Source organism: Nuphar pumila, chromosome 12 (assembly GCF_984573655.1).
Source record: "Nuphar pumila chromosome 12, dmNupPumi1.hap1.1, whole genome shotgun sequence".
In the NCBI taxonomy this organism is placed as follows: Eukaryota; Viridiplantae; Streptophyta; class Magnoliopsida; order Nymphaeales; family Nymphaeaceae; genus Nuphar; species Nuphar pumila.
Window position 1 is genome coordinate 8,267,929 of NC_143260.1, and position 72,089 is coordinate 8,340,017.

At 37.0% G+C, this 72,089-nt stretch overlaps 2 protein-coding genes and 1 long non-coding RNA gene across 3 annotated transcripts in view; 1 reads left to right on the forward strand and 2 right to left on the reverse strand.

Moving 5' to 3' along the window:
- Positions 1-6,603: 6,603 nt before the first annotated feature.
- LOC149819881 (protein SGT1 homolog) lies at positions 6,604-31,923 on the reverse strand. Its single transcript, XM_089983775.1, has 10 exons — positions 31,692-31,923; positions 29,415-29,484; positions 25,362-25,486; positions 13,456-13,624; positions 12,943-13,039; positions 12,768-12,833; positions 10,039-10,189; positions 7,464-7,549; positions 7,233-7,337; positions 6,604-7,013 (listed from the first exon to the last, which is right to left on the reverse strand). Exons 1-10 carry the CDS (start codon positions 31,849-31,851, stop codon positions 6,906-6,908), a joined length of 1,137 nt encoding a protein of 378 aa, XP_089839901.1. The 5' UTR covers positions 31,852-31,923; the 3' UTR covers positions 6,604-6,905.
- Positions 31,924-52,774: 20,851 nt separating this feature from the next.
- On the reverse strand, positions 52,775-55,662 carry LOC149819882 (putative WRKY transcription factor 24). Its single transcript, XM_089983518.1, has 3 exons — positions 55,540-55,662; positions 53,881-54,203; positions 52,775-52,952 (listed from the first exon to the last, which is right to left on the reverse strand). Exons 1-3 carry the CDS (start codon positions 55,660-55,662, stop codon positions 52,775-52,777), a joined length of 624 nt encoding a protein of 207 aa, XP_089839644.1.
- A 12,261-nt stretch (positions 55,663-67,923) lies between these two features.
- Positions 67,924-72,089, forward strand: part of LOC149819883 (uncharacterized) — a 5,959-nt gene continuing 1,793 nt past the window's right edge. The window contains exons 1-2 of the long non-coding RNA XR_016426341.1: positions 67,924-68,047; positions 71,213-71,306. This is a non-coding gene — a long non-coding RNA (uncharacterized LOC149819883). The remainder of the gene's footprint in view (positions 68,048-71,212; positions 71,307-72,089) is intronic.

Sequence of the window (72,089 nt, forward strand, 5' to 3'; positions counted from 1 at the left end):
GGGGTGACAACCAATTTTCCTATAACGGTTGGGTTACATCAAGGATCTGCTTTAAGCCCTTTCCTATTTGCTATAATGATGGATGAGCTTACGAGATCAATTCAAGAAAATGTGTCGTGGTGTATGTTGTTTGCTGATGATATTGTTTTGATTGATGAGTCTAGAGCTGGGGTTAATGCTAAGTTAGAATTATGGAGACAGACATTGGAAGCAAGAGGTTTTAAGTTGAGTAAGAGTAAGACAGAATATATGGAATGTCGGTTTAGTAAGCAACGAAGTAGTGATGGGAGTGTAGTGAAGCTTGGTGAACAAGAAATACCGGTGGATGATTGTTTCAAATATTTGGGATCTATCATTCAAAAGTATGAAGAAATTGATGGAGATGTAAATCATAGGATAAAGGTTGGGTGGATGAAATGGAAAAGTGCAACTAGAGTGTTATGCGATCATAGAATGCCATTGCGGTTGAAGGAAAAGTTTTATAGGACGACTATTAGGCCCGCTTTACTATATGGTACGGAATGTTGGGCTGCCAAGAGACATCATATTCAAAAAATGAGTATAGCTGGGATGCGTATGCTTAGATGGATGTGTGAAAATACAATAAAAGATAAGATTCAGAACGAGGAGATACGTAAGAAGCTAGGCATTGCACCTATTGAAAATAAGATGAGAGAGAATCGTTTACGGTGGTTTGGACATATTCGACGAAGGTCTAATGATGCTCCAGTTAGAAGGATGGAGAAATGGAAAAATATATTAGTTAAAAGAGGTCGGGTAGCCTTAGGAAGACTTGGATGGAGATGATAGGAAAGGATATAAATGCTTTGAATCTCACCGAGGACATGGCATTGGATAGAAATGATTGGAGGAGAAGGATTCATGTGAAAGACCCAGAATGATTTTCTTTGTTGGTTCATATCGTTGACCCCAATTGTTTTGGGATGAAGGCGTAGTTGTTGTTGTTATTGTTGAATATTTATGATTCAAGAGGGGGTTCTTTAAATTTGTAGACCAAAAATTCATGAAAATAGGGGTTGACACATTAGTTCTTACATTTTCAGTTCTCATATTCTAGTGACTATATATATATATATATATATATATATATATATATAGAGAGAGAGAGAGAGAGAGAGAGAGAGACGTTCATTACAACCTTTTTCATGAAGTCTCAAGGTATACTTTGCTTGATCTAAAATTCTAAATTGGCAGATGTTCCTATTGTTGTTTATTTTTTAAAGATCATATTTGACTTAATAAAAAATTAATTGTTCTATGTTCAAGTTTTAATGTGATATCAACCTTTGTGACAAATATCGTGAGATTTATAAAAATCTCGCGATAATATCGCAAGAAATTGCTTGAAAGTTTAAAACGATAATTTATCATGGGATTTTGAAACCGTAACAAATATCATGATATTTATGTTTTTAGAAGATATTTATTGTGAAAACCCCCAAGATTTTTATTTTTAAATGTGTTTTATTTATATTTTTTAATTACTTTTTATATTTTTAATTTAATTTTTATTGCCAAGATTTTGCCGAAAATGCAAAAATTATGAAAAAATTCAAAATCTCCTGAGTTTTTTACTGCCGATATTATGCCATTTTTAACTTTTGTTACTATGTTACCAACCCGTTCTCTCTCTGAAAAACAAGTTTGACGTGGTAAATTTTTTCCACGAGTAAACTGTGATGAAGCATCAATCATCCACCTGCAACTATAAATGTCCACATCATATACATAAGCATCAAAATCTACCAAAATTGCCACATTGATCATCTTTTTACTAAAGCAAAAAGTAGAGGTTGAAAAGGACATTAAAATGACTTGTTTTTCTCGATAATCCAAGGGAAATCCACCCAGGTCCCAGCTTCAACTTTGCGTCCAGGGACGCCACCCGTGGGTTCCTAACTTGTGACGTCCAGTCAACTTGGTGATATTCACAAGTCACCCCTACCTGATGAGCGAACCCTTATGGGCAAGACTCTACAAAGACTTGCCATAGAGAACAAACAAAAAAATATCTTGGTGTATGGATATTAGATACAATCCCTTACTCATACTGATTTATCATTTAATTACGAGCCCACCAACTAAAAAAGTATTAAAAAACCATTAAACTATCTGTTAAACATAGATGCATATCTAAACAACCACAGTAACAAATCTAGCGAGATTTATGAAAATCTTGCCAAATTTTACTTGAGAGTTGAAAACGGCAATTGCCACAAATGGGTTTGGCGTAGTGGGATGGGGCCTATAGACCACTAGGAAGGTGGTTTAGGTTCAAATCTCATGAGTGTCACCCCTTGCACAAGCTAAAGCATGACGATTCTCTGAGGGCAAGGGGTAAGTAAGCCCACAGAGTTTTACACTGCCAGGATAGTAAGGCAGGCAGAGCTAGCACGGTTAGGTCTCTCTTCTTGGGGTGGTTTCTCTATGTAAATATAAAAAAAAATGTTGAAAAGCAAGTTTTTCTCACATTTGTTCATCATAAACATAAATATCACATTTTAAAAGCAATATTTATGTTTTTATTGGTGATTTATCGTAAACATCATTTCTTAGTTTTAAATAATTTTTATTTATTTACAAATATATATATATATATATTATTACAGAGATTTTGCCAAAAAATGCAAGATTTACGAAAAAATGAATTTTCACGAGTTTTTGGCGGCCTAGATTTTTTTTTTTTTTTACTTTTTTCCTTGGCTATGGTTAGGATGATGTCATATGGAACCTCCAGAGTTGTCGCCTGATTCGCCATGATGGAACCAGGATCAGGAATCTCACTGATACCGACCATCATGTATATGACATAATTGCTGAAAAAAACCTTGCTAATGTAGATTGTAACTGCATACGACTGTAAATATATACCAATTATTAATATCATGGGGGGTTGGTGTCTGTTTATGCTTGAGGGAGTAGGACATCTCTCTGATGGGAAGGTCGTGGCTATAAGGGCTTGTTTGATGGCTTGTCTAGGATTTGACGGAATGAACGAACAAAACGGACAGAATGATTCGTCCGTCAGCTCGGCCCCCGGCTTTTTCACCTGATCAGCCACCTTGTCCGCCACAAAGTTCTTCACCTTGTTCACCAGCTGAACCTCTCTCTCTCTCTCACACACACACACACACACACAAGGTGTACTCAAGAGTAGGGCTGGTAAACGAACTGAACAACTCGTGGCTTGGATCGGTTCGACTTATCCCAAGATCGTATGTATTTGATTCATTTAAATAGTGAGCCGAGCACGAGCTTGTTCGTTATATATGGCCGTATTAACAAGGGGTGTTAGTCTCGGCTCGGCTCATAAAGGCTTCATTATATATGGCCGAGTCTGAGTATGAACAAGGGGTGTTAGTCTCAGCTCGGCTCGTAAAGGCTTCATTTAGCTAGCTTATATTGAATTTTAGATATAATATGTATTCAAAAACGTTAATTCAGCTGGATGGTTGGGTATATTTGCGTTCAACAAGTCAGGGGTTACATTCTTGCTATGAACATTCTGATAAAAATAATTTTTTATTTAGGCGAGTCAGCTCGGGCTCAGCTTGTTTGGCTCAAGCCCATATGAGCTGAGCTCGGCCTGGCTCGCACAAGCCATACAAGCCGAGCCCGAACAGCCCCTGTTAGGTTCGTTCGGCTCGTTTACCAGCCCTACTCAAGAGTTCTGATTTTGGGCGTTTTGGGGGTCTATGATACGCAAGTTGAGGGTGGCGTACAAAGGTCGGACCCAGATGAGAACGGACCTTGATCAGGTTCTCTCTCTCTCTCTCTCTCTCTCTCTCTCTCTCTCTCTCTCTCATCGTCTGTTTTATAAGTTGGGACAGGGGAACTAGTCACACGCATAAGAAACCAACAATCATGGATATTGTGACGCCTAAGTCTTTTGACACGTGTGAAGCATGCGTGCACCTGCTCTACGGCTGCAAATGGATCAGATATCCGATTTAAGTCTTACATATTATTTCTGAGTTTGGATTCTTTTAAGTCATATCCGGATATGCATTTGGATCGGATTTCAATCCAATTACCTTTGGATTCAGGTTGCAGCAGATTGGTATTTTAAGTCGGACCTAGAATTGATTCGAATCAAAATCCGATGAGCGTGCATTTTTTTTTTCATGTAAATAGCTTATTTTTCTTCTACTTTTTTCAGATCCAGTATTATAGCTTGTATTTTCAATTCGAAATCAACTTTATCTAATCAGATCTGACTCGGATCCAGATTTGGATATGAATATATTGTTCTCATTTCAAAATCCAATTCAGATCTACCAGGATCTGACCTGAATTTGACCCGTCTGCCCCCGTAACCTGCTCCAACTCAAGGCAGTAAGTGGGCCGACACACAACTTGATGAGTTCGGCATATTTTTGAAAAATAGCCTACGACACAAGGACAGATTTCTATTTTAAATCAAAAATTATTTTATGCATGCTAATATAAAAATAGATATTTAACCTAACCAAGGTTGTTATAGAGATGCAAAGAAAATAGAAAAACATATCCAATTAAATCTTATGCCATATTAAACATGGCATAACCTCTTATTAAATAAACCAGATTGTACACATATGTAATGTTAGATCTAACATTTGGTGGCCAGGTCCATGCAAACAAGAATGGGCACCACCGGATTTGGTTCAGAAAGTTGCCATACATTCTTTTGTCACATTGAACATCTATGTTTTTCATTTTTGTCAAGAGGCAACACACCAAGTCCTAGAATCAAATAAGTTGACCATGGTTTACCCAACTAAAATGATGAAAATCACCATATCAAAACAAATATATAAAAAATGACATTATTGTATCCCACAAATAACACGTTTCCCAAATGCATTACAAATTTTGAAATCTGCCCATGTCCAAATTCGATGCTCGACTTTTGTAGGACCTTTTTGAACGAGCGAACTTCCAAAGGTTCACGCGATATGTAAGTACGCTCTTTTGTTATCTTAAACTCTTACTAAAATATAGATTCACACATTTTTTTTCGCATAACCAAATTTGTGAACCTCTTATAATTGAGACCGGCATAACTTTGCATATGTAGTACGACATTCACAAGATATCGTGTGAATCTCCTTTCAATAACTGATCCTCAAAAATAACCACCACTTGCTTAGCCGTTAAAGATGTGCTCATTGAAGTAAAACTCAATGATAAAGTGTCGTTGATGCATTGTGGAAAAGTCATTAGTCATCCAAAAAAAAATGTACGTTGAGGACCACAAAAAATCCTAATTTATGCAAAAATAGCATTGATGAGTTTTTAAACAATTGAATGATCGCATTTAATGCACGTATGAAAATCTGAAAAAAAATACATTCTTTTCATCTTCAATATTTGCGAAGGTTCAACAAACATGCACATAAAGAGCATATTGAAATGACCTTATTTGCAATCATTGTTTAAGAGCGTGAACTTCACAAAAAATCCCAACATATTATATGAATAAATCACCACATTTTGCATACATCTTTGAAGATGAAAGAAGCTTCCCACAGTATCTCTTAAATGTCGTACTATATATGTGAATTTAATACAATATTTACAAAGTTAAGCACATTTTAATTATAAAAAGTTTACAAATTTGGTTATGCAAAATTCATGAGAAAAACAAAAAATTGTGTGAAATTACATTTCATTGAGAGTTTGCCATACCAAAAGAGGAGGCTTGCTCATGCAAAAGATAAAAAATCCAAATGAAGTCGAGCTTTTGCAAATTTGGATGAGGCAGATTTTGAAAATTATGGGACATTTTGAAAAACATGTCATTTTCCATAAAAAAACAACATTTGTCCAAGTACACGCCTCCGTGCGTGTGAGAGAGAGGGATGGAGAGGGTGTATGTACATATGCCTCGTCGAGAGAAAGCACATGCATTTGAATATAAAAACTGAAAAGTGAATCGTCTTTTATAAATAAGTAATATTTTGGCCACCTTCATGTAAATAACTAGAAATAAAAACACATGTAGCATTATGGATTCCCCTACCTGATCCTATGAACAAATATTATTTTAGTTTGTTACATGCAACAAGGAGAAATTTAGCTTATATCTATTATCCAATAAAGAATTTTGCCTAAAATAAGATCCATAAGCTAAGTCAAAAAGCGGACGCCTGAAAGTGGGAAAAATTGTTCCCTTCAAACAAAAAAGTGGGAAAAATGACTGATAAATGGAAAAAAGCACAATAATATAACTATAAAAAAAAGCACAAGAATATTCCCTACTCCGAATGAAAGCAAACTTTCACAAAAGCCACTGATTAGCTGCTTCCAAACATGGAATGGTGTAGTGATAGGAAACTTCTCTTTGCAAAAGTTCAAATGGCCACAGAAACGAGAAATAAAAAGTTCTCTTGTATATGTGCAAAGCTCGAATATTCTATATCTACAAACAAGAATATTTCATGCAAAAAAAAATCTAAAAAATCCCACAATTTTCCCATCTGCAGCTATGTTTATTTTCACTGCCTTGGACAGGTGGAGCATTTTTATCCTATGAAAGATTTTTACCACTCCCAAACGTGGCGTAAACATTCAAATGAAATATAATGAACTAAAATACAATTGGCAACCATTAAGATCCAATCAGATTGACAAGAACAATAATGTTCCCATAACCCATAACACATATAACATCATTGTAGCAGTAAGGTTGCACCCCCATTAGACCACAACCAGCCAACAAGAATTGATCCTTATTTCCTCAAACGCACCAACGAAAAAGGAAAAAAGAAAAACTATTAACAGAGATACCTTGGAGACCACATTCACTTGTCCAACAGACCTATCAGATTAAAAAGCAAACGAAGATTAAATAGTCAGCCCGAACTCTACATATCATGACAAAAGGTGTGTGGAAGAAGCCCTTAGTACTCCCATTTCTTCAACTCCATTCCATCTGGAGGACTGCCCTCAACCTTTTTGGCGCCAACGTCCTTCCAGTTTGTTGAGAGAACGGTTCCGTTTGATTCCAACTGTTGGAAGAAAAATTTATCGCAATTTCAGTAACCATTCAACAACCACAACTATCGAAAAAAAAAGACATTCAATGACCACAGGTTTTGACTTATATTAGAGTACATTCAAATGGTGGCCGTGGTTCCCGAGATAGGAACACCGTTGATGGAAGAATACATCTCAAACGTGACACCCAATTTTTTTTCCATAAGAGAAAAAATAATGCAGGATCTTACAAAGGATTTTCTCATCGCTCGTCTGGTATCCTCATCAGCATTCTGGTATATGTCACTGAATAGCTTGTTTAAAGCGGCGTCTCCTTCCAACTTCTCATCTTTCTCCTGATAGAAATGTAAGTGAAGGCATTGCAAATACTTTGAGCAATGTTCTCTTTCAAAAATTAATTGGGACATACACAAAGAAAAGAAGAATCAGTCGGAAACTCCACATGATCCTTAAAGACACACCTCTCTTTTAACTTCAGCTTCCACCTTGTCCCAGTCAATTCCTCTGCTCTTCGAGGATGGATATGAAGGTCTTTGAGATTTCAGTTCTGTTTGGCAGAAATAACAAATTTTAGATCCCATCTTGCACCCAGTCAATTGCTTATGCTTCCACCGTCCGCAACAATGGGACAGATAAAGTTGAAAACAGGGTGAGGTAATAATGCATAGATGCGACCAAGAAATGTCAACCGGTGAACATAAAGGTGAGAATGAATTTTGCCGATTGTGTCACTATAGTATAATTTGAAGCAGAAATCACAGTAAAATGCAAGCGAAGGTTCAAAGGGAGAATCTTCAGTCTCTCCCTTGTCTGAATTGAAAGGACATCAACATTGTTGGTCAGGGTAACGATTACAAAACCTATGCTTGGCAAATTGAACATGCTGACAAGTCACAAGTTGTGGTGTCTGATTAACATGGCTAGCTGAGATCTTATAGGGTTCCTTTGACTAGGCAAAGTTAGTCATTTCTAAACACTTGCCTAAGATATCCATATTTAACAATTAATTCCACCTGAGTTCAATTCTACCATATAGCATCAGTTGATGAAGTCATGATACTGAAACTTGCACATAAAACCAGTGTTGTAAATATCATACCGTATCGTACGATACGTATCGTTACTTTTAGGTTTTGTGATACGATAAATATTTGTATCGTGATATGAGTGTGTATCATACCTGTATCGGGTCTATCATACGATACACCCCTGTACCATGCCGTATCGTACGATACACCTTCGGCGCACTTTAAAAAGACTGAAAAATACTTTTTTCGTTTTGGGTTTTAAATAGCTTCTAAGGGCCAACTTCTCCATTTGTCTAGAGGCCATTAGAACTGCATTTCCACCATTTTTTACCTAAAGAAGTGAAAGTGCATTTACACCATTTTTTCACTCAAGAAAATGGGTTAAGATAAAAAATATTTATTTTGAGTAAAATTACAAAGTTGTTCTCCAAAAAAAATTTGCCTCAAGGGAAGCACCCCCCTTACAACCCCCCATCAACTTACCGCGTAATTAGATCCACAAAAATTAAAAACTTATATCAAGGTAGAAAGCTGGCTCAACACTCCTTCAACAAAGACGACATCAGATGATCTGGCAAGACAATGGGGCGCTCAAGTAATGAGTGAAATCGAGTACAACTATTGCCATAATATTTTTTTATGTAATATGAAAGTATGAGTCTTGTGACATGCTCTTAATTTCAAGATATTTAATATTTTGCATTGTTTTTGTGAGATAGTTGATGTTTGATGATTGATGATGTCTTACGCAGCTCATAGAGACATAAATGCTTCATATGTGATTTTATAGTTGTATTTTGTGCAATTCATCATTGTTTCGTGATATGATTTTTTAGAAATTTTGCTAATTTTTTCTGATTGTTTTTTCATTTTTTTAAAAAAAATATTAAAAATTTATGGTATACGATATGGTGTTACTTTGGTGATACGATACTTACAACCTTGCATTAAACCACATTACAATGCCATGACCGGCAATACTACAAAATGAGAACATGCAAAAATAACACCAATATCAAATAGTACCAACAATATAAAATGACAACTTATAGATGTATATTTACATGATACTACCTAATAAATAATATAATTTACTTTTGACAAAAGAGAAGGCCAAGATTAACCTAATCATTTGGACTGAAGAGGAATCGAACCATAATCCCAAAAGTTCATTCCCATCTTTCATTACTCTCCTACAACCTAGCAACATGTGCACATCAGCAAAAGCAGAACACGCATCAAGCAGTGCCTTTTGTGTTTGGATTCTCTGTGCTCTTCCAATTTCCTCTTTGTACTTCATATAAAAGCACAAGGTAACACGACCACAAGGCTACAAGTTTTCTTCATTTTTCCTTCCTAAAAGTGTGTTGAGACCCACATGCAGGAGCATATCATCTACATGCATATGCATACAGAACTTTGCTCCAGCATATAAGTTTAGCAGCTTTTGAATGAATGAATGAAGCATAAACATACTAATGCACAAGGCAAATCAAAGTGTAACCAGAGGACTGAATGGTGGCAGTTCTATTACAACAGAATACTACAATTAGGAAATTACACACATATTATCACATCTTCCATATTCATATGAATACAAAAGCAAAACTCCTTGCTCTTATAGTACACAATATTTATTTGTTTCAAAGTGCTAGACAGTATTGTTTGAACAAACATAATCTCCCATCTAATATTCAACAGTTTTTGTAGGCAACACGAAAATCCAACAGTCGTACAAACAAATGAATATTTTAGTGATAACAAAACTCAAGATTTGTATTTACGAATATGAGCTAAATTTGATATGATACAATACAAATTGGGCAGATTAGAAAGTGATGCAACAATAATGAGTAAAAGTTGATCTTGCACGTGCACGTGAGCACACACAAATTGTGTGTAAAAGTAAGCTCAAACCACACACAGTCAACTAAGTTCTGATTCACATAGAGTCGCATAAAGCCACTGAAGAAACAAGACTGAAAACTCATATATACTAACAGGTTACCTGATGGTGAATTAAGCTTTTGTTGAGTAGAAACTGCTTTAGTTCCCCCCCTTTTATATTCCAGAGACGTCCAATTAATTGATTCAGCTTTAGCAAGCCGGATTTCAATTTTTGTTGACAATACTTGATATCTGCACTTTTGAGGGACAATCTGCTCAGACAGAAGGAAAAAAAAAGGGAAAGATGTCTTTAGCTGGTGTCTACTCATATCATAGCAAGTCTAGAAGAAAAGCTAGGGCAGCACATTTGAATAAGGGCCTCCACTGGGCAACAAAATAGGGGTCTCCACCAAAACTTTCAATGTCAAAACTAGATAGCCTTTATTTACAACTACTTACACCACATCCATCCAGTGTTTAGATAAAAGTACTAACACGAAAGTGCACAGAACTACAAATGACCAAACAAACAAGTAATGTTGAACTCTTGTGACTTGTGAGTGTACAATCAAGGATTCCAAGTTTCCAAAACATTGAGAGGCACTAATTGCCTCTTGTATACAAATGGACATCCACTTCAAAGTCTGATACCTAGACACGATCCTCATTTCCAATAGCCCATCTATTTCTAAATAGGCCTGTAATTTATATTTCAATTTCTCCATTTGCAATGAAACTGGACACATGAAAGAGAGGATTTCTTGGGTTATCAAATAATACAGTGTTATATGACCTTAATAAGGTAGTAGATAATAAAAACAGATACCCTGGACACAAGACACTGACCAGCACATCCTCTCTTTTCCATCCAACTTTTCTGTGCTTGGGTACAGTTATATTGCATACTAAAAACCCTTCATTTTTGCAAACCAAAATCAGTTTTCTTCCCATTGATTAAAGTAGTTGCAATTTCCTATAAATTTTGATTTGGATGCATCAACCACTTGAATGAATTAGTGAACTTGAAGGTGGAGCGAGACAATAGCAGCAACAGTGATCCGTAATCCAGTCTTCAATATCAAGATGAAATGATGAAAATAGATATATACAAACTTAAGTTCTTGATGCTAGTAATACTTTATTGGATAATAACTAAGTGCATTCAGTAAATATTAAATACAGTAAGTCTTTATTACAAGCCATTTGTCCAAAACAAAGAGCACAGGAATATGGAAACATAACAAAATTTAAATCCCTTCAACTTCTTTCAGTACCGGAGTACTCTCATATGTTAAAAATAAAAGTACCAGATTGGTTTTTTGATAAACAAAACACACAATATTGACCAAAAGTATTTTTAAGATTCTGCAGGTAACAACTTTTCTACTGTTCATTTCCCAAGTTTTTTTTTCATTGTTTTCATGGAGAAACCTACTAAATTGCCATGAAACTTTTACCTTATTTGCATGCTTTTACAGAAACCTTTTAAATTTTCTGAATTTTTAAATATCATACACAAGAAATGTCCAAAGAAAATATGTCATGCGTACAAGCATAGTATTATGAATGAATTATAAGTTGCATATAAAAAGACACTTTGTAATTGGCTTTTGACAGAATAAACATCACACAGGCATTATGATTGATAAAGCCACAAAGTGTGGATTTAATTCACAGATACTGATGGCAAGATTCATAAGCACATAAGAGATTAAACATATCCCAACTAATGGAAAGGGAAATTGCCAACAGTAATAATTAAGGGCATGTTCGGTAACGTCTTTTTGGAATCACTCTCTCACAGGCGTGAGAGAACGATTCCAAAAGGGAGCTTGAAATCTCATGTTAACCGAACATGAGATTTCAGGCTTGTGATTTCGAATCATTCTGATTCAAAATCACAGCAACCCGTGAGAATCACTCTCTCACGGGTTGCCCTATGATTTCGAATCAGAATGATTCAAAATCACACCCGTGATTCCTATATGAAGAACAGCAGAGGAAGGCAATGAAAGAAGGAAGTTGTTCGCCGGAGGAAGGAGCTGCTCGCCGGAAAACAGAGGTAAAAAAATTTTTTCATGGCTGAGAGAGTAGAGGGGGAGGCCGACGGGGATGGCGATGTTGAGGGCGTTGACGAACAGCTCTCAGCGTTGGACTTCTTGAGTAGGGAGCCAAGACTGGAGGCTGTACCAGGTTCCTCACTGGGTAGCTGGTACTTGAAGGAGAAGGGCCAGCCGGAGAGGAGTTGTCAGGAGAGGCGGACGGTCAGGTCGGCTAGGGAGGAGTGGTGGTCGACGATGACGATGCACATCTCGCCATGACAGGGAGGAAGGTGGTGGAGTCAAGTTCCATCGAAGCGGTGGCCTTCACCGAGTGAACATGGGCCCTAACTCGTGATCCATTAGATTGAATCCATGATCCATTAGATCTAATCCATGGTCATTAAATCCAAAAAATCATTGATTCAATCCATGATCAGTTAGATCCAATACATGATTCAATTATGTAAAACATGAGAAAATGAATCCATATCACAATAACCGAACAAAAGAAAATGAATCTCATTTGTATGAGATTTGTTTTCTCAAGCCAATCGAACATGAGAAATGAAATCTCAAGAGACTTCAAATCATATGATTTGGAATTGCATGAGATTCCAAATCACATTTCAAAGGAGCAGCCGAACATACCCTAAAAAGAAAAAATTCATCAAAAATTTTTTGTGAAGCAAGAACTAGAAAACTATGAGAGAGAGAGAGAGCATATCTTTCCAGTTACAACCATGAGGCAATGACCCATCAATAAGCAAAACACTTGTAATTGCAGAAAAACAGAAAAAATTCCAAATACCTTTGCAAATAAACGAGGTTGAAAAAGGAATTTGACTTCATCAGCAAGATCAATGGCGACACTTAACTGAAGGGGAGAAAAAAAGAAAATAACAAATATAAGAAATGAAGAAGTTGACAACAAAAAGAACTAATCAAACACAAAATATTCAACCAATACTAAAATAGTGACTGACCATCTGTTCTCCAAATTCAACACAAACATTTTGTGCAGGTAATCCCTTAGCAAAAATGGTCACAACAACTTCATCCGGCCTTTGATAATACTCATGCCTGCAACACAAGATCATTGTAAGTTACATCCCACAAAAATACTGCAAACCCAGACATGAAAGCAGGGTCACACTTTCACCAGGATGAAGCAACATAATCTTAACAATAGTTGCAGCATCTCCCATATAGTTGACTAGTGGCAGTGGCTGAACTCCAAGAAAGAAAAAAAGGAGACTTAAAAAATAACATCACCACCACCATGAACAGTCCAAATATCTAGCCAGAAATGTAGCAAGGAAAATGCCAAACCAGCAAAATCATTTGAAAATAAATAGTGATAGACAGTTACTCAGAAAACAAATCGCCACCAACTCAAAGAAGCGAAGATGAAAAAAAAGATCCACAAATAAGAAAACAATTTTATCGTTTTATTGACAAACAAGAAAACAAAAGAAAATTATTCAAGCTGAACTAACCTGTATTTCGGCTTTGCCGATGACACTTCTGTACTTGAACGGCTGTTGCCATGTGCAGAATCTTTTCCCTTTGCAGGCTCAGTAACTGCAGAAGGAAATCCGAGTGAAGGAGTAACAGAGCTCTGATGGTTATTAGACACTGGTGCCTTTAGGCTATCATTCATTTCCGCTGCAGAATAAACCAAGGAAATATACTGTTAAAATGTGTCTCTCTTTTATATATATATATATATATATATATATTTACATATATCTAAAGAGAGATACATATACATATATATATGTTATATATATGTATATGTATCCATCTTTAGATATATGTAAATATATGTTTCTCTTTCTTCTTGTAAAACCCACAAGGGTATTATAGTCATTTCCCCACTTTTGCGCATATTCATAATTATGAATATGTTGTAATATTTTTTACTTTTTTCTTTTCTTTTTCCTTTTATTTTTGTTGACTAAGGTCAACTTGGAGGGGGCTCAACACTAGCTGTTGGGTCCCTCCAACGGTTAGAATTCTAACCGTTGGAGGGGCTCCAACAGCTAGTGAAGCCCCTCCAAGGCTCCTTCTTATAAATAGGGGAGATCCCCTTTTTGTATTTTTTACTCCATGGAGTTTATGTTCTCCATTCTTCTCAAATAAAGATTCTTTATTTTTATGTGCCTTTGTGTATTTGCGTTTCTCTATTGTACCTTTGTGTACATTTGTTCTAAAGTATTCTTGTGCCTTTGTGCACATACCACTTGTAGTGTTGTGCACTTTATCTCTTTTTGAGATATTTTTACATGGTATCAAAGCAAGGTTGAAGTTTGAAGATCGTGGGATTCTTTGTATTTGCAAGTGCCTCGAAAAGCATGCCTTTGGTTTCTTGGTGAAAAGCTTGGAGGCTTCTCTTCCTTCATTATTTTAGAAGGATTTTACGTCAAGTAAGATTTAAAAATCCCTTGGTGGTACGTATTTTTTCTCCACTCTTCCCTCTCTAATGGGTGAAAAAGAGTCTCATTTTTCACTTGGTTTTAAATTAAATGGCTCCAACTACCATGTTTAGGCCGGGAATATGGAAGCTCACATTAAGGGAAAAGGTCGTTAGAGATACGTCAAAAGAACCATTCCCGAACCCGAACCTAAGATCACCATTATTGAGAGGGGTGAAATCAAAGTTCTTGATGGTGAAGAGAGAGAAAAAGCCTTTGAAGAATGTAAAATTGTCTATGAAAAGACAATACGCAAACGAGCACAAATAATATAGAAAAGATGTGCACGAAGGCACTCTCACAACACTTGAACAAAGTACGCAAAAGCGTAAAAATAATAAACATGCACAATGACATGTGTTTTATAGAAAGAACCAAATGCTTGAGACTCTCAAGCTTTAGAAATACAAGGGGGGAACACCCCTATTTATACAAATGCAAGAGAGTGCAAAAGGGGGGGCTCCAAAGGAGTCGTTGGGAGCCCCCAACGGTCACATTTGTGACCGTTGGGAGCCCCCAATGACTCTATTGGGGGACCCCCAATGCACATTAAAAAATGTCAAAAATAAAAAGAAAAAAAGAATTACAAAAAATAAAAAAAGAAAGTTACAACATATTCCAAAAGGAAATATGCGCAAAACAGGAAATGACAAAAATACCCTTTCGGGTAAATATATATAAATATATATATTTATATATAGAGAGATATATGTACATATAATATATTATATGTAAATATATCTCTATGTATATAAATATACATATTTATATTTACAATAATGATATTTAGGAGATACATTTTAACACCCCCCCTCAAACTTACGGTGTGATAACCGCAAGTTTGTCAAGAAGGAAATGAAATCTGGGCGAACATAGAACTTTTGTGAAGAAGTCGGCAAGTTGATACTCAAATGTCACATATTGTAGATCAATGACCTTCTTCAAGTATTCTTCTCGGACATAATGGCAATCCATCTCCATATGCTTTGTTCGCTCGTGAAAGGTGTGGTTCTTGGCAATGTAGATTGCACTTTTATTGTCACAGCATAGCTTTGTTGGTTCTTTGACAACTACTCCCATATCTTCCAAAAGACGTCGAATCCATACAATTTCCATGGTGGTAGATGCCATGGCTTTATATTCGGCTTCAGTGGATGATAAGAAGATCTTCTGTTGCTTTTTACATCGCCACGAGATCAAAGATTCTCCTAAGAAAATACAAAAGCCAGTGGTGGAGTGACAGTTACTAGGGTCACCTCCCCAATCTGAGTCAGTATAAGCAAGCAATTTTAATTCAGAGGAAGAAGATAGAAAAACTCCTTTGTTCATGGTTCCTTTCAAATATCTGATGATGCGAAGGACAACACTCATATGAACGGTTGTAGGAGCATGCTGAAACTGACTGGCGATGTGAATAGCATGCGACAAGTCGGGTCGAGTAATGCTAAGGTACATTAGAGAGCCTACCAACTGCCTGTAAGGAGTAGGATTTGTTAGGGGAACGCCATCATCAATCTTCATCTTTGATCCCACGACTTCAGGAGTTTCGCATACTTTGTCATCAGAAATTCCTGATCTGTCAATAATCTCACAAGCAAGCTTAGACTGAGATAGAAAATAACCATGTTGCGAATAGGCAACCTCAATACCAAAAAAATATGTCAGAAAACCCAAGTCTGACATCTCAAATTTTGAAGTCAAGACGGACTTAATACCCTTGACTCCTTGAACATCATCACCTGTAATTAGCATGTCATCAACATAGAGTAATAGAATCACAATTCCTGCATTAGATCTTCTAGTAAATAGAGCGGTGTCAGTATAACATGAGGAAAAACCATTTTCCAACATTACACTAGTAAATCTATCATACCAGGCCTTGGGGGGCTGTTTCAAACCATAGAGGGCTTTACGAAGACGAAAAACTTTATCTTTAGGAATCTTCATGCCTGGAGGAGCATCCATATATACTTCTTCGTTAAGATCACCATTTAAGAAGGCATTTTTAACATCCATTTGAAAAATGTTCCAATTTTTAATAGATGCAATAGTAATAAGACACCTAACGATAACCATTCGAGCTAAGGGGCAAAGGTTTCTTCGTAATCAATTCCATACTCTTGCCCATACCCTTTTGCAACTAAGCGAGCTTTATACCTTTCTATATAACCATCGCTCTTAGTTTTAACTTTAAAGACCCATCGACAGCCTATAGTTTTCTTTCCTATAGGTAGAGTTTGGAAATCCCAAGTTTCTGCCCTTTTAAGAGCATTAAGTTCACTTTGCATGGCTTCTTGCCATTCTATACATTTTTTAGCTTCTTCAAAATTTCTTGGTTCAAAATAAGAGTGAATGGCACTAAGACAAGCCCTATATCGGGGTGAAAAAGAGTCAAAGGATACAAAACGAGTTGGAGGTCTTCTATTCCTTTCAGATCTTCTATGGTCAAGAATAGGAAAAAGCTCACTATATTGATCAATAGCACTTCTAAAGGTGTCTTGGTTTCTACGAGAGTAGGTTATTGGCTCACTTGGAACTCTACTTTCTTGTTCATTGAGTGGGTAATGTTCACCAATATCTGCATCATTTTCCTCATCATGGTTTAATGATACCTCATCATCACTAGATATATCATCATTACTAGACAATAAGTCAAATAAGGAGTAATCAAAATTTTCTTGTTGAGAAACATTTTTTTCAAAACCACTCATTTTCTAAAAATGTTACATTTCTAGAGACATATAGCTTATCATCTCTAAAGTCATAACAACGAAAACCTTTTTGAGTTTCGGAATAACCAAGAAAGGCACAAGGAATAGCCTTGGGAGAGAGCTTGTCATTCTTATCCGTAAGTATAAAACACTTACATCCAAAGACTCTTAACCTATTATAATCAGGTTCAAGCTTATGTAATACCTCAAAGGGAGATATTTTTCCTAATGTCCTAGATGGTAAGCGATTTATCAAATAAACAGAAGCAAGAGCTGCTTCAGCCCAAAAGTTTTTAGGAATATTTTGAGATATAAGAAGGGTCCTAGTGGTCTCAATAATGTGCCTATGTTTTCTTTCAGCCAATCCATTCTGTTGAGGTGTTTTAGGACAAGACCTTTGGTGAATAATTCTGTGATCCTCAAGATATACCTTAAATTGATTTGAGAGATATTCTCCTCCAGTCACTTCTAAAAATCTTTATGTTGCCGTTGAATTGATTCTTAATCATTGAATGAAAATTTTTAAAACATGAAAACACTTCATGTTTAAACTTAAGAAAATATATCCACGAATATCTGGAAAAATCATCCACAAATATTACGTAATAAGAAAAACCTCCTTTTGAAACAACAGGTGCAGGTCCCCAAACATCCGAATGAACAATTTCGAAAGTTTTAGAAGATAACATAGTTCTTTGCTCAAAAGGTAAACTTCGCATTTTTCCGAGAATACAGTCATTACAAGAAAAATAGCTTTTACATAGGTCTTTTGCAAAATGTAAATATGATAACTTGGTGATATTAGGATGACCAAGTCTTTTGTGCCACACATTTATATCTTTATGTCGGGCAACATTACACAAAACTTTTGGAACTTGAAGAGATTCCATATAGTATAAATCTCCTCTTGTAAAGCCTTCCCCAATCAATTTCCCGGACTGGCGATCCTATATTAAGCATTTATCACAAGAGAATTTAATATCGCAGCCATGGTCCGTGAGTTGAGAAACAGAGAGGAGATTTAAGTTAAGTTTAGGTATAAATCTGATTTTTGGAATAGAAAATTCTTGAGTTTCAAAATTACCTATTCCTTTAATTTCAAGAGAGGTTCCATCAGCAGTGGAGACATAAGACGGGGAACCATTTTTCGAATAATCGGAAAGTGAAAAAATGTTTGGAGACATATGAAAGGATGCACCGGAGTCCAAAAGCCAAGAGATTTTACCTGGAGAGGAAGAAGTGGATACGGCCGCACCGGAGGTAGATCCCTTGAGGAGAGGTTGAAGAGCTTCCACTATTTGATTTATAGAAAGGGTCCCACTCGAAGATGCCTCATCCTTCTGCGGTACACCAGTGGTAGCCATGGCAAGAAGTTTCTTCCATTTGGGACATACAGGTTTGATATGCCCCGGTTCTTTACAAAAATGACAAATAGTTTTGCTATAGTCCCTTCTTCCTCTTTGACCACCATTTTCACCTTGATTTTGAAATTTAAAGTGAGGGGGACGATAGGTTCTTACATTGTTTCCAGGTCTGGATACGGCATTGACCTCACTATTTTCTTCAATATTACAAGGGACCGCAAGAACATTTGGTCCTTGTTTACATAAATTCATACGAGTCTCTTCACCACTTAATTTGGTGAGAACATCTTCAAGAGAAGGGATGAAAAAGCGGAGAGAAGAGATAACCTTATTTGCTCAAATTCGGGCCTTAGCCCATTCAAAAAGTTGAAGAACCGATCTTCTTCAAGTTGCTTGTCACGGAGCTCAATCGCCTCTCCACTCCATTTTGGTTCAAGCATTGCAAGCTCATCCCAAATAGAGGAAAGATCGGCAAAGTATTCCCTAATCGTCATTTCACCTTGAGTAAGGGAGATAGCCTTCTTTTGAAGGTAATACTTATGAGAGAGATCCCTTGAGGTGTACATTTTTTCAAGATAATGCCAAGCTTTCGATGCTTTTTTGAATTTAATAATGTTGGCATTAATCTTGGTTTCCACGGATGAGAAAAACCATGAAAGAATCTTGAAATTCTTCATTTCCCATTCATCGTGTTTCTTGGAGTATTCTTCAAGGGATTTGGTTCTTTCTTCTCCCTCAAGAATCTTGATTTCGCCTCCATTTACTACGGTAATCTTGGGTTCCGGTTCCGGAATTGTGCCAAGTACATATCCCCATAGGCCTTTCCCTTTTATATGAGCCTTCATATTTCCGGCCCAAACATGATAGTTGGACCCATTTAATTTGAAACCAAGAGCAAAATGGGACTCTTTTTCGCCCTTAGAGAATAAAGAGGTAGAGAAAAAAACGTACCAACACAATAATTCCAACACCAACTTTGCACAAGATTCTTCTAAAAATTTTGAGAAGAAAGATCCACCACTTCAAACTTCAAAGATCAGAAGGCGCATTTTTCGAGGCACTCGAAAATGGAGAATCCCACGATCTTCAATAATCAACCTCGCTTTGATACCATGTAAAATTGTCTATGAAAAGACAATACGCAAACGAGCACCAATAATATAGAAAAGATGTGCACTAAGGCACTCTCACAACACTTGAACAAAGTACGCAAAAGCGTAAAAATAATAAACATGCACAATGGCATGTATTTTATAGAAAGAACCAAATGCTTGAGACTCTCAAGCTTTACAAATACAAGGGGGGAACACCCCTATTTATACAAATGCAAGAGAGTGCAAAAGGGGGGGCTCCAAAGGAGTCGTTGGGAGCCCCCAATTGGGGGGCCCCAACGACTCTATTGGGGGACCCCCAATGCACATTAAAAAATGTCAAAAATAAAAAGAAAAAAAGAATTACAAAAAATAAAAAAAAGAAAGTTACAACATATTCCAAAAGGGAATATGCGCAAAACAGGAAATGACAAAAATACCCTTTCGAGTAAATATATATAAATATATATATTTATATTTACAATAATGATATTTAGGAGACACATTTTAACAAAGAATACAACAAAAAGCATGAAGAATAGGAAACGAAGAACTACAAAATTCTTTCATGGTTCTTCTCTTCCGTTGAAACGAAAATAAATGCCAATATTTTTAAGTTCAAGAAAGCATTTCAAGTATGGGAGTATCTTGAAAGAATGTATACTTCAAGAGATTTGTCCCATAAATATTATCTTCAAAAGAAGACTTTAACTCTTCAACAAAGTGAAATGACCGTTAAAGAATACTTTGCCGAGTTATCCACGATTTGGGATGAACTTGCTCTCCAAGAACCTAAATGGAGTGGAGAGGCAATTGAATTAAGAGCCAAACAATTAGAAGATGATCACTTCTTCAACTTTTTGAATAGGCTTAGACCCGAATTCGAACAAACTAAGTCCTCTCTTTTGTCTTTGTTTTCTTCTCCTCCATTGGAAGATGTGCTAAACAAACTAAGTGGAGAAGAAACTAGATTGGGGATGAATAAAACCAATCCAAGTGTGTTGGTCGTTCCTTATAAGGATGAGGGTGCTTAAGTCATCTCAAGACTGGGGAATAATGTCAAAACATATAAACCCCCTCACTTCAACAAAAGTCGAGGAAGAGAAAATGGTGGGCATTATGGAAGAAGAGATTATAGTAAGATCATATGCCACTTTTGCAAAGAACCGGGACACATTAAACCGGTATGTCCTAAATGGAAAAAGATGGTGGCTATGTCTACAACTTTTCAACCAATCAAGGAGGAAGGACCTTCAACTTCCAACCATTCTACTTTGTCTCTAAATCAAATCATGGAAGCTCTTCAACCTCTCCTCAAGGGATCCGTCTCCGGAGCCGCCATGACCACCTTCTCTCCTCCCGGTAAGACTCTTTGGTTGTTAGACTCGGGTGCATCCTTTCACATGACTCCAAATGTTTTTGCTCTTTCTAAATACTCAAAAAAAATTCTCCTTTTGTCTCTACCGCGGATGGGGCTTCTCTTGAAATAAAAGGAATTGGAGATTTTGAAAGACAAGGTTTTTTTATTCCTAAAGTTAGATTTATCCCAAAATTGAATTTAAATTTGCTTTTCGTCTCTCAACTATCGGATCATGGGTGTGATATCAAGTTTTCATCAAATAAATGTTGGATACAGGATTGCCGGTCCGAGAAGTTGATTAGGGAAGGCTTTAGGAAGGGAGATCTATACTTCATGGAATTTCTTCAAATTCCAAAACAATCTTTTTGTAATATTGCCCAACATAAAGATATAAATGTTTGGCATAAACGCCTTAGTCATCCAAATATTGCCAAGCTCTCTCATTTACATTTTGCTAAAACTTTATGTAAAGACAATTTCAATTGTAATGATTGTATTCTTGGTAAAATGAGAAGCTTACCTTTTGGACAAAGAACTATGTTTTCATCTAAGCCTTTTGAAATTGTGCATTCGGATGTATAGGGACCGGCACCCGTAGTCTCTAAGGGAGGTTTCTCATATTATGTTATCTATGTTGATGATTTCTCAAGATATAGTTGGATTTACTTCCTCAAACATAAACATAAGGTTTTCTCTACCTTTAAGGTTTTTCATATGATGATACAAAATCAATTCAATAGTAAATTACAAATTTTTAGAACCGATTCCGGGGGAAAATATCTTTCAAATGAGTTCAAAAGTTACATTGAAAATAATGAAATTGTTCATCAAAGGCCTTGCCCAAAAACACATCAACAAAATGGATTAGTCAAAAAAAAACATAGACATATAATTGAAACTACAAGGACCTTACTCATTTCTCAAAAAATTCCAAAAATATTTTGGGCCGAAGTGGCTCTTGCATCGGTTTATCTCATAAATCGACTTCCATCCAAAAATTTGAATCAAATATCCCTTTTTGAAACCTTGCATAAAAAGGAACCTGACTACAATAGACTAAGAATTTTTTGTTGTAAATGTTTTGTCCTCACCGACAAGAATGATAAACTATCTCCCAAAGCTATCCCTTGTGCATTTTTGGGATATTCCGAAACACAAAAAGGATTTAAGTGTTATGATATTAAAAATGGCAAACTATATGTCTCAAGAAACGTAACTTTTTTAAAAAATATGAGTGGTTTTGAAGAACATAAAACTCATGAAGATAATGTCGACTACTCTTTTTTGTTTGAGTTATTATCTAGGAACGAGGATTTGTTTAGCGATGATGAATTAAATGAGGATGAGGACATAAGTGAAAATATTCCACAACCCATCCAACATGAAGAAGAAATAACAGTTGAACCAATTACCTATACACATAGAGATAAAAGTACCTTTAGAAGTGCAATAGAAAAGTATAGTGACCTTAGTGAACCTTCCAACCACTCTCGAAGAACCGAAAGACCTAAGAAAAATCCTTCTAGATTTATATCCTATGAGTCATTCTCTCCAAAACATAGGGCATGTTTCAGTGCCATTCACTCATATCAAGAGCCTAAGAATTTTAAAGAAGCTAAAAAAATGATAGAATGAAGGGACGCCATGGATAACGAACTTAGAGCCCTCAACAAAGCTAAAACTTGGATCTTTCAATATCTTCTAAAAGAAAAGAAATCAATAGGTTGTAGGTGGGTTTTTAAGGTAAAAACTAAGAGTGACGGGAGTCTTGAAAGATATAAAGCACGGCTTGTTGCAAAAGGTTATAGCCAGGAATATGGTATCGATTACGAGGAGACTTTTGCTCCTGTTGCACGAATGGTTACCGTCCGGTGTTTGATCACTATTGCATCCATTAAAAAATGAAACATATACCAAATGGATGTAAAAAATGCATTCCTAAATGGAGATCTAAATGAAGAAGTTTACATGGATGCTCCTCCGGGCATGGATGTACCCAAAGGTAAAGTCCTTCGTCTACAAAAAGCACTCTATGGCTTAAAGCAAGCCCCCAAAGCTTGGTATGATCGATTTAACAAAATAATGGTACAAATGATATTATTTCATGCTATACTGACACTGCTTTGTTTGTCAAAAAGTTTGATGCAGGAATTGTAATTTTATTGTTATATGTTGATGATACGTTGATTACAGGTAGTGATATCAAGGGGATCAAAAGTATCAAAAAATATACTAAAAGAAAGATTTGACATGTTAGACTTAGGGTATCTGACATATTTTTTAGGCATTGAAGTTGCCTATTCTCATAGGGGTTACTTTTTATCATAAACTAAACTTGCGTGCGAAGTTATTGACAGATCCGGCATCACAGACGATAAGGTTTGTGAGACTCCTGAAGTTGTAGGATCCAAAATGAAGATTGATGACGGAGTACCCTTGGATGATCCTACTCCTTACCGGCAACTCGTGGGATCATTAATGTACCTTAGCATTACAAGGCCCGACATCTCATATGTCGTACACACTGCAAATCAATTTCAGCATGCCCCTATATCCGTCCATATGGGAGTCGTTCTCCGAGTTATCAAATACATAAGGGGAACCATAAATAAAGGAGTGTTTCTTTCTTCATCTTCATAATTAAATTTAATTTGCTTATACTCACTCTGATTGGGGAGGTGACCCAAATAACTGTCACTCTACCACAGGTTTTTGTATTTTTTTAGGAGAATTACTGGTCTCATGGAGATGCAAGAAACAACAAAAGGTGTCTTTATCATCCACTGAAGCAGAATATCGAGCTATGGCTTCTACAACTATGGAGATTGTCTGGATTCATCAATTGATGCAAGACATGGGAATTCAAATCTAAGGACCCACAAAGCTGAGTTGTGATAATAAGAGTATAATCTATATTGCCAAAAATCACACTTTTCATGAGCGAACAAAGCATATTGAGATGGACTGCCATTATGTTAGAGAAGCATATCTACAAAAAGTCATTGACCTTCCTTATGTGACTTCAGAATATCAGTTGGCAGATTTCTTCACCAAAGCGCTTTGCTCACCCAGATTCAACTTTCTCCTTGGCAAACTTTCAGTCATTGCGCCCTAACCTTGAGGGAGGGTGTTAAAATGTATCTCTTATATATATATATATATATATATCCATCTTTAGATATATGTAAATATATGTTTCTCTTTCTTCTTGTAAAACCCATAAGGGTATTATAGTCATTTTCCCACTTTTGCGCATATTCATAATTATGAATATGTTGTAATATTTTTTATTTTTTACTTTTCTTCTTTTCTTTTCTTTTCTTTTCTTTTCTTTTTCATTTTCTTTTTCCTTTTATTTTTGTTGACTAAGGTCAACTTGGAGGGGGCTCCAACAGCTAGTGGAGCCCCTCCAAGGCTCCTTCTTATAAATAGGGGAGATCCCCCTTTGTATTTTTTACTCCATGGAGCTTATGTTCTCCATTCTTCTCAAATAAAGATTCTTTATTTTTATGTGCCTTTGTGTATTTGTGTTTCTCTATTGTACCTTTGTGTACATTTGTTCTAAAGTATTCTTGTGCCTTTGTCCACATACCTCTTGTGGTGTTGTGCACTTTATCTCTTTTTGAGATATTTTTACATATACCACAAACATCAAATTTCCAACAACACATGCTAGCAGTCTTCATAAGGCCTATTAGACAAAAGAGAAACTAAGTAGTCCCTCTATGTGTGTGTCATGCGCATGCATCCATGTGGAGACATTAGTTCATAATTCTGCAATTTTCATTGAATGCAAGAGCTGGAAGTAATCTACAGTGCTCTCATGCATCCGGCAAATGAAGACTATTCCTTTATTGTTTAAACAAGTGTAGCTTTTGAAAGTGTAAAGACAAAAAGAGAAAAGAAAATAAACAGCACCTTTAGTCCACCAACAAATGAGCCAAGCAAAAAGTGCTTTTGAAAGTGTAAAGACAAAAAGAGAAAAAGATACCTATACCTGACAAGGTATTATATCAAGTTATTAAAAACAGCAGTTGATGCCTCAAATTATGGACTTGCATTGGAGAAGGTTGTTACCACACAGTTATAAAGTCTAGGTTGCTTTTATGCATTGAAGGCACCATAAGGAAAAACCAGGGAGGAATTACTGAGAACTGTCTAGGCACCATAGCAACTGAAAGATTCCCAAACAAAGATAATCATAGAAGCCTCATTTTCTGGATTAAGACTTGTACTGATATTTTGTAAGGGAAGGGAAAAATATTGTCAGAAAAAAATGCGATCTGATTCAGAATTTTCCTGAAATCTTATACAGCAGAAGAATTGCAAAAGATACACATGCAACCTTATTCATCAACCATTGGAAGATCACCGAAGAATACTAACTATAAAATATCTGCACCTGCAATGCCCTTGTCACACTCCTCAATCAAATCTTTGAATTTTGAGTTGCATGGGTCCAATGAAGCACCTATCTTAAGAGCTGCCTTTGCTGTCTCATACTCCTCAAGTTGGATGCAGGCAATGCTGGACACAAATAGCACAGTTCAGAAACATATCAATTTTATTGAGTTAGGTAAGTGCAACTGAATAATGAAAGAGTCTCAAATGGGAGAATGCAAATAAATTAATCAATGCAGCTCAAGCAAGCAAAATGACCAAGAGTTGCGACCATTAAAAGAAACTGATCAATGGGATAGAATATAAAACTAGAAAGGATAATGGCATTTCAACTTAAATAGTAAAAACCATAATTGATCAATGACCATTACAAAAATCAAGTATGCAACATACAAGCATTCTTAAAATCTTCTAACGAATGTAGAAAACGATATATACATGTGTATGTGTTTGTGCGCGCCAGTTCAAAAGAGTACGAGGGTCAAAGGTGTACGTTCATGGTGTGATGAATGAGAAAAAGGAGAAGAAGAAGGAAGGAGGAAAAGAAGGTAAGAATAGAGGGAGAGCAGCAGTTGTGGTGGAATGATGTAAAAAGTGCCAGAAATAAAAAAAAGACAAGAAAAAGAAAAGGCACCTCTTGAGTGATTACATTTACACCTTTTAGGTGTACCTTTGCTTTGTTGGTATAAAAAGGGCATTTGATGGTAGTCATGGGGAATGAGAAAGGAGAAGAGGAAGGAGAAAGAAAAAAGATAAAATAAGGAGAATAAAGAGCACCAGGTGGCATCTGTAATGGAATGGCCAGACTCCCTAGGCCTGGCTGCATGTGCATTTGCAGCATTATATTGGTGAACAATTACAATTACATTACTACCCCTAATACAAATGAACCAATGCAAGACAATTATACCCTTAAGTACACTTGCTGGATTACATGTCTAACAGAAGGTTTACAAGTTGGAATAGTATATTGCTACTTAAACAACAGATCTTGGGTTCGGTTCCAAGTGCTAAATTTCGCAATACATATAATGTAAAACAAGAGGAACTTTTAAGCTTCAAGAGTGGCTGAGCATTCAGCAAGGTATCATCCACAGAGTGAGAAAAAGCTAATGACATGGCACAAGATAAATCAGATTTTAACCATAGGCACCTGTATCTTTCAAGGAAATTTCTTGCTGGGGTTTTCTGAGTTTTTTTCAATAAGTGTTTTTTCTCAAGAAAAATCTCAGAAGCTTAAAAATTGAAAAAATATAAGTAATAGTAAAAAAGAGAAGAAAACAATAAGTTTTGCATTATTTTTCTTGCAAACACATAAAGAAACAAGTTTCAAAAGGTTTTAAAATATAAAGAAACAAAAATAGAAAAAGTAGGCTTATAATTAAGAGAAAAAAAATCCAAAAATATCGCAAAAAATATCATATGATAGTATCGCGATATTTTGAAAATAACTGATATATTGACGATAATTTCAGCTTACCCTAAAATACTGATATTATCACAATATTATCAAAATATCAGATGCCCAAGCATGCATAAGGACCAAACAAAAGAAATTATGAAGAAGAAGCTGGTCAGCTATATGCAAAGAAGCCACAAACAAGAAATAGGCAAGGCAATGGAGCATTCATGGCCACCTTTAGTGAGCAGTTCCTCTAAAAGGACTAGTTAGGACAACTTCTAGACCCAAGCTGAGGAGGTAGGGCCCAGCGGTGGAGCCAAAAGGAAAGGAGTGGTAAGATTTGGTTATAAAATAATCAGCTAATGTACCAGTATATATAGTCAACCAATGGAAAAAGTCACAGAAGCTATAGGTGTTGAAATTATATTAAAACTATTGACATTTGAGGTTCGGCAAGCCTTGCAAAGGTAAAGATTCCCATCAAAGGAGAACAAATGACCATGGAAGTTCTGATCAGCATAAATATTAGGGCAAAGTTGACAAAGACCAAAGACGAGTAATAAGGCAGGGAACCTATGAGCCTAATAACAATCCAGTCAGCAAGATTGTCGCATCCAAGGATGAGGCTACAGCCAGGTGATAAAACAGGGATCAATTTAAACAAATTTTTCATAAGCAAAAGCACTATTGATGTATTTTGAATTGAGAAAGATGCCAAAAAACTGAAAAACATCTATGAATACGCATTCAATATCTAGTTTAAGGCATGACTGATCATACCAAAGAATACCGCAGAAAACATACAAAAGTAAAGGCATCTACCAGTGCTTCTTCTCTATTCCCTAATAACTTCATACTTTAGGGACAAAGTGAAGTTGAAAAGCTTGAATTAATGGTTCTTCTCTATAGTCTATTCTCTAACAAATCATAGCTCAGGGACAAAATGAAGTTGAAACCATTCAAACTACCAATATGTCCAGTCTTGAAACAATATCCATGACTATTCAAGATCACCGACCCTTATTTCAAATACTGGCAAAGAACGGAACAGACACTTGCTTAAATGCTGTGAATATGTATTTCACAATTGCAAAAACATAAATATGCAAAGAGGAAAAGAGGCAAAATAAAAACATTTAAAGAGAGGAAAGGAGACAAAGATAGCATTTGCCTTTATGATGCTCCATCAAGAAAAAAAATATGATTTTCACATTCAAGATTCCAAACATTAATTCTTTGAAGGGGCACTAAATCTAAAATTACCAGAATGAATTGGCAGCTAAGTACGAGTTTGTCTGGGGGAAATTTACAGTACTATTGATGCAGACTTTTGTAATTGACTAAAAGGAACATGAAGAATGGTGGAGTTGAGTCAAAGCAGCTAGAACTATTCATGTGCCAGATATCATCACATAACAGCCAAATCAAAATTGGTATATCATCAGCTATAAGCATATTTAAAGAATTAAAGTGCGACAAAGAACATTATATCAAGCATAAGAGCAAGAGAGAAAACTACTACAGGCAAAAGATGGATGTGACCATGGTGAAACGATTGACTTAAGAAGTGGGGCAAAAAGAAGATAAGAGGTTATGAAAGCATGTCTCCAAAAAGAAGATAATAATTGTCTCATATCCTCGTATTACACAAGTACCTCACATACACATTCATACAAACACAGAAATCCCTGAACCTCACCCAACTGCTTATTGGCATGGCCCTAGGCCCAATACAATTGTGTTTAGCCTAGAATCTGAAGCCCAGACAGTCAATCCTAGGCCAGGTACCCAAAGCCCCTTGAGCTACCAGCCAATAAGCACCTGTTACCATGAGAAATTCTGTAATGTAGAAATAATCCATGGAACTCCATCGCAAATCTTGGAAGCGTCAATTAGATCAGATATATTGAACATGCACGAGTTACTCTGCAGTTGAAGGCTTTATTATTACCAGAGATCCCAGCTCTCTTCTCCTAATTCTATTTTCTGTTTTTGCAAGCTATTGGTGAAAAAATCACCTTCTACCAAAAGCCCAGACAACCTTTTATATAAAAAGAAGGATAAGATGTGCCCTTTTGTAGTTTAACACAATTTTCTTATGTTCATCATGCACGAATTATACAATAGTTGAAGGTTTTTTCATTAAAAAAAAATCACAACCCTTCTGCTTTTATTCTTTTATTCTTTTTGATGTTTCACAAGCTATTGTTGAAATATTCTCCTTCAACAAACAACCCAGAAAGCCTTCCACAAGAAGGTAGATGTCCCCTTCTGTATATGAATCCAATTCTTTTAAAATCACTACTCAAAAGTGGATCAATGACAATGAAAGACAAATGAAAATCATAAAAAACATGACTTCTTTCACTTACAATTTAAGTAATGCAAACAAGTGCATAATTTCCAACAGTAATCATGCATTTCCATGAGCTTCTCAGAATCATTGAGAGAATATAGTATAGATCAAATATAAGAATCATGATATTGAATTGCTCAAAATTACATGGGTTATCCATCAGCACTTATTTTTTCTTTTCAAGAAGCAACAACACAATACCAAATGATACAAAGTTGTTTTACTATAACTTTATATGAATTATAATAAAAGAACCAGCATTACTAAAAAGAAGCAAATCAAACTCTAATACCTACCCCTTCCGCAAGTAGGCTTTAGCCATTGAAGGATCCAACTCAATCGCCTTATTTGCATCAGCAACAGTCTCTGCTCATAATTTTTACCAATTAGAGAAAAAAAGATATCATTAATCAATATCTATTTAAAGAGTCCATAACAAATCCAACTTTTATACGGCAAAGAAAAATCTTTATATTGTCAACTCAGCCACCGTTCTGGAGAAACACCCCAAAAAATAAAGAATACAAACATGAGGTACCTGTTACGATCTCTTTATGGTATCAGATAGTAATGCAAAACTTCTTGGCCTTGGCATGAAACACTTCTAAGACATTACAAGGTTAGAAATTAAGAGAAGAGACAAAATTATAACTAAACCTATTGGTTTTGTAGCTATATTATAAGCCATGAGTATATAATTTCTCATTCTAAGTACATTTTAAGTAGAGCTTTGACCTGTGTGGCTTGAACTTAAAGGAGACAATGGGCACCAAAACTCAAAACACTTTCAAGTGTTTGTCAATAGCTCAATGGAGACTTCATAATTCTGATTTTCCATGAATTCCACAAATTCTATATCTGATCAGCAATTATAGCAGGTCATTTCAAGAGTGATCCGCACACATATTCAAGCATTTTCACAATGCATGTCTTAGATACATGTTGCACGTTCTAGATTTTAGAATGTTCATAATCCTAACAACTTTATTAATAGACATACTATATATAAGATTCTGTTTCCAACCATTCAGAAGCGAATGATAAAAAGGCACTAATAGAAATAGAATAATTATCAATCATCACGACAAGCCAATTCACACTCACCAAAAAGTCTTTAAATCAGATATATAGACAATCAGTAAGAACCTTGGATTGGTAGAAGTACCTGAATGTGAACGCGAGAACTCCACATTGACCCAAAGTCCATCCCATACAAACTAACTCACGCTCACTTAACTCGTTCTTAATCAAATCTAACAAATGCAAAAGCAATAATGTATATCCTTTATTTTCTTGAAGACTTGATCTTTCTTAAATAAAGACCACAAAACTCTTTCATGTAAAGATCTGCATACATTAGATTCACTAATTTAACCACGCTCACTTAATTCGTTCTTAATCAAATCTAACAAATGCAAAACCAATAATGTATATCCTTTATTTTCTTGAAGACTTTATCTTTCTTAAAGAAAGACCACAAAACTCTTTCATGTAAAGATCTGCATACATTAGATTCACTAATTTAACCAACATAACAATGATGCAAAAAAAAACAAAAATCAAATAATACAGAAAAAATTGTGTGGAAGAAATCATTACTCGTCACATGGATGATCTTATGCACACGTAATTGTACTCAATGTTGGCAGACCACTCACATCTATCCACACACAAAATCATATAATCTCATCAATGTATATAATCAGGTTACAGATGCATGCATATGACCGCATGTATCATGTATGTTCAAACCACTGCCTATTTGTACACCCGCAACTCACATGTGTCACCACAAAAACACCCGTGTCTCAAACAGCCTAAAACAATAAACTTTTCGGATCAGAATATATGGCAGAAGCATGATCTAAACCCATGTCAAGGACTATTTTCACATCTTAAGGCAACTCATGCAATCAAAGTGAATCTTCAAACATGAAGCATGAAGAACCCAACATTCCACTTCATCCAAGATTCCAAGCCAACACTTCTTCTTGATCCTTGAACATCATTAGGCCCACCACCGTAAGGAAAGCGCAACGCAAACACACAATCAAGTACCACGCACTCGCCTAAATTAATCAATCCGCAGTTAAAGAACAATGATTGTGTATCACGCAATCATCTCAAGACAAGACACCAGTTTATTTTTTCGATACAAGCAGCATGGTACAAGAGGCCAAGTCTCAACATGATTATAACTTTCATAGAACCCAAAAAAACTCTTCAAGAATAGATATTTCTCATTGTTTTCATCTAGGCATCCATACAAAACCAAACTAGAAACTAAGATATCCTCCCTCAACAAAAAGTAATACTAATAACGATAGCAGAAGCCTAAGAAGCAAAGATTCACATGGTCGCTCTATTCCAACCCAGCATCATGAACTACCAACATCAACTAGATCGCACAAAACAATTAACGAGGCAGAGCACGAAGTAACACAAAAACACAAACAACAACCCACGATATCACAGTTCCATAACCCTAATTTACAAAAAAAGCATCAAATCCACGAATTCTCGAGCCAAAAATAAAATCGAACCGAAACGAATCGAAAGAAAGGGGGGAAAACCTGTGAATCGCTTGAGCTTGATGTTGGCTTGCGCCCGATTGGCGAAGAGCCCGGCGTTCGTCTGGTCCATCGAGAGGGCCTGCAAGTAGAGGTCGCGTGAGAGCTCGAAGTTCTCGTCGAGAAAGGCCTCCGACGCCCTCTTCTCCAACTCCCCGGCCATTGAGTGCACTCACCGTCTACAAAACCCTAATCTCTCTCTCTCTCTCTCTCTCTCTCTCTCTCAAGCGGACGCGAATTGGAGAAGACGATGCAGAGGGGTATTTATAGCAGAATCTAATCTACCGCGCAGTTCTCGTCAATAAATAAAATTACTTTTTGTGTCCTTTTAAACGAGTTTGTCCACGGATTCTGACGCCGTTTGACCCTGCATTATTAGAAGGCTGATGACCTGCAGGGTAAAACATGGGTCGGTTATCCAAACGAATCATGTTCGATGTTAACGTTTTACCCAAAACACATCTTAAAAAAAAATTCTTGCCAAAATATGGATCAGACATGGGTAGAAGATAGTAGACTTGCCAAACCACACAGAAAAATAAAAGTATTCACACACTAATTTTTAAAGTCCCACGATTTTAGCTCAATCTCTCAAAGAATAATCGTGGACCTCTATTATTTATAGAGCTTTTAGTTACATAGGAAAGTCCCACTTCTTATGGGAGATATACGTCTAAGTTCATGGAGAAGAAATTGGACCCAAGTGATATTTGCAGCAGCATTAGCTACAACTCTATATTCAGCTTCTATACTCGAGCAAAATACAATGTATTATTTTTTGGAACTTTAGGACACAAGATTTGGTCCAAGGTAAACTGCATATTCGGAGTTTGACTTACGATCATTTGGGCAACCTGCTCAATCAGTATTAGAGTAAACAAAAATACCAAGAGATTTGGATGACAAGCCATATTGAAGAGTAAACTTCAAATGTCACATAATGCGTTTAACAATTGCCCAGTGTTCAAGGGTGGGACGAAGCATAAACTGACATACTTTATTCACAAAGAATACACTGCTCGATCTTGTCGAAGTAACATATTGCATAGCTCCAACAATACTCTTATAAAGAGTCAAATTTTCAAACTCTGCACCACTGGTGGTAGAAAGCTTAAGTGAATCAGACATGGGCGTAGATATGAGTTTAGCTTCCAACATGTTACACCTTAGAAAAAGGTTCAAAATATATTTCTACTGAGAAAGAAACAGGCCCTGCAGAGCATATGTCGCCTCTATACCAAGAAAATAATGTAACCTGCCAAGATCCTCAAGAGAAAATTGTTTTCCAATAGCAATGACCAAATCATGAATAACAAATGAACAATTTTCAGTGACAAATATCTTCAACATAAACTAGGATAAAAATTTGTAATTTATCTCTATGAAAAACAAATGAGGGATAGCTTTTTAAGCTAACAAAACTTCACATAAAAAGAACATCACTCAATTCTTGAAACCATGCTCGGGGTACTTGTTTTAGACTATAAAGAGTTTTCTTAAGTTTGTAAATATAAACCCAGGTAGTTGGACCATATACGCATCCCCCTCTAAGATTTTATTAAGACATCAAGTTTCCATGCCTCCCATTCTGCACTGAAGGAGTGGATAGTGCATTCAGATATGGGGATATATGATGTGAGGCTCCTAAATTAGGGTACTAAACATCCTCTTTTGACATGACACTCTGGGTAGTGTGATACACATGGGGAGGAACATGTTGACTTTCTCCAGAAATCATCCTCTAGGTCTTGGCAGAGTGCCTTGGCTTGTTGCAAAACTGACGGACAAGATATTGTTGAATTGAGTTGCCCTATTCAATTAGAAATTGACATCCTCCATACTGATTAAAGCTTAGTGGTTTGCCATAAAATCAATGAGCTCTTATACGTCCACTGAAATGACCTTAGCTACCTCAACCTCCTCGAGAATTGCTTCTGTTGCCTCCTTTTTTGGCAAAGTTTGCTTCATGAGGCTCACTCTTACTTTCTTCTATTTCAAAGAGGTGAGCTTCTTGAGAAAGCAAAAGACTATGAAGCTCAAATAACTTGATTGGGGTAATCTCATAATGGGTGTTAATAGACACTCGAAATGAGTCATATTCATGAGGAAGACCTTAAAGGACAAAGATGATAAAATCCTCTTCTTGAATGGGTTTACCAACCACAACAAGTTAATGAGATATCAACTTTGTTTTCTGAATATACTCATCAATGATTTTGCTTTCATTTTTGAAGCATTGAAGTTGTTCTTTGAGTTGCATGACTTTTGCATAAGAGTGGGCAGCATAGGTTTCCTTGAGTCTTCCATACCTCAAAAAAGGTGTCAAGATCCATAATTTGTGTGTAGACAATCTCGAAAAGAGAGGAGATTAACCAGCTCAACAACAATTGTTCATGCCTCATCCAAGTCACATACTCTGGATTAGAAACTTGCCTCTCATCTTGGGTTATGAACTCTGCATGTTTGATCTTCAATCCATAAATGTAACTTTGCAATTCATATGAAATTAACAAAAGCTTGAACTGAGAGGCCCATACGGCATAGTTATCAGTCGTGAGCTTGGTGGTTAAGAAATACTAAAATGTATTTGGAGCAGAAACTGGTGAAAGATGAGAGGACATCTCACTCTTGCTCTAATTGGACTCTATGAACAATCTTGATGAAAGGCTTGAATAAGAAATCAATGATGGTGGCTATGGCTCTAATACCATGCAAAGATAGAAGACTTGCCAAACCACATAGAAAACAAAAGCACTCACACACGAAGTTTTAACGTGGTTCGATCATAAGGATCTACATCCATAATTTTGGATCTTCTCTTAATCTCTCAAAGAATAATCATTCAAAAGAGAGGACCTCTATTATTTATAGAGAAAGGTTACATGTTTTGAAGGAGTCCTCCTCTTTTAGGTACACAACAAAGTCTCACTAAGTGATTTGGAGTTTATTTGGAGCTTGGACTCATAGGGTGGGACGTTCCTAACTATTTCTTAAATCAAATCAAATTAAATTAGTTAATTGGTAAAGGAATCTTAATTAAATATACTATTAGGAATCCTAATTAGCTAGAATTTAATGTAAGAAGGCATGTTTATGAAACACCTATTTTAAGGAAGGTCATGAAGAAGGTAAGTTTGGAAAAAAAATTCTTTTCACATGTTTTAGAGAATCCACATTAGAAAAAGTTTTATAAACAAATTAAGTTTTTATTTTCTTGTTGTGAAAAGTCAACACCTCTATAAAGTAGAGAGAGACCCTCACACGCCCCCTATCTCCCTCTTCTTTTGTTTATTTTTTTCTCTTCTTCTTTCTTCTTCTCCCTCTCTCACGCCCATTGGGAGGAGACATCATTGAAGAAAGGTTGCTCTATATTGAAAGTACAGTTGTCATTGGAAGGAGGTTCCAACACTGAGAAGGGCACACTTGATCCAATGGTCCAACATCTTTTATCATTTTTAAAGGTGTTCCTAGTTTCAACAGATCTTGATTAAGGTAGGGGCATCCTAACCGTGTGTATGTATACTGCCAAGGTACATATGTGTATACATGTTGTGGAGGATCCACGTATGCATGTTAAAATGTGCATATCAATCAAGTATATTACATAGGACCGATATGACATAAATCATAATGAATCAAAGTTCCAAAATAATTTTTGGTGAAAATCAGTTTTGGAGCAACAAACATATTTTTTTCATAAAAACTACGTTGATGGTGTGGATTTGTATTCTTGCATGATTTCTATGTAATATATTAAATCTCTATTAAATACGATATTAGATGTATAAATATGAATTAATGTTCAAAAGCGCTAATTATAAAAAAATTGGTTTCGAGTTTTTTATGTCTTTTTTAGAAAATTAGGTTTTGTTATTTTGAATTTATAGTTTATCTTATGATTCATGTATAAACATGTAGAGATTTGGATTCATGTTGTATATGCTATTACATGTATATGAATGCTTTAAAATCCAAAATCTTTATTTAAAAGATCAATTTTGGTGTATGACTATCTCATTTTGAGAAAATTGGGTTTTCTTATGATATCAAATCTTACATATTATTTTGTATTATATATTTGATCTCAGTGATTACAACATGTTAGGATGTATACATGCATGTGTATGACATGTTTATATTGAATCGAAGTCACAAATTATATGTTTAAGGTGTTTTATTCATGAAAAATATGTATTTAATTACATGCTTTTTAAAAATGCATTTTGTTCTGAGATTTCTATTTCAACTAGTCTGAAAGAAATTCAATGTTATTCAAAATGGTGAATATAATTTTTTTAAAATTTTAGAGAGATGTTTCAGTTACGAATGAGCAATCCAAAGAAAATAATGGATTCATTTGATTTTCATATTGGGAGATACGAACTCTACAAGTCATAACAGAATTTTTGTCCTAACAGGAGTTTTATAATGTTTGCATATTTTTGTTAATTTTATTTCTCTCAATTTGTTTCAAGTTTATGACTAATATTTTATGTGTGTTATTTTATATAATGAAAAACACACGATAAAAAATTTGTGTACATATTCATTACGGTTTGTGAGTTAAAAATCATGAAAGATTATTCTAGAAACTAAAATTTTTGAAATACAGAATAGACTATAGTGTGTGAATTTTAATGCTTTGTTAGGATGGAGTTTAGACCTAATTTCTTTTGAAGATTTTGTCAGACACACCCAACTAACTATAGTAAAATTTGTTTCATTATGTAAATTCCTTGATTGATGTTTTTTCGATAAAGTCAAACTGGACATGTCTGTTATGTGAACAGAAAATCAATTTTTGTAAAAGATTTTCTTTCTTTTTGATCTGGAATGACATTGTACCCAGGTATTCAACCATAGATAGCTAATACATTTATGCATCTACTGTAAAAAAATTAGTTTATATTCTGGCTATGGCAAAATTTATACTGACTCATAAATTTTTGTCTATGTAGTTCTGAATTAAAACTCTTATTTGCATACATGCCATGGTTCAAAAAGTAGATCACTTGGATAGGTATGGGTTCTAGAGCTAGACCAGATGGACACACACATTATTAGAGTAAAATGTGTGGGCCTAATGAAGTTATACAATTATGCTTGTACTTGAGATCATACATTGATTCACATGGTATAAATTTTTTGTATTATGTTAAAATTTATTACATGCTTAATTAATATGCTTGTATAATAACATGATAAGATGACATGTAGCATGAGATTATTATATGCAAAATGATATTGTGGTATGCATCATGATGATATATACTATTGTTATGTACTATGAGATATGATATACATGTTTATACAGGTGAATGCTCATGAATGAGCCCATTATTTGATGAGAGCATGAATTTGATATGTTGCATATTATTATGTTATGATGTACTGTAAAATATGAAGAGACATGCATGCATATATTGATGAATGAATTTTTGGTTCACAAGGACCAACATGTTGGTGTACAAATGTACCTTAGGTGGCATGAATGATGATGTGCATGTTCTAAATGAATAATGATGCATAATGATATGCTTGATGATGTGCATGTATGAACTAAATAATGATACTTGGGTGATGATGCTCTTTAAATGACTTGAGTGATGATACCCTTTGACTGAATTGGGTGACGATGTCTCTTTGACTGATCTGGATGATAATGCCTTTGATTGACTTGACTGACTAGGGTGATGATGAACGATGATGCCAAGTAGTGGCTGCCTAGGGTGATGATGCTTTTGGCTACTTGGGTGATGTCCTTGATTGATTTGAATGACTAGAGTGATGAGGCCCGATGTCGCCCCAAAAAATGTGTATACCAGATTAATAAAATACAAATTGTGTGGGGGTAAAATTATCTCTGATATAGCCTTGAATTTCGATATTTATTGGTGACAGTACCCATAGAGGGATTCATAAGGAAACTTAAATTGATTGAAAGTAATATGTTCATGCATTCAAAAGTAACTAGTAGTATAGAAGATAAAAGCTACCTCATATATTATGCATTGGTTCATGTATCACATGTGATTGCAAGCACAACATAATTGGTTTATGTGCCTTAACATTCTCTAAGGTTGATGTTTGTTTAATTTATGCCTTAGTATTTGAAATGCATAATCATGAACCTGTTATTGTTCTATGACATGTTGCATAAATGTATTGGCTATGCATGTTTAGTGGAATACCTTGTGATGATTACATTGCAGTATACATGTTATAAATGATGTTTGATAGCTTGCTCTTAATGAGGTGATTGTTATTTATTGCATATATGTGAAATGAATGTATGTGCCTATGTATATATGGTTTTATATATGCATGCTCTATTATTATGTTTTTTACTAAGACTTGATAAGTCTGACCCCAATTATTAAACATGTATGCATAAATTGAAAAGCCGAAGTGATGATAGGATGTTGCAGGTGGTGTCAAGAGCTAGATATTTTTAATTCTCGAGAAAATATTTCAGAAAAACATTTATGATTTATTTATACTTGATATACTCCGATGAATTTGTTATTTGTGTGATAATTGAATCAATTTAAATGGTGAATTACGATCATTTGATTCGGTATTGTGTTAAGTGAATAACTTGTAACTCTCCTAAGATTTTAACCAAAAGAAAAACTATCTTTTCGTTGTTTATCAAAGAAATTTATTTATATAATTTGGTCAAATTAGTTTTTGTATTTCGTGATTCTGAACTGGACCTGGTACTAGGAGGCTAATACATTATCACACTTGCACTCAAGCGGATTGTCTAGTACTTGATACGATTGGAGCGTAACCATTGGTAAGCCCATTGCATCATTACATATTATAATCAATGCTTTAAAAAATAATGTATTTTGGGTTAAAATTTTAGGGCATTACACTCCTCACATGAGAAACCGTCCAAGTGTTTAAGTCTCAATGGGACTCCTCCAAACCCTAAACTCTTGTAGGCCATGTATCGTAGCCACCTTCATCTTGTAATATATATATATAGAGAGAGAGACATATATATGTTAATAGAGCTTAACCCTCACCAGTGAAAATTGTTCAGGTGAAGGGACCGTGGACGTAGGATCATTTAGATTTGAACCATGTTAAATCATATATAGTGTGTATGATTGATTTTCTTTTTTTCCCTCATATTTGTGCTTGTTTATAGTATCAGAGCTAACCATGGGCAACATGTCTGTGTCAACATTAGTAAGCTCTTCTTTAGAGATATGTTCTATTCTTCGTGCTCCAACTACCTTACAATAATTTTTTTAGCATAAAGTTATCAAAAAATAACTATTTTCTATAAGAATCTCAATTTATCCCACTATTGATTTTTTATGATTTACACGGATTCATACATTGATCAAAACTGTGCCCAGATAAATAAATTACCCAAGATGGAAAACAAGTGCTCAACCTTGAGTTTGTCAAATGGCAACACCATGATAAACTTCTTCTTAGCTATCTTATTTTCTCTTTTTCTGAACATGTACACACACAAGTCGGTTGCTTGAAAACCTCATATGAGGTCTGGGCAACCCTAAGAGAAACTTATGTTGCTCACTTCTGATCTCGTGTATTGCAACTAAAAAATCAATTGCATACACTCAAAAAAGAAGAGAGAAGTATTAATGAACTTTTTCAAAAACAAAAATTCATCATCCACCAATTGGCCACGACGGGCAAACCTATTCCAGATAAAGATTTTATTCTGTTTACTTTACAGGCTTTTCTCCATGAGTATGCAATATTCAGAGTTTTCATGTCTACCCTATCCAACCCTATATCCGTAAACCAGCTTCACAGTCTTCTCCTATCAGAAGAAGCTCACATAGTTTAAACCACCACAACTAGTTATGATGTTGCTCCAGAAGCAAAATTTAACAAGAGGTTCAATAATAATTTTAACAACTTTGGTCGAGGACGCGACAAATATCTCCAGTGGGTGTGTACGTCAAGGTGGGTTCATAATACTCCAAGTGTTACATGTCAATACTGTGAAAAACCAAATCATACAACCTGCCAATGTCATCTCCTTTAGAGAGAACTCTCAGCTGAATCATCACTCATGATATATCATGCATCCACATCATCTAATTATTCAAATGAAGGTTGGTTTCCAAGCTCTGGTGCCTCTCACCATATACTCCATACTTGAACTCGTTATCCCTCAACTCTGACTATTAAGGCAACGATAAAGTTAAAATCGGCAACGAGACAGGTTTGCCTATTTCTAATATTGGTTAATCTATTATTTCTGATGATGGTACCAAATTTTCTTGAAGAGATATATTATATGTTCTAAAATTAAAAAGCAACTATTATTTGCTCAGTGATTTACTCAAGATAATAATGCTGTTTTTGAGTTTCACCTGTATCACTGTTGTGTTAAGGGTTCTGTAATAGAGAAAGAAATAATATGAGGAGTGACCAAGATCGAATTATACCATGTCCAACTTAATCCCAATAAAGCAACCAACGTTGGAGTGAGTACAGTGGCATTGTCGACTGGGCTACCTAATGTTCAAAAAAGACAATTGTTCAATTGGATATCCCAACCAAACTCACCAAGTCGTCTCTTCTGTGAGTCTTTGCAACGAAAGGCTTATGTATGGATGTCGGGTATGGGTTGGACTTGCACGAGATCTGGTGGATCTTGACCCATGTCCAACATTGTGGTGGTGCTACGACATCCAGATCCAGGTACATCTAGACCTAATATAGGTAGAGCCAGACCATGGTTTGGATATAGATAACGTAAACCAGACACAATAAAATATAATGTTTTATATCTTCTGCAATGAAGTTAGTGAATCTTAGTTGGATCTCTGGTCGGACGAGGTCTGACATGATTTCGAATCCATACACGGGCCTATATACTGCTCGGACCCTGCGAGTCTGATCCAAATAGCTAATTAGATTATGGATGATAAATGAGCCGAACAAACCAAACATGGCATATTTGGGTTCGGCTCGTTTACTAGTAGAGCATGTTCGTGACTCAGCTCATGTTCATGTTTAGCCAAGCCTAGCTCTAGTTCTACTCATCCCTTAATGAGAAGAGTTGAATACAAGTTGGCTCGTGTAAAAGCATTTTATTTTATTTATACATGAAATATACATATTTTTATATATTATACTTAAAATATGCATTACACTTAATAGCTCTTATTTTATGTATATAGTTTTTATAAGTCCTCATTTTTTTTGAACGAGTTTGTGACGAGCCTAGCCACGAGCTGCTCGGTTGGTTTACCAACCCTATTCGACCCAGTTCACAATGTCCAAACCCATGTTATACTTGATCTATTTCTGGCCCGAAATCCGGTGATGCCCGAACGGTTGACACGACAGGTCCATCAACGGCTTCTGCGGTTACTTCACGGCGTTAAAAAATTAAAAGAAATAATTGAACGTTTATTGGAGAAACAATCGTTAGGGACATGGATGTCATTCTGTGAAAACAAAAAGAGTTTTCGGTAAATGTGAACCTGCGACGCAAATGAGATCAAGAATCCAGGCATCCAACGGGACAAAGGACTTCCAACAGTTTCAATAAGCCCCCTGTGTTATCACCTGTTTACTAAAAGTGGGCACTGGACTTCTTTTATTACATTTAGCCATCGTTTTTTTCTTTGTATACACGCTTCATCAATTCGGGGTGTAATCAGGCCGGGTACGGGTAGGGTCTTATCATACCTGATTTAAATCAGGTAAAAAAAATTCAGACCCAAATCCAGCCTAATCTAGTTTAGATCTAGGCAGGAATTCGAGTATGGCTGAAATTTATAGATATAGTTTTTCGGGTTTGGGTATGTATTGGGTTGGGTCTTCAATAATCTTATTTTTTAATCGTGTCTAAAAATTAGACCCAGACCCATTTCATTTTGATTAGTATTCAGGTTCATATCTAGGTATGGCTGAAAAATGTAGACTCATATGGGTATTAGGGTTCACGATTTAATGGGTTTGGGTTTCAACTTGAATCTTAATATGATTTTGGTATTTTAGACCTCATTGTCAATATATATATATATATATATATATATATATATATATATATATAAATTAATGAAATCAACTATTGGTTAAGAGGATTATATGCAACTATGGATGCCAGTGGATTGGGGCGAGAGCAGGGGACGAGGTCTCCATCCCGCCCCGTCTCAAAAATTTGACTTTTATTCCGGCAAGGGTTTTGATTTTAACCTTCATAATTGGTCCATTCCTTGTTTCATGCCTTTCATTTCTAGTTCAAATGAGGTGAGAAGGGACGAGTCCTTGTTTTCTTGGTCTGCCTTTCGACATTAGAAGGAGAGAAAAAAAGGAGAGAAAAAAAGGAGAGAAATGGGAGCTCGCACAACTCGTTAGAGGAAGGAGAAAAGAGAGATTCGAAAAAAGGTTTTATGTTATATATATATATATAAGATTTTATAATATGTATAAGGGTATAATAGTAGTTTCCTTAATAGAGATCAGAGATGGGGCAGGACAAGGCACGGTGGGGGTAAGAGTAAGTCCATCCCTGCCTCCATCTCCACATGGGTTTTGATTTTAACCTCCATCCCCAATCCATTCCCTGTTTCATGTCCTCCATCCTCCGTCCAAACGGGGTGAGGCAAGGCAAGCCCCGTTCCCCCCGATCCACTGCCATCCCTAGTTCATTAAGATTATATAATAACAAATGAAAAGTTTATTAACTATTCTAAATAATGTCAAAATCTAAATATTAAAAAAAATCTCAATACTGACCAATCATGTGACGCTGAAAAAAAAAACATCAACGATATATGATATTCAAAATGTATAATGTATAAAATAGATAAAACGGATTTGAGAACACAATCAGATCAGGTTCAGATTGGTTGAGGTACTAAGTGAAATTGAGTTTGGGTCGCTTCAAGAATAAAATGGCTTTTGGTACATAATCACATCAGGGTCAAGTGGCTTCGGTTTTGCACTATGGAGAACCAGTTATGTCAGATATAAAAAGGGAATCGGGTCTAAAGGGGTTCAGATTCGTATTCACAATACCTACGACACATTTTTATTATGAGTCCATATTTTGGGCCAGACCTAAACCTGTGAGTCTGCTAAAATCAGGTTAATTGCTTTGAGAAGTCAGGTTAGGTAAGTATACCTGACACAATTACACCCCCCATATTTTGAACAGAGAGAGTCGAAAGAAACATCAACATTACTAAGGCAGGGGATCAACAAAGAGTTGAGCCTGCAAGCAAACAACAGACCCAAAACAAAGGGCTGAAAGCAAGAAGGCAAAATAGAGAAAAAAGAACACAGAGATCAGCTAGGGTCTTGAGGAAGAGAGGTTTGCTGAAGGGGGTGGATAACATGGGAAGAGAGGCGCAAAATTGCGTACACATCAGCTAAGATGCAATGGACGAGTTTATTCAAAGCAACCGAAATTTGACGAAAGATCGCATTGTTGCGAATCATCCACATAACCCACCAGGAAGTAAAAAGCCAAGTTCTCCAGATTAGTTGTCACCGCTTGCAACTGCAAACCTGCGGCGGGCCCCACAGAAGGTCGAGCGTAAAGGAATCATGTCTCACGATGACTTCAGGCTGAATCCATGTACTTTTAAAGAGATCCACAAAGATTGGGCATGCCCAAAAGAGGTGGTAGGTGGATTCTTTCGCCGCTTGGCAAAGGACGCACCTACTCGGATACTGAAAACCCACCTTCTGTAGGAAGTTGTTTGCTTGGACCCTGTCGTGCAAAATTAACTAGGCTAAGAATTGAGAACAGGGAGTTGGGCCATTAGCCCATAAAAGACGCTCAGAAGGCCAATCAACCCCAGGAGGAAGAAGAGACTGATAAAGAGTTTTGGTGCAAAAAGTGCCGCTAGGCGCAATTGCCCATTGCAAAAGTTGCGCGTCAGGTTTGAAATCACCATCTTGCATGAGGGCGAAAGACATGACCTTAAGCTACATGTGACGCAGGTGCAATATATATGGCCTACTAGGATGACGACTATAGTGGATCGACTCAAGGGAACCGTACTTAGCATGGAGCAGAGGAGCACACAGATTGCCTGGACGGTGCGTCATCCAGCATTGCTTCACGACGAGAGCAATACTTCTTAGTCTGGGAGCGATGATCCCAAGACCAACCATACGCCTTAGTAATACCAACGAGTTTCATCCAACCAGGTGGCGCTTAGTCCGAGGTTGGCAGTCAGACCAAAGAAAATCTGCCATCAAATGAGAGAACTTTTTCTCCACACCCAAGGGCATCAGAATCATGGACATAAAAAATTCTGAGATAGAGGACAAGACATGCCTAATAAGGGTAAGCCGACCGACGATGAAAAGGTAGGAAACCTGCCAGAAAGAAATTTTGGTATAGACTTTTTGGATAATAGCAGTCCAAGCGGCTGGGGGGATGCACTTTATTTGCAAAGGGAGACCAAGATAGGAAATCGGTAAATCTGAAGTTGCACAGCTAAAAATCAATTGTCTGGTGGCCAACAATGAATGGGGGCATTGAACATGAACATACAACATTTATTGTCATTAAGGGATAAACCCGAAAGAGAGAGGAAAAGGTGAAGGATGAGCTTGAATCTCAACATCTGTTGAACGGAAGCGCGATCGAAAAGGATCATGTCGTCAACATAGGTGAGAATATGATGGGGAAAATCATGGATGCCGATGGGATCAATAATGCCTTTATCTGCAGCCCTCTTAAACAACACAATGAGACCCTCAGCAATGACATTAAATAACCAAGGGTTGAGAGGGCAGCCTTGTCGAATACCGTGCCCAAGCTTGAACTGCCTACCTCTTGCTTCGTTAAGCTTAATCAAAGAGTTAGCATTTGAAACCAGCTCGTGCACCCATCGAGAGAAACAGTGATCGATACCAAAGTTGGCTAACATGTGGAATAAGAAAGGCCAATGGACTGAGTCAAAGGCTTTATGAAAGTCGAGCTTGAGAAAGAATAAAGATTGGCCGTTGATATGCAAAAAGTGAAGAACTTTTAAGGCCAAGATGAAGGAGTGATGAATTCGCCTATGAGGGATAAAAGCGAATTGGGAGTCTGAGAAGATTTGAGCAGTGATGGCTCTGAGCCTATTGGCTAAAACCTTAGCAATAATGTGATAGAGCGCACCCATAACCGAAATCAGACAAAACCTTGAGATATCAGAAGCCGTCATGTCCTTTGAAACGAGAGAGACAATGGCTAAGTGTGTGTGAACCGACAGTTGCAATAAAACTCAATGAAGACATTGATAACGTCATGCTGAATGCAAGATCAAAAGATACGGAAGAAATCCACGTGAAAGCCGTCGTAGCCAGAAACTTTCCATCCTCAAAGACCGTTGATAGCCGAAATGATTCCAGTGTAACCAAACTTAGATTGAATTGCTCTGGCTTGAGTTTAATCAATAGCCCAGACTAGACAAGGACCAATAGTGCCATCGATGGAGGTTTGGGCAACATAAAGAGTCTTGAAATAGTGAGAATCCGCTGGTAAGACATTGTCGGTTGAGTAGCGGACTCCCCCAATGAAGATAGAAAGAATAATGTTCCTCCTATGGTGGTGTGAAGCGTATGAGTGAAAGAATCTAGTATTGTCGTCACCAGCCGCAAGCTAATGCACCTTCGCCCATTGTTTTCATCGAATTTCATCCTTGATATGTCAGGTTTGCAGAAGCAAAGAAAGCTTAATGGATTTGGCCTTTAAGCTTTAAAGGGTCGAATCGAAAAGAGATTCCGGGAAAGACATTGAATGATGAATGGCTGACAGCTCTTGCTCCCAGGAGTCCATTTGCTGAAATTTACTGATATTATTATTCAGAAGCCAAGCTTTGATATCGCGGGTTAGGCAAAAAAGCTTCTCTTCGCACTGGATGGTGGTCCTGGCCGCAGTAGAAGGCTTACTCCATGAACAATAGACCCCAGATTTGAAGTCCGGCTCCTTCAGCTACCACTTTTCAAAGATGAAAGACCTAGCAGTGGTAAAGCCTTCTCCCCAACGAGTGACGACCTGGCTATGGTCTGAGACAAAAGGAGGAAGCAGGAAGCAAGTGATGTCAAGGAAGAGCTCTAGTAGATCGGGGGAGACGAGCACTCGGTCGAGCAGCCTGTAACATGGGCGAAACCTTCTATTCGGCCATGAGAAAGGCTCGTCAGTAGGAGGAATAGGACAAAATCCAAGAAACCCCGCATAGAGGCATACAGAGAAATTGAAGAATTAGAGTCATGAATAGACAACAAGCAATTAAAGTTCCTCATAAGAAGGTGCAACTCCCCAAAAGAATCGGTAATCCTACTCAATTCTGATCATAATGCTAGATAAAGGGGAGGACGATTGGGGCCATAGACAATAGTGACCACTGCGAGAGAGGCCTCTGCATTCAAGGAAAGGGCAATCGAAAGAGAGAACAGGTCATCGTCGACTTGGGAGATACCCAAAGAAGGCTTTTCGAGAATAAGAATACCACTAGCGTAGTGGACCGCGAGCTTAAAGAAGAAGTCTGCCCCTCTTCATATTTCAAAAATGACAGAGCGAGAGACTGCTTTCATTTTTGTTTCGCATAGGGCAATGAGATCTGACATTTCCTGGCGAATCCAGTTTGCTAGGAACAGACGCTTGGCAAGAAAATTCAGTCCTCTGATATTCCATAAAAGAGCCTTCATAGCTGAAAGTCAACAAAACTTTGAGGGGTGCGAGCTCTGACTGAACGTCGGGGAGAACCACCAATAAGGGGGGCCGAGGGGAGCGAGTTGCAACGATGCCCTCGACGGGTAGAACAATAGTGTCTTGGAGAAGACATTGTCCTAGCACTAGGGAATGAGGAGAGGGTCGGTGTCTCAAGAGCGACCCCAGAATGGGGTGCCGCAGACGAAGGGAGAAGGTCGGAGACCGCGACAACAGATGTGAGCATGATGCAGCAGCTGTTGTGAGGGAAGAGAAACATCGAGAAGCCGTGCAGCTTCATCAACTTTGATACCCATTGGAGAAAAGAGAAGGCTTTGTCCTACTGGAGGAAGAGCACCCACAGAAGATGAGTCTTCAGAGGAAAAGGTAACCGGCTCCCAAGATGAACCATGGCCGACCGTCAAATGCGAAGAAGGTTGACGACACACAAAGTCCGCGACATATAGGATAAAAGGAGATTGCATGTGAATCACCAAGCAGTTGATAGCTTGATAGGATAGAGCATTGAAAACCATAACGTGAACCACCAAGCCATCAAAACGCCTGCATGGGAAAATGATGTAGTGCGGGTTCCCAAAAAATTGATGCTTATGAGAGCCACACACGTCTTCAAAAGCCGCCGCAAAACTGTGCAAAAAGGAGGCATGGGTGAAGGTGCAAACTGAAAAAGGCACAACAGCCTTGACAGAAGAGATATAGGAAATGTGAGCATGGGGAAACGAGATGGCGGCATACTATTACTATTGTGCGTGAGAAAGAAAGAGAGATTCCTCATGGAGAAAGGTTTATATATATATATATATATATATATATATATATATATATATATATATATATATATATATGAGTAATGCCATGGTTCTGCCCACTTTCTTGTTCTGCTCTCTTTGATTTTTTTTCACATCCAACACCATAGATGTGATATATAGGTTTTGTTTTGTGAGAATCAACTTTTGGATCCCTGGAATCTGACTTGTATACAGGTTTTTCCTGTGATCCAAAAATCAATGGTTATGAAGGTATTAGTTTTTCCGGCTCATAAAAACATGTTTTTTCGTAGAAAAACATTATCCAAGAGTCGATTCCCACTAAATAGAGTATCCTAAACACATCTAACGGTTCAGATTTATCATAAGACACTTCAAAATTATAAGGAAAAATGGGGCAGGATGAGAAATGCGAACTAATATATTCAGTTCTCTTTCTCTCTCTATATATATACAAGGGAATGCAAACCTACCTAATAGAAAACCTCCCAAACCTACCTAATAAGAAACATTTATTGGATTTTTAGAGGTTTTTCAAAATTCTGACCTTACAAATGTGATCTATGCATTCGTTTTTGTAGGAATCAGTTCTTGGAGCATTTGATTGAGATGCATGGATATGTTTTTATACGGGTTAAAAAATCAACGACCTACAATTTCATGAAACTTTGAGGCTCCAAATACCATTTTTTTCATCCAACATGCCTGATCAAAGTATCAATTTCTAATAAATCAATCGTGCTGAACACATTTGTAAGGTTGGAATTTTGAAAAAAAAACTAAAATCAGATAAATATTTTTTATTGGATAGGTTTGAGATGTTTTTTATTGGGTAGGTTTTCATTTTCATGCATGTCATGCTGTGATCTGTTTTGTGACGCTAGCCCTATTATCATGGATTTTCAAATAGGTGTTATTGTTCATTCATGGAGTTCAAACAAAAGTTCAGTTTGTTTATGAATAGCTTTACTGCATGCAGAAGGTCTAACCATGTGTACACTGAAGAAAAAATGATGACTGGTCTTTTCTTGGCTATCAAAACAAGAAAAGGAGCTTCTTGGTATATCTTCTCCATGCAGATGCAACATATATAAGGGTGTCAATGGGTCGGGTTTGACCCGACTCAACCCGCACCAAACCCTATAGGGTTAGGGCTTGGTGATAAAGGAGGTTTGATAAAAATCCAGGTCAGAACCAAAGGGTCAAATTAGTACATGGAGCCACGTATGGTTTGTGAAATTTCATACCAGATCCAAGTTCCAATCAAAACCCACGATTTTTCAACATAATAAATAAATAAATATACATATAGTCACTAGAATATGATAACTGGAAATATGAGAACTAATGTGTGAACCATGAATGTCACGGATTTTTTGTTCTTTTCTCTTGAATCTAACCTTAGGGATGTGATCTACTTGATTGGTTTTATGAGAACCCTCTCTTGAATCATCCAATTTTAATGCATAAATGAGATTTTTTAAGGCTTTAAAATCAATGGCTCATAATCTTCATAAATATTCAAGCATTCAAAAATCACATTTTTTTTTATCAAAAATACAAGATCCAATGGCTGATTTCCAGCAAATTCACCATGTCAAGCACATCCACATGGTTGGATTTGCACAAAAAAGCGTTGAAAATGCCCATTTCTCTAGTTCTCATATTCTAGTGACTATATATATATATATATATATATTTATGTGGTATAGACCAGGTTTGGTTCATATAATCCTTACAATACCTGTATGGCTTTTTTGCATGACTGACCCAACCGGACTAATCAGAGTTGGGTCCAGATCCAGCACCTCAAAGTCAGATCTGGGTTCAGATCCACCTGGGTCAGAACCAGGTCAGACCCGTTGATACCCTTAATTAATATGAGGCTCCCTTCGTTTAAAAGTGGAGGTTGGCACGAAAGAAAACCTTCAATTGGAAGAGCTAAATGAAATTATTAGATTCTAGATTGTGGTAGCCAACTTCCTTGAAGCAGTATATAAATTAATTGGAAATATGTGTTGAGTGTTACATGTTTATATTTGGTTGAACAAGCAAATATACCATATTGTTTAACAATATAATATTGTTTAGCTCACAAGTATGTTGCAGCCTGAGTCCACAATCTATGTAAACTAAGGTATGACCAATTACAGGTATGCGAAGCACAAATTGCTTATAATGGATATCTGGTTGAACCTATCAAGCCTATGGCAGGTGACCTAATGCATGGCTGGTTGAACCCACCTATGGTTAGCCTTGGGCTTGTACGTTGGTTGCCTAATTGTCAATCTTATATCCTTGCTTAAGTTTAATTTGGTAAATTATTTGGTTGAATATGCAAACTTTGAAAAGCACAATATCTTATATGGATATTGAAATTTCCTAATTGTGAGTTGTGGAAAACCCTAGAACAACACTCAAAGAAATGAGGCAAATAAAATAACGACAACAATCATCGAAGAACGTGAAAAATGAAATGTTTGTCAATGGATCTGCTCTCTCACATAAGTGCAGAACTTTTGAGGTTAGTGACTTCGGATTCCGGTGACTTCTTGATGATTGTTTTTATCGGGCCGTTTTGAATCAAGGGACACAAAACCCGCTCTTGAATAATCCAATTTTATGAAAACCCTCTCTTGAATCATCCAATTTTTATGCATAAATGAGATTTTTTAAGGCTTTAAAATCTATGGCTCATAATCTTGATAAATATTCAAGCATTCAAAAATCACATTTTTTTATAGAAAATACATGATCCAATGGCTGATTCCTAGCAAATTCACCATGCCAAGCACATCCACATGGTTGTATTTGCAAAAAAAAGTGTTGAAAATGCACATATTTCTAGTTCTCATATTCTAGTGACTATATATATAATTTTCAGTGGTATGGATCAGGTTTAGTTTATAATATCCTAACAAGACCTGTAGGGCTTTTAGCATGGCAGACCCAATCGGATTAACCAGAGTTGGGTCCAGATCCAGTACCTGCGCCTCAAAGTCAGATCTGGGTTCAGATCCACCTGGGTCAGAACCAGCTCCGACCCCTTGATACCCCCAATGTGAGGCTCCCTTTGTTTAAAAGTGGAAGCTGCCTAACTTATAACCTAATTACAGAAATGCAGCCCAATGTTGGCACTATTATACTTATCTGCTGGCTTTAATTGAATAGGGATGTGATTCAGGTTTGGATCGATTTAGTCAGATTCTGCAGCTAAAATATGATGGGATTAATAATAGAATCAGGGTTCAGGATTAAGCTTTCCACCGGAATCCTTGTCCGAATCCGAATAGATGTAAACGTTAGGTTTGAAAAAAGTCTGACCGGGCTTTGGTTACCGCCAATCCCCATGCAAGTCTGAATCCAAATCCAAATCCGGTTATGCTAGATCTGTTTAAGTTGGACTTGGTAATTGGAGGCATCAATGAGCCGACCCCGACAGAAATGGGTGGGTTCAAACCTGGATCTGACTAATTAAGAGGTGTTGGTACTGGATCTAGAACCCGACCTACCATAGGCAAAACCATACTCCGGTCTGATTAGGATTAGATAAACCAGAACCTGTCCATACCCAGCATTTTTTTTAAAATTGAAAATTTGTGGATCTTAATAAGAACTTGGGTTGAATCTGGTTCTGGTATGAAATTTTATAAACCATACCCGGTCTGCATACTCATCGGATACCATAGATTTGAATGAATTCTTAATCAGACCTCCTTTCATACCAAACCAGAAACCTATTGGACCTAGTACAGATCAGGATCAGGTCATACCTTATCCGTTGGCACCCCTTTCCGTAATGCACAGATCCGACCCATTTACATTCCTAATTTGAATGCATTTCTACCCGTATAAGTGTAAACTGACATTTTTGTCTATTTTTTTTTAACAAAATAACTCAACTTATACATTTTCATTAAAGAAATCAATAATGAGGGCATTTTATCCATTTGGTTTGAAACCAATGATTTTAGAACCAAGCATCTCTTTAAAACATTAAACATAATTAAGTGGAAAATCAAGCAGCTAAATGTAATAGTTGAAATGTTGGGCGGTTTTTTATAAATAGCAGACAAGCTAGGTGACTTTTTCTAAATTATTCTTAACAGTAGCTAAAATTAAACAAATTTTTTTATGCTCAATGATATATCAGATGATAGAAGCCCAACTGAATTCTGATAATTTCCAATGCGATTGAGGATAAAATTTGTGGACATGATTTTTGTAGGGGGGTGGCGTAGTGGGGTGGGGGCCTTGGCTGCTAGAAGGTCTGTCAAGATTTGATTCCCATAGGCATCACCCATATCTGCCCAAGCCAATGGGTATCTTAAGCCCTTGGGGCAGGGGTCCTAGCCTCAGAGTTTTACTTAGCAGGCAAGAAGACCGTAGGTATGGCAGGCTGAGCCAACGCGACCAGGTCTTCGTGCTGGGTGCAGTTTCTTGGGGCTATAAATTCAAAAAAATGTGTCAGATACAAGATGAAAGTTTTGCAATTTTTGGCCGTTCCTGATCTGAATGGATTTGACTACCCATGTATTTAGCTGTTCTGGACCCTAACCGTTTGCATCCTTATTAGCAAACGAGCCAAATGAAACAAACACCCTCTGTTCAGGCTCAACTTGCTTTTCATGGGACCCAGGTTGAGCTCATGTCTAGTCAACCTCAAGGCCGAGCTGGATTAAGTAAGAAAATATAGGCTACTTTTTTCAACCCAAAACAATGGATTCAAACACTTGAACTATCTCTTACCTGCCATACGCATCAACTCTGCAGCGCTGTTTTTTCAAACATATGATCAGACTTAAATGTTTTACATTTTATTTTCATGAGCTTACGCAAACCGAGCCAAGCCAAACACCTTATGTTTCAGCTCGACTCGTTTATGCTTAATGAGCAGCTCATAGCTCAGTTCGCCATCTACCCGATTCGATCATGAACGAGCTTAAAACGAACCAAATTGCACCAAGACCACCAGCTGCTCGGTTTGCTTCAAACTAATATCAAGATGTACATCCTGTGCACACATAATTTGAAATAACATATCAAATTTTTATTACAAACATGCACACACATAGATGCACGCATGTGTCCATGCACACCACTGCTCATTAGTGGTTTCATAAAACCCAGATGAAAGTATGTTTGCTCCAAATTAGCGACACTTATTTATTGTATTTGCTGTATACATGTTCACTGCGGCTGCAGCTGCGGAGAGCGCTCACACACACACACATATGTATATATATAGTCTCTAGAATATGAGAACTAATGTGTGAACCATAATTTTCATAGATTTTTTATTCTTTTTTCTTGAGTCCAACCTTACAGATGTGATCTACATGCTTGGTTTTATAAGAACCCACTCTTGAATCATCCAATTTTGATACATAAATGAGATTTTTGTTAAGGCTTTTAAATCAATAACTCATAATCTTCATAAATATTCAAATATTCAAAAATCATATTTTTCATCAAAAATACAAGATCCAATGGTTGATTCCTAGCAAATTCACCATGCCAAGCACATCTGCATGGTTGATTTTTTTGGAAAAAAGGTGTTGCAAGTGCCCATATTTTTAGTTCTCATATTCTAGTCTCTATCTATCTATCTATCTATCTATATATATATATATATATTAGAACCCGGAGAGAAACTGCATTTGCTTCAAGAGGGGCCTCAAGTTCTCCATGAGTTTCTCGCAGGGGTGGTTGTGAACTCCTTCATACGTTGTTGCAACTATGCCTGTGTCCTTTGATAAACGTTGAACTTGTTTCTTCACGTTGCATGTGTGATGGGTGCAACGGTAATAGCTCCTGCTTTCATCAACAACAAAGGTCGCACCATGAGCTGTTTTCTTTTCCCTATCTCATATGCTAGCTTATAGAAAGAAGAAATTTAAAAATCACTATCAAATTAATCTACAAGCAGAGTTAGTTGCCCCAAGGCGGTTTGTGTAGTGGGTTGCAGCCTTGGCTGTGAGAATGGCAGTCAAGGTTTGATTCTCATGAGTGTCACCCCTCAGAGCATAGGCCCCGGGGCAGGGGTCGTAACCTTCATGTTTTACGCAGCCGGCATGACGACCATAGGTATGATAGGCTGAGCCAGCGCGACCAGGTCTTCGTGCTGGGCGCGGTTTCTTCGGGTTATAAATTTTAAAAAAAAAATCTACAAGCAGACTTGGTTTAGCTATTAATATGGAGTCAAAAATGAGATATTTGAATGAAAAACCTCCAAACTACTTTGCACCCATGTGGTCAGCGTGGTTTTATGTCAAGTTGAAGGCCCAGGATCGAATCCCGCTGGCACATGGGTAGGCTGCCGTTGCTTTTCCTGGTTGGGGCACATAAGGCTGTGGCGGAGTTTTACCTCACTGGGAGGCAGGCCCATTAAATGACCCAGTTTTCGGTGAGGGTTCCTTTGTCATCACAAAAAAAAAAAAAGACTTTGCCTGATTGTTATGACTTTAAATGGGTTAATGGCATAATCGGCATTATCATAGTCACAGATCGTAGTATCTGGATTTTGTTGCCAAAGTAAAATCTTGTGGTAAATTGAAAAAAGAAGTTTTCTAGAGAGTATTGAGAACATCTTGGTACATTTAAATTTTAAAAGTATCAGGAAAATATACCAAAACCAAAGAAAACATGACAAATTATATTTTTGGAATGAAAATAACTAATGACAAATTGTAGAAAATACTGTTAAATCTTACTAAAATCAAAACATTAGCACTTCCTTTACCTTGGATATGAGCTATTCTTTACGGCTTTCTGCCCATATTTTCTCCATCTATAACCATCATCCAAGATATCATTAGCACTTCTGGTTTGAAATGCAAACCTTGGTCTGCTAGCTTTCCTGATCCTACTACTACTGTTCTTACCACCTTTCTCCTTGCTCTTATCTTCATCCACCAACTTTTGTCCTGCCTGATATTGGTTGTTGCTGCACTCTATACTTTCATGAAACTTAGGTCCATTATCACCAACACCCATCATATCGAACCCGAGCTGACCGGAAAGGACTGCGTTCCAGTCGAAGTGTGCAGCCCCGGCGTCATCGGCCTGTTGGTCATTGAAGAGAAATGGGGTTGATGATGGAACACAGAAATTTTGTAATGGTGGGTTTGTGTCCATGGAGTTTGAGCTTGTGTTATGTGTTTGTTTACTGTGCAAGAAGAGGTATATATAAGATGAATTGATGTGTGGGGTTGGCAAAAGTTAGTAGTAGGATGTGTGATAGGATCATATGGCAAACTTAATGTGTTAAAAAGGTCTCACAGGGTGAGAGTAGGGTGCCCAACACACTCAACCACATCCCAACTACTTTCTGTTCAACTGCCCGTCTGAAATTTGATACATGGTGAAGCTCACACTCGCATCTTTACTCTTTCGTAACTTTCACTCATTCTCAATAGATAATTATCCTTCATTTTTTTGTTTGTTGGGGGGTGGGGTTGTGGGGCCGTGTGGAGGAAAGATAGAATGAGTAAAGGATATGTGTGCCCTACAGTGATGATCATATGATGCTCCTAAAGACCGTCCATCCAAAGATGAATGGTGGTCAATGCAGGGAAACGTGTGTCATTGCCCAATATCTAACTAAACCACTCATATGTTTTTGCTATTGAATTGCCCGTGTTGAAACTCGATCGAAATAAAGCTTGTTGTATGAAGCATAGTTACAAATATCTATCATTTTCTTAAAATCTTGTGATATGACAGTTTTTTCATAAACCAATATAATCCCAAAAAGTATCGCATATTATTGTGACACTTTAAAGTTTTAAATGTGATATTTATATATTTTATAAAATTTAAATGTTTTTCTTGTATGTTTATATATTTTCGTATTTATTTTTAAATCTAAATATGGAGATATTTTATCAATAATTTTTTTTTTAAATTTATCTTGAGATTTTCTTAATTTGCCAAGAAAATTTCAATAATGAGATTTGAGACTATGGTAAGACGCCAATATATATACCTTGGTTACTATGATACCCCTTCTAGCCATTTAACCGTTTTGAATCCACCCTTTATGATCCTACACTAGATCATGATTTTGGGCATTAAAACCTGATCAAGTTCTTAGTTGAGCCCCAGTATAACTGGTTCATGGTGAAACTTCTCCAGATATTCATTAATCCAGACCATGTAGATATCATGCCCAGGAACATGCTTAACACCACCAAGTCATGGACCTTAAATCGATTCAGGGAATTGACCGATTCTGATTTTGAACCGAATCTGGCTGTATCAGCTAATTTTTAACCATCAGATGACATGTGTCATGAAAATCTTAAAATAATATTAAAATTTATTTTAAACTATTTTTAAATTTTATTTAAAAATAAGCTGAACCAGCTCAGTTTGTTTAGTATTGATTTTCTGCTGATACCATATGAATCAGCTGATTCACAATGATAATGACAATATTGCTCGACACCCAGTTGAGGTCCTGTGTTGAGGGAGGAGGAGGATGATCAGCAGCAATCACATTTGCACATTTTTGGCGTGCCATTGCACCTAGCCACCCTCCACCTTTGGGATGCATCCAGTGGCGCGGATTCAGGATTTTGCTTAAAGGGGGTGCAAAAAAATATTTTCAAAATTTTTAAAAAAAAATTGCTTAAAAGGGGGCAACAAATTTTTGGTTTCTAATATTTAAAAAATTCAAAACTTTTCAAAGGGAGGCATCACTTACTCGGTTGAAAATTTTCAATTTTTTTTTGCTTAAAGGTGGGGTTATAAAGTGATGCCCCCCTTCAGAAAGTTTTGAATAGTAGGGCAAACTTCCTAAAGGGGAGTTTTAGAAGTGATGCCCTTAAGGGGGGGGGGGGTTCAAAACTTTGCCAATTGCCAAACTTCTTAAAGGGGAGCTTAAAAGCTTAAAAACTTTTGCTTAATGGGGGCTTTTCAAAATTTTCAAAACTTTGCCTAGATCATCTGAGATGCTCCCTTTTAGGAAGTGATGCCCTCCTTTAGAAACTTTTCAAAACTTTGCTAAGCTTTTCAAAATTTTCAAAATCTAAACTTTTCAAAACTTTAAGAAGGACTCGAGCCCTGGTATTCTTGAGCGTAATTAATTTTAATAGTTTTATATATTAAAACAATTTAAATATAATTTTAGTATTATTAAAAAAATTGCCCTGATGGGGCAAATCAAGGACATGCTCGTGCCATCAGTTTATGTGAGCTCATGAACAAGATCTAACTGCCCTGGTATTCTTGAGCGTGTAAACATCCACAAATGATGTCAATGTTTCAAATGGTTATACCAACAACAGATGAAGATGGGACAATCAACTTCAGTAGTTGGATAAGATGCATACACGTGGATCTATGCCAATTTGGATCAGCCCAAGGGTTTTAATTTTAATCCTTGAGTAGCATTGACGTCATGAAGTTTAGTGGCTCAACCTTGTCTGCTCAATGCATACAATTTATATGCAATTTTGATGCTTATACTAAGAACTGTTGGCGCCATTTTTTGGTGGATTTATAGATAATTAGACTTTTTCTTGTATATAAAATGCCTGGGTGATGATTTTTTTTTTTCACGTATAAGATAAACCTCATGGGATTTGAACTAGGGGTGGCAATCGGGTCGGGTTGGCGGGTTGGCGGGTCGGGTTGGCAGGTCAGCATACCTCAACCCGAACCCGACCCGTTTATTAAACGGGTCGGCTGTGGCAAACACGAACCCGACCCGTTTAATAAACGGGTAACCCGACACGACCCGCCAACCCATTTAATAAATGGGTTGGGTCGGGTAAACGGGTTTTCAGGTTCGCGGGTCGGGTTGGCGGGTTGACGGATCGGGTTGGCAGGTAGGCAGGTTGGCGGGTCGGGTTGACGGGTTGATGGGTCGGGTTGGCAGTCGGGTTGGCGGGTTGACGGGTCGGGCAGATGGGTTGGCGGGTCGGGTTGGCGGGTTGACCCACCCGCCTAACCCGTTTATTAAACGGGTCAGCCGGGTTGGCGGGTTGGCATACCCCCAACCCGAACCCGACCTGTTTAATAAACAGGTTACACGGGTCGACCCGTTTATTAAACGGGTTGGCTTAAGCCCAACCCAAACCCGCCTAAGAGGCGGGTTGGCGGGTCGGGTTGGCCGGTCGTGTCAGAAATTGCCACCCCTAATTTGAACCTAAGACCCCTCCATTATGATAGCGTGACCCAATGATGCAGCTATCGCAATTAGTTAACTGCTATGAAAAAACTGCCATCAGAATCAAAGACCTAATCGCGCTGGCTCTGCCTGACGTACACCCGACAGTGTAAAACTCCATGAGCTTACCACAAAAGACATGCACCAGTGAGTTTTGAACCCATAGGTTTAAGAGAAAGCCAGATATGGTCAAGACCTATGTCACAAAGACACGCGGATGCTAGGACATGTGACACAGGTTCAACTCAGAAGTTCATCTTTTTTTTTTTCGGAAAATGGGATGGACAAAGATTTTTTTAATTTTTTATACATAGAAAACAAAAATTGTGATATTGTAATATTAAAAAATGTTTCTATTGAAATAATACTTGAAATCATTAAAATATTAAAATAATATATGAACAGTGCGGGTTAGTGTCAATGTCTTCATAGACACACCACCAAAAGGGCGTGTCCCTGTGACATAGGTTAAGAGTTAGTCTAGTACTTAAGAGGCAAGTGGAAAGCCCATTGACAAGTCTATCAGGAGGTTATGCATGCACCCGGACTGATAAACGAGCCAAACAAATTGAACAACGGGTGTTCAAGCTTGGCTCAATCTTGTAACGAGCCAAGCTGAGCTTGAGCTCATAGCAAGCCCGAGTTATAAACGACTAAACTTGAGCCAGTTCCTCTTCCAAAAGAAATATATTCTTTAAAATTGAAAATAATAAGATTTGAACTAGGAACCTACTGAGCCAAGCTCAAAATAGCTTATTTTCAAAATAAATACCTTGTCTTTTAATGGGCTTGCTCCCCTGCAAGGTAAACCCCAGGTGGTTGCAAATAGAACTTTAAAGTTAACAGTTGCAAGCCAAACATTTGAAGCCCCAAGGGGGTTGGCGTAGTGGGGAGGGGCGTTGGCTGCTAGACGAACAGTCAATGTTAGATTCTCATGGGTGTCGCCCCTCTGCACAAGCCAGTACATAGAAGAGGTCCTAACCTCAAAATTGATGCTGCCAGAACGATGATCGTAAGTATGGCAGGCTGCCAGTGTGACCAAGTCTTGGTGCTGAGTGTGGTTTCTTCATGTTATAAAAAAAAAAAAAGCTAAACATTTCAAACATCATGACGTACGATATATGCAAAAATATATTTATTACTGATTAATGAGCTTATATGAGACAAGCCAAGCACAAGAGCCAAATGCTTGTCTTGCATGTTGCCAAGCCTATTCTATGAATTCTAAGCTCACAAGCGAAGCCATGAGAATCTTGTTTCACAATCCTACATTCAAGCCAATTTTGGCAAAGCTCCAAAGGGGTTTGGTGCAGTGGTACGAGGCTTAGGCTGCTAAGAAGGCAGTCTAGGTTCAAATCCCATGGGTGTCATCTCTTGTGCAAGCTGAAGCATAGGAGAAAAAGGTAAGCCCAAAGAGTTTTACACTGTCGGGATAGTGATGGTAACTATGGCAGTGGGCAGAGCCAGCGCGGCTAGGTGTAACGACCTCAACTCATACCCATGAAAAAGTGATAAATTTTTTTTAATATAAGTGCAGAAACATTCCCAGAAACCCAGGGCCTTACAGTTAAACACCACCACCACCACAAGAGATCTTATACTCATCTTTCGTACCAAACCAAAACAAACCAAACTTCATTTATTCAAGTGTAAAGAGTCTGAGACATAAGTAAATAAAAGTAAAGAAAACAAAAGAAAGAGTCACGCCGTCCCAAGAATCTGTCATGTAGTAGTGTAATCCCCTCGTGACTCTTCTCAAAAGCAAGTCATGTCCACTAGGCATTTGAGGCGGCGAAAAAAATAAAAAAAGTAGAGTGTCAAAATCCAAAGAATCTTGCATACAAGTTCCTCTAATAAAACAAATAAGAACAAAGAACATAAATAAGATTCATGCAATATTTTAGAGAAACGCATATAGAACAAATTCATAATTCAATTAACTATTCATGGAATAGGGAACAATTCTTAAGCATGAGGAAACATTTAATAACAACATGAATCATGATTTAAACATTAAAGACATTTAACATGCATTAAGGAACAACATCATGCATTCACCAATATATCACAGTTAAGGGAATAAGTAATTAAATATGCATGATCTAATGCATAACAAGAATATGCATGATTCAGTACAATACATGAATAAATTATTATCTTTTATCAGAGTTTTCTTTTTATATGCATGTCCTTATTAAATGCACACAATTTAAGTTTCTCTTTTTAATTATCATTGTCCGCGGATACTTAAAATGGGTAAGAATCTTCGAGATCAAGTAAGGTTCCTAGGGTAACTTAGCACACAAGTTGTATTTTATTACTAGGTTTTAAACTTAACCATCGACCAATATCAGGAAATAACACCATTCATCAAAATATTAGAAATCAGTATCTAATGTCGGGACACCAGAGACATCAGCATCCACAAGTGACACTTTCTTGGTATACGAAAACAACAGCTGTGTCTACACACCACCATCAAGCAAAGTGACAGACTCTTCCTAAAACCGTGGCCAGGAGAAGAACCTCAATATCGGGTTCAGGGGTAACAACAACTCACACGGAGTTTTAGTATCCTCACGGTTTCCTCAAAACCGCAATATCCAAGATTCTTACATTAAAGAAGAGACATCAAGGAAACGTAGATTACACTATTCTCTTTCATATCTTGTTATTAAAATCAAATCCATAAATTTGCAAATCAACATGCAAACATAAACTCGCAAATTAGCATGCACAACTCTTCACGGTCTACCACATGTGGCAACAATAGAACAGTGCAATTAAAACTACAATATCAAATATGATCTTTGCAATGCATAAATAAGTAAAGCAAGGAGCACATCGGCTCAAGGCATCTCACAGCCCATGATGATCCACTTTGATTGCCCATGTATTCATATGCAAAAATCATTAATAACATGCCACTATGCATTCATTTTCCATGTCTTTCAATACACACTCATACAAGCAATTTTGAAGATGTACATGAAACAATAAAATTCGTAAGCATATGCATGAGTTCACACATATCCAGGTTAAATGCATGCTCTCATTCAATACACATTCATGTCTAATGCATGATTCCATTTAATACATGTATTCATGTCAAATGTTTGCTTTCATTCGTGAAACCTTTCAATTAAAGCATATGAACACTCATGCAATTATGTAAATACATCAACATATAAATTTTACATTTGTTCATGCATAAGAAGAACCACCATACAGTAACACTTAACTTAGCATAGAATGTCCAGTTTAAGCATGTGAACATTCATGCAAAGACTTACATGCAAAACACATCAATTGCAAGATTACTCGTGCATATAAGAATAATTATGTATTAACACTTCTCTTAAGCATGATATACAAGTGTACAAGCATGTGAAATTTTAATTCTTTTATATGCATGCAACCAAGTCTAATGCACATAATCAATCTGGAAATTAACATGCAAATCATGTATTTCTATTTAAGCTCAATCGGGCATAAGAAATATGCATAAGCTAAAGGAATTTTATCATGTATCAATCCTATATATATCTAGTCAAAATCTAGACATGTAATGATACTTAAAGGTAGCATTCAAATTTTAATTATGTAAATGAAAGATTCAAAAAAAGAATCAACTGCTCCCAGCCGATCCAGTCAGCTGAACCCAATCAAGCCCAGCTAAACCCAATCAGCTGAGTCTGACTTGGGCAGACCTGGCATGACCTCGCAGGAGGCTCTCAGATCATGTATCAGTCCAGCCGAATTGTCTGGACTGGGCAAGCAAGAGCCCGGCATGCCAAGCCGAGCCACTCGGCTGGGTTGCCAAGTGCCCACCCAACACAAGGTTGGGTCTGGTCTGGCTCGGCCAGACCCCAGCTAAGCCTAGAAGGACCTGACATGTTAGGCCAGGTTCGGCTGGCCTGACAGCTAGCCCACAAGGAAACCCAACAAAAATTATACCAATATTTTTTTTTGAAAACATAACAACTCTTCTTTTTTTCAGCACAACCTGTCAGCCCATCGGCTAGCCTGGCAGGACTTACCAGGCCTGCACCAGCCCAGTCGATCAACTGGCAGGGCCTGGATCTGACCCTGCCGATGTCGACAAAACATCTACAAAACTATATATATTGTTATATATATATATATATAATCCAGAGTTTCATTGGACATGCATACTTATGCGTATTCACATTTTTTCTGCGATGTATAGGCAAACGTTCATCCTTCTAACATGTATACATAATTGATTTGACATGCCGATTTTAGCCTTATAAATTTATTTCCCACACACAGCACACTTGAACATGAATTTTTTCTTTCTTTTGTAAAACAAAATCCAGCACCCACACATTTTTTTTATATACGTAATTAACCCAGTCGACCTAGTCGCCTGGGTCAATTTTCTAGCCCAGCCGACCCAGCTAGGCTCGGCGTGCCGGGGAGGCCAAACCAGGCTAGCTGAACCTAGTTTAGCTGAGCCTGACCAGTCTGTCATAGAGTTGCCAGGTCTGGTCAAACCTGGCTGGCCTACCAGCCGGGCAAAACATAAGACCTGATCACATATATAAAAAATATTAATTTATTAATTTAAATTTTGTGTTTTTATAAGGAATACACATATTCGGCGAAGGCCTAATGATGCTCCAGTTAGAAGGTTGGAGAAATGGGAAAATATATTAGTTAAAAGAGGTAGGGGTAGGCCTAGGAAGACTTGGATGGAGATGATAGGAAAGGATATGAATGCTTTGAACCTCACCGAGGACATGGCGTTGGATAGAAATGATTGGAGGAAAAGGATTCATGTGGAAGACCCAAAATGAATTTCTTTTTTGGTTCATATCGCTGACCCCAATTGTTTTGGGATGAAGGCGTAGTTGTTGTTGTTGTTGTTGTTGTTGTTGTTTTTATAAGGAATACATTCATGTTCAGAAAACAAAAGTATTTCAGCATGCATGTACAGGTTGGTTTATAAGCAAATATGCTTAAATATGCAGATTCAAAGCCAAATACACGTCCACACATATTCACTTTCAAATTGTAAACAAGTTCAGATTTAAATTTAGGTAGGCATATGCATATAACTTCACGTTGAGGCAGGCACAAATTTGTTTCATTTTGTTTGAAGGAATACATTTTCCATGGACAAACACCTTAGCGTATTGATTTAACATCAATGAACATTCTATTTTAGCATAAAAATGATCATAACCAACAAATATGCATAAAAAGGATGCATCTATGTGCAAATCACAACCCACTTTTCTTTTTAAAACGTTAAAACAATAAATTTGCGCCCTATTATATATATATATATATATATATATATATATATATATATATATATATATATATATATATATATACTCACGTATGATTTTGTTCCAAAATAAATTTCGAAAAAAAAGAAATACTTTGATTTCTACCATGAATCTTAGAGTAAATATTCGGATTTACTTTTTTTCATGGATTTTTATCAAAAATATTGCATGAAATATAAATACATGCTCTTTTACTCATCCGAAACAAGAGAGTAACCCGTACCATGAATCCGAGGTGAATAAAACGATAGTAGATATTGAAAAACGTGGGTAAATGGTTGGAGATGACCCAAACTCCTCTTCTTCCTCATTTTTCCTCACTTTATCTCTCTTCCTTTTTTTCCGTTTCTCTTTTCTCTCTCTTTTTTGTGGTCTTTTTATAGACCACATAGGGGAGGTCGCCCCTCCTTCTCCAGCCCCTTCTAAAATGGGCTGGAGAGAGAGCCTTCCTTTATTAAGACTCTCTCTCTCCTTTGTTTCCATTTTTTTTAAAGTTCTCCAAGTTTGACTTTTCAAAACTTGGTTTAAAAAGAGACTCTAAGTCTATCAACCTTCCTAGATGTTTCTAGAGATGGTTAAGGGCTCTTGCAAGAGTCCTAAACAAACATAAAAACACAATTTCAGAATTTTATTAAATTAATTAATTAATTATTTATTTAATATTAAATTATAAATAAATTCCTGGAAGTTTCCAAAAATTACCAAAAATAATGTGGGAGGCTTCTTAACATGATTAAACTCAAATTTAAAGATTTTAGATGAATTTAAAGTTGAAAAAATTGTTGGGCATGGATTTGGATCTGGATTCGGATATAATATACAAATCCATCTCTGAAATCCAAATGGGTTTTAAACTGGATCAAACCCAGATTAATATGGGTCTTGGATAGAGTCCAAATCCATATTAATTTGGATTAAATCTACCAGATCTGGTTTGATCCAAGTCCAGATCTAACCCGACAAACTGCTCAATTTTTAGAAAAACACAAATTTTGGCTCAACCGTAGCCCGAATCAAGAAAAATAAAATATCATTACACTCAGAATTTCAAGACGCATCCAATGATATATAACACAATTATTAAATTATGAATTTCGCCAAAAATAACTTGAATTTTGCTTGAATTTAAAGGTAAAAAATAAAACTTTTTCTCACGTTTTGATTGGCTCGTCTCGACCTTGTCGATGACACATGGGCCAAGCCCATACTTAAAAGCATCGATTTAAAATTGAGGTTCAAACGATTTTTCTTCCAGACTTAGCAAATTTTTTGAAAATCTCATAAAATGATTAAGTACGAAAATACACGATATTACACTAGGTCTCTGATCTTAGAAGTGGTTTCTCCATGTAAATAAAAAAAAACAATTTGAGCAGGCAACAAAACCCCTACCATCCTCTACCTAAGCCTGCAGCCTAAACTAACAAAACCCCAAACCATCCTCTACCTAGGGATGTACGCTTAGATTATGACTCAGTCAAATTCGAGTTTGGATAAAAAGGGTGAGTTGAGGTCCCATTAGCTTAAATAGCAAATCCGACAAGCTTTCACATGTAGGTAGATTTTTTTTTTCATTTGATGACAAAGAATCCTCGCTGAGAGCCGATCACTTGATGTGACGACCTCCTGTGAAGTAAACCTTCGACACTCAAGCCCTTACGGAGTTCATCAGTTAAAGGCACCTACACACCAAGTAGGAGTCGAACATGAGACCAAGAGATCAACAACAGATCCAAAATCTGTAAGTGGATTTGGATATCCACCAAAATCAGAATTAAAATGTAAAACTCTAAGGTTGTGTTTGGATGACAGGAGGCAAAACCAGATTTTTTAAAAACCTGGTTTGCAAAAATCAGTTTTTTTTTGTTTGGATGACTCAAAACTAGGGGTGGCAAAACCTGACACTACCCGCCAACCCGCCTCTTAGGCGGGTTCGGGTTGGGCTTAAACTAACCCATTTAATAAATGGGTCGACCCGCCTAACCCATTTATTAAACGGGTCGGGTTCGTGTTAGGGGTATGCCAACCCGCCTGCTAACCTGCCAACCCGTTTACCCGACCCAACCCGTTTTGATTTCCTAAACTCAAAAAATTAACAAAAAAAAAACAAAAATTAATGGCAAGCCAATTTCAAGCTAGCCACTAGCTAAAAAATGGTTAGCTATTCCTGCCTAGCCACAAAGCAATCATCTAACCATTTTATGGTCAATAGCTAGCCGTAAAAGGGCAGAAAAACCAAAAAAATAAAGAACACCAAAAAGGGCAAAAAATTTGCTCATTTTTCGGCCAACAATTAACCAAAAAATGCTGAACTGGTAGCACTCCATGAGGGCAGTACCAGCCTGACCATTTTCCAGCTGGTGGCTAGCTGAAAAATGGACAGAAAGTGAAAAATTACAAAAAAATTGTGAAAAGGGGTAAAAAATAGAAAGAAAATTGACTGGGCATTTCCTGCCAACCACTGACTGGAAAATGGCCTCTCGCTGAAAAGTAAAACTAAAAAAAAAACATAAAAAAAAGGAAATTGGATGGCCATTTTCTAACCCGTGGATGGCCGAAGAGTAAAAAATAAAAAAAAAGTGAAAAAATTAAAAAATTGGCTGGCTAGCCACAGGCTGCCAATTCAGATATTTTGTGGCCTATGGTTGACTGGAAATTGGCAAGATTATGAAAAATTCAAAAAAATGTGAAAAGGGGGCAAAAAATAAAAAAAAATGACCAGCCATTGACCAAAAAATGGCCGGACCCAGCCCACGAGGGTGGTACCATACCAGCCATTTTCGGACCTTTGGCTGGCAGGAAAGTGAAAGTTAATAAAAAACATTAAAAGGATAAAAAAATGGTCGGCCATTTTCTGGCCAACCACCTGCCGAAAAATGGCCGGGCTGGTACCACCCTAGGCACAAACCAAATCCTTAACTGATTATCAACCAAATTTTATTTACTCTTACCACATCTAGCACTCATTCGGATATACTGAAGGAGTTATGTTTTCTTTACTTGACCCATTTTCAGCAGATCTAGTGCCATATTAGGAACCATATTAGGAAGTCCTAAATGGATCTGGATCCATAATCAGATCCACCCTTTAAAATATTGGCCTAGTGCCTGTCATCATTGTACATACGCAAAATGCTTCCTAAGACCCAAATAGTGCTATCGTGTCTGACACGACACCATATGACAATGACACATACCGATAATACAAATATTTTTTTTATATCTTAAAAGTACCAACAAAATATTATTAGTACACTATAAGAAAACTGTGGATTAGCGACCGACGCTATCCATTGCTAATTCGTCGCTAAACTGTTTAGCGACGGATTAGCGATGGATAGCGTTCATCGCAAATTTTTGGTTGCTAATTAGAGACAAAATTAATTTATCGCTAATTTGTGACAGATTAGCGATGAACATGATCCGTCGTGAGTCTGTTGCTAAATAAGCATAGATTTGGTTTTGCGACAGACATGATTCATCACTAATTTAGCAACGGATTAGCGATAAATAATATCCGTCGCTAAATTTTAAAAAAAATCTAAAAGTTTTTTTGCTCCCTTTCGGGCGGTATTTCGGTAACAACAGGGTGAACTTGTACCGCACCCCACAGGCATTGCACATGGTCTTAAACCCGAGCAGCCTGGCCCGCCACTGCGGGGTCTTCTACACAAGGCCGTGGCTGCACCTACGAACCAGCGTGCTCTCCGGTGCCCTCCCGACCTGGTTCCCCGCATGTCTGGCCTGGCCTGCCACTGCGGGGTCTTCTGCACAAGGCAGTGGTTGCACCTCCAAACCGGCGCGCTCTCCGGTTCCCTCGCTTGTCCGGTTCCCTTGCTTGTCCGTCGACCTGTAACCAGAACCCCCAATAGAATCGTTAGGCCAAAAAAATAGAGGCCAGGAATGGAAAGCCACGCTCGAAAAAGAAAACCATTTACCGGGACAGAAAGCTTGTTGTCGTTAAGAACGTCGACGAAACCGTCAAAAGAAGAGTCGTTCGAGACCGAAGAGGTCGAGGCGGCCTGGTCCTCCAGCGCCGGCGACTCCGACTCCTCTTCTTCCTAGCGTTCCTCCGCCACGAAATCGTCCTCGTTCGAATGTCTTGCCCAAAACCGGTTTAAATTGAACGACTTTTGGGTCGGTTTAAATTTCGCACGAGGAGAGAGGGAAAATTTTGCGCCCTAGATGGGTCGGTTTAAATCGAAAAGTAGCGATGGAAAAATTATGTCGCTAATTAGCGAGAGAAAAATTTTGTCGTTCATCCGTCGTGAAGTTGCGACAGGAGTTTTCCGTCGCTAATTAACGTTTTTCTTGTATTAGAAATTAGCGATGGAAAAATGTCGTCGCTAATCAGTGACGGATTCGCAATGAAAAACTTTTCGTCGCTAAGTTGCAACGGAGTTTGAGACATAATTTTTCCGTCACGAATCCGTCGCTAAGTAGCGACAAATTAGCGATGAAAGTTTTTTCTTCGCGAATTAGAGACAGATTCATGACAGAATTTTTTTAGTCGCTAATTCTAAAAATCATTCGAATGTTAGTGACGGATAGTTTTCTCTAACAAATCCATCGCAAATGTGCGACAAAAAAATTTCGTCGTAAATTTTCGTCGCTAATTAGCATTTTTCTTGTAGTGGTAATTTAAAAACTTTAAAAATTAATATCCTTGTGTAAGTAGGTCTTGTTCGGGTCGGGTCTTACCAGGCCCTGATTCTAAACTGGGGTCTAAAAGTTAGACCCAAACTCGACCCAATCTAATTCAGTTCTAGATCTTGTTTGAATTTCTCAATATGAACGAATCATTTCAACTTGAGATAAAAAGACCTCAGTTACATATCATATTCAAAATCGGGTTCTGGTTTTAATAGTGGGTCGGTTTCAAAGGGTTCAGTTCACATATAAAACGGGTATGGGTATATAATCAGTTTGGGTTCAGGTACAAAACAAGTTCGAGTCTGGGTCAGTCCAAGAATAAAACAGTTTCGGGTACATAATCGTTCAGTTTTGAGTCAGTTCGGTTTTACATTATGTGAAAGCATTTGAGTTTGATATAAATCCAGGGTTAGGTCCAAACAGGTATGGGTCTTCATTTATAATACCCAATGCCTGACCCATTTTCGTTATGGGTCTGCGTTTTGGAACCCACCTGAACTTATGGTCTATTAAAATTAGTTCGGGTCGGGTATACCTGACCCAATTACACCGAGTCGTATTTTTCAAAAAAATTATGCTGCTTGCGACGAGCCATGGTTCGTATACGTGTCTTTGTGACAGAAATTGCTTCTTTTTCATCTTCTCCGTTGGCTTGTTCTCGCCTTCTTGGTTTCCTCCTAACGCGAGGATAGACGGGCTTGATTCGAGATTGAAGGGTAGGCCGGCGTTCGCAGTACCGAAATCCATCTCACCTTTATATCGACGTTGGTGTTTTCCTCCCCTCATTCTGGCTCCTTTTTTCTACGACTTGTGCTAAATTGCTAAGTTTCACAAAGAAGGGTAACGCAAGATAGAAATCGTGAATACCCATTTCAATTTCACAGTTGTTTGTATATGAAACACCCATGTTGGTGTTGGTGAAAATCGATTGATGATGAAATCAAACGATTTTGGTATTCAATCGTAGAAGGAATTCCCTTTCCTGGTGTCGGCCAACATCTCTGTTTATTATAGGAGGAAACTGCTAATTTTGGTTCTCTGTTTCCATCTGTAATTGGAGAAGAGATTTCTGTTTTTTTTGGTTTTTTTAGTTTATATAAAATGCTCATTGTTGGTATTACTTAACATCACTTGTTGAGTAGAGGAAAGCAGTTTTGATCTTTAATTTGACACCAGATGAATTGGTTCATGGTTAATTTGTATGGTTTGTCTCTGGGAAGTGCAAGAAAGTATTTATGGTGTTTGGTTTCACTTTCTTTTAGTTTTCAGAATTTGTTTTTCTGAGTTCTACATGAAGATAGTTAACTCAAGTAGATTCATGGGGTTATTATATCTTTTATGTGCATGGTTTTGAAGTATTCAGTCAATCGCATGAATCTAATTATGAACTAAGTATTTGAATACTTAAAGTGCCAAGCATGGTTAAGGGTGAAATGTGCAGCAATGAATGAATGCTCTGGGGCATGGACGTGGGCAGTTTTCAATGCAACATGTTGTGCAGCAAAAAACTGTCAAAACTTAACAACAGCTATTTCATATAAATTTGATGACTAAATCTTCTTCTTAATTACTTAGTATCTGCAGTTTTGACTTGCTGTAAACCTATAAAAAGAAAACAAAAATCTTCTTGATTAGATTATGTGCTTAAAATATAATGTAGGGCTGGATGTTAGATTTTCAAAGAATGAAGAAGTTGATTCTGTTGCTGGAAAATTGAGATATGGCATCTTAAAATCTACTTTTTTAGGAATTATTAAACTACAATCTCGGCCAATAACGAACATCTAGATCTTCACAGACGCAAGACTTATGCAACTCCTAGATATACATGCTTTGTCTGTCACTAGGTAAGCGCAATCTGATGCAATTGGGAATGGTGGCAACGACCTCCATGACACAACCTATAGACACTAACATGGACTATGATATGATACATACATCGGATACAAATTCATGATTTATGAAAATCAGGGTGTGAGCACACGCACACTCACACTCACACTCACACTCACACTCACACTCACACTCACACTCACACGCACACTCACACTCACACTCACACTCACACTCACACTCACACTCACACTCACACTCACACTCACATGCACACACACACACACACACAACACACACACACCATCTTTATACATATAGTAATGACAGGGTGCTCCAGGCACATGTACTCGCTTATTTTACTCTTGATTTGTTGGCATCAATGACTAAATGGGGTGATCAGAACTAACTAATTAAAGGGGGATACAGATAGAATGCTTTTAGAGTTACTTATTCCTTTTACATTCTATTAGAGATTAAAGTAGCAAAACAAAAAAATCACTATATTTATTCCACTGCATGGGGATCTGTGGCCTTCCTTTTGTAGATTAGGCAGGGCTGATTTGTTGGTTTTACTTCAGACATCGGAAAGGGTACTGGAGGGGCGCAGATCAGGTTATGCTGAACATGAGCGTTTTTGCTCATGTTGACATCGTGGCCGTCTGTTTGCATTTTGGATGAATGCCACGTGGTTTTGTTGACTTTTGAGCTTTTTAAAATGCAAATCGGATGGCCACGATGTCAGCATGAGAAAAAACGCTCATGTTCAGCATGACCTGATCCGCTTCTGTACTGGAGCACTCAGGCACAAATGTGCAGTCAACTTGTTAGTGGAAGCTTTTTTCTATGATATCACATCCTGCCCATATTTCCCAATAAGTAGGCCCATGTTTGTGATATAGAATGATACATCTGCCATTCATATTGAATGGTTGGATATAGCAGAAGTGCAATAATATAAATTGTGTGGGCATAAAAATGGGAATTCATGAAGATATGACTGATGGCGGCCATTCAAGTGGATGTCTTGACAATGACATATGATGGTCCAAAATCTAGAGAATTTACTAACCATATGGTTTCAAATCATGAAAGAGTATGCTATATCTAATTAGTTGATAAAATTGGATTTTGATATGATATGTTCTAAACAAATTATGAGCTGAAGTCACATTTCAGATCGCTAAAAAGATACAAAATAAGGAGTGCGTGTCAAAAATGCCTCATTTCTTATGTATCTAGACTGCTTTAATATTTAACATGACTGCTGTTCAAATAATGAATATTTTTGGAGCCTCTTGCTTACTTTAGTAGCAATACAAACACCATGTATTATGTCACTAGAAAGCGCAGATTCAGTGAAATCATTGATGAGGTATGCATCAAAAAGTATGCTTAACCTGGATCCAGTGTACTGAAAGAGGAAGGGACTGACCATGTCTAACTGCTTTCTATTGAAGATGGTTATATTGGTGTATGAGATATAGCAGAAATTTTCCAAAGGAAAAAAAATCAAGTCACGCTCAAGAGAAGAATGCAAGGGTCACAATAGTGTTGGTGTGGTGAAATACACAGAAGGTTCATGAAGGGATAATATGAAATTCTTTCTCCATTTTCGAATCATCGTTTGTTGGTTAGTAGAATTTTCATAAAAAAGCAGAAGCTTCTACACTGAAGATGATTTCTTTATGATCATCTACCATCTTCTTGGATTTTTAATTTTTTTTTGTTATTACATAACCTTCTTAAAACTTGATTACTTTGTCTTATTAGCAATCAAGTACATTTTGAGTATAAAATGCTTTAAGTTGAGATTAATGTTTGGAAGTAGAGGTCAACATCATCGTGTTTGTGCACGACACATTTATGGAATGAGAAAGTGAGCACCAATCTTGGGGTTTATTCAAGGGTGGAAAAAATCCTTTCTTAAGAACTGTGATAATTGGTGGTTCTTGGAATATGAATGACAGTTTTCCTCCACTCAAACCGATCTCTGGTTTATATTTTTCATGCTTGAAATGCTTAAAACATCTTAGGTACTTTGCTGTCATTCAGTTGAGAATAATATCTGTTGACTCAGCCTGTCTTTCCTGCAGAGTATCTGATTGGCCTCAAATGATACTTCCTACAGCTTTCAAGAATAGAGGCGGTGGACCTGCTTTCTTTTTTTTATGGATTCAAGGAATGCAGGTATTTAAAATCACTAAAGATGTTAACTCTGTTTCTTTAATACTTTTTTATATGTATCAACATCAAAACATGTAACTTGGGATATGCTTACCTAAATCACTACTATATGCTTGATCATTTATGGATTGGAAGTTGGGTTTGAGCTGTCTGATTTGCTGAACCTACTCTTGGACCAGTGACGTTGCCTTTCACATTTGAACATACAATTATTTTATATCTTATTGCAGTTATAAACAAATATATGGCTTAAGCCTTAAAGTTATTGGTGCCCTGAGAGAAGTTGAAATAAAACAAGTATAAAAGACAAACTGGATCAGTATGGACTAGTAATTAGTGATTAAATTATCTTGTAAGATATTCATTTCATTTGCTTTGATCAACTGTGAGCCATTCATAGCAAAATCATTATCCAAAAGTTTCCTTCCTTTTTAATCAGTAGCCCTGGCTTTTTTCTAAATGCTCCTCAAGATGCTGTGTAATCTTCTATACATGTATTTTCTTTAACCTAGGTTTTCTTCATGCCTGTTAGGGTTCATCTATTTCCTATACCAGTTGCCATGTCACAGTTGACCATCATATCTCCACTGATGAATCGATTAGAAACTAGAAAATCAAGTTACATATCAAAGAAGTGAGGAGCTTCATACATATGGACAATAATTAATAATATGGTCCATAATGTGACTGTGGCATATGTTAAGAGCATGCTTCTAGTAATCTATTTGTTGTAGTGTGTTTAACTGAGGAAGCAGTGATGACTGGTGGAAGAATACACGCATGGTT

What these genes read in the sequence shown, in the direction of transcription:
- LOC149819881 (XM_089983775.1), bottom strand. Translation starts at nt 31,851, where the DNA reads ATGGCCGGGGAGTTGGAGAAGAGGGCGTCGGAGGCCTTTCTCGACGAG. An exon ending in AAAGCCTACTTGCGGAAGGG is followed by an intron (nt 25,487 to 29,414) that starts GTAGGTATTAGA and finishes ATTTGTGTCCAG; the next exon opens with CATTGCCTGCATCCAACTTG. An exon ending in TTGAATTTGGAGAACAGATG is followed by an intron (nt 12,834 to 12,942) that starts GTCAGTCACTAT and finishes TCTCCCCTTCAG; the next exon opens with TTAAGTGTCGCCATTGATCT.
- LOC149819882 (XM_089983518.1), bottom strand. Translation starts at nt 55,662, where the DNA reads ATGGCACGCCAAAAATGTGCAAATGTGATTGCTGCTGATCATCCTCCT. An exon ending in TGAATCAGCTGATTCATATG is followed by an intron (nt 54,204 to 55,539) that starts GTATCAGCAGAA and finishes AATGACCAACAG; the next exon opens with GCCGATGACGCCGGGGCTGC. An exon ending in AAGAATAGCTCATATCCAAG is followed by an intron (nt 52,953 to 53,880) that starts GTAAAGGAAGTG and finishes TGATGAAAGCAG; the next exon opens with GAGCTATTACCGTTGCACCC.